Consider the following 72,089-nt stretch of genomic DNA (forward strand, 5'->3'; position numbering starts at 1 on the left):
TTATATCGGAATTGTAGACTGGTATCGGTTGTCCAAATCCCTAACTGCTTTTCAATGATGAGACACACACATACATTAGTCTAGATGAGTCCTGAACAAGTAGCCTTATGAAGTAAAACCATTCTAATCACCCAGTCCTTTTTCTATGAGCAGGAAAATTAAGAGCACCTTTATCCAATGTAGGATCTTTTCCTTTTGAACAGCATTTTTCAACACAATTTCTGGTTAACTTTAAAACTTCGTTTACTGGTAGAATATGTAAAAATAAAACATTTTTTTCTTTTGGCTTTCTTGAGAAAATTGTAATTTGTTTGTTTAACGTAGTTTAATTTTTCGAATTTTAACCAATGAATCGCCTCTAGTGAGCTAAAATCATTTGCTGCATCTAAAACTGAGACAACATCCTGTTGTTAAATTAATTTGTTATGCATGTGTCTAAAATTATTCGTTTTTTTTTTTTGAGTTTTTGCTTTCGTTTTAACCTTTCGTTATGTATGCGTACGGAAAGCGTGTGTATAAAATTATAGAATTATTTTGTTTGTTAATTCTTTAAATTATTTTCCATTGCTTTCGTTTTAGCCTTTCATTTTTTTTCTTAATTGTTATCCTTAAATTAATTTAACAATTAAGAAAAAAAAAAAACGAAAGGCTAAAATTTAGGGTTAGGGTGAGTGTTAGGGTTAGTGACAGGATGTTATCTCAGTTTTAGATGCAGCAAATGATTTTAGCTCAATAGAGGCAATTGATTGGTTAAAATTCGAAAAATTAAACTACGTTAAACAAACAAATTACAATTTTCTCAAGAAAGCCAAGAGAAAAAAATGTTTTATTTTGACACATTCTACCAGTATATGAAGTTTTAAAGTGTTTAGTTAACTAGAAATTGTGTTGAAAAGTGCCGTTCAAAAGGAAAAGATCCCCAATGTATTCTATTCTATGACAGAAGACTGCTGTTTTCAACATATCGACCGACCTAGTATAGGCTTCTCTCATTGGGTTGGGTCCATTAGCCTGTTTTGATATTGATTTCTATTATATGCATAACGCTTCACCTTTAGAGAGTGGGATATTTTTAAATACAAATATTCGACTATACACGAGCTCCGAATAATGTTTCTTGTAGAGGCAGAAGTTAGTTAATTATTGGGATCTTTTCAGTTTGAACAGCAGTTTTTTCTAGTGGTGTCATATGAAATTGTCACCCATAATTGTGACCCTAGTATCGATCTATTGCATTTCAATCTGTTTTAGGGTAGGGTTAGGGGTGGAGGGAAGGGTATCTTTTTTTCTTCGCAAATGTAAATAAACCCAATCTGTTTCTTAAACGAGGGACATATTCATACGGCACAGAATGTTGTTTACCTAAATGGACGTCATTGATTGGTTGAAATTGAAGAAAAAAACAACAAATATCTTACAAAGTATAGAATTTTCTCAATAAAGCCAAAAGAAAAAGATGTTGGATCTTTTCCTTTTGAACGGCACATGTCAACACAATTTCTAGTTAACTAAATTCTTTTAAACTTCGTATATTGGTAGAATGTGTTTATAAAACATCATTTTTTCTTGGCTTTATTGAGAAAATTCTATATGTTAGGGGTGGGGGAAGGGTATCTTTTTTTCTTCGCAAATGTAAATAAACCCAATCTGTTTCTTAAACGAGGGACATATTCATACAGCACGGAATGTTTTCACCCCAAATGGAGGTCAGCGATTAGTTAAAACTGCCGAAATGCTTGAAATTAAAGTGGAAATATGTTACATGTAGAATTTTCTCAAAGCCAAGAAAAAATGATGTTTTATAAACACATTCTACCAGTATACGAAGTTTAAAAGTGTTTGGTTAACTAGAAATTGTGTTGACATGTGCCGTTCAAAAGGAAAAGATCCAAGATGTTTTATAAACATTTTCTACCAGTATACGAAGTTTAAAATTTTTTAGTTACCTAGAAATTATGTTAAAAACTGCCGTTCAAACCGAAAAGATCCATTTATTGTGTATGTATGTGTGTATGTAAGTATATATTTGTATTTGGATTTTCAATAGCTATAATACAATATGCTAATAGTACTATGACTTGCATGTGGCACGCAAACTTATTGGAGCTTGGTGAGCTAACAAGAGAGGGCTTCTAAGTCAGGCACAGGCAAACTTTTTTGAGGAGCGAACAGCATGAGACCTGATTCATCAACAGACAGCTGCACAATTAAAATGAGTGAAGGTAATTTTTCGTCAGGCGTACTATTCAGAAAGTCCCGTAGGTTGCCCATTACTGTTTTACGTGGTCACCAGACCTGCTAGATATAACCACCAATTCACATCGAAATCACATCCGACCACCTTAAAAAATACATACGTGGCCTTCTACATGGGATGTAGCCAGCCCACTTATGCATACCTTCCCTTCTTGGGACACAAAACTCTACTTGTGAAGACCTGTTGAGGCAAGTGAGAATCAGAATCAGAATCGATCAATGGAAATTGCAGCTGAGTTACCAGTGCCGGTGGCACGTAAGAGAACCATCCGAACGTGGCCGTTGCCAGCGCCGCCCCGACTGGCCTCGTGCCGGTGGCACGTAAAAAGCACCATCCGTTCATGGCCGTTGCCAGCCTCGCCTGGCCCCCGTGCCGGTGGCACGTAAAAAGCACCATCCGATTGTGGCTGTTTGCCAGACTTGTCTGGCACGTAAAAAGCACCCACTACACTCATGGAGTGGTTGGTGTTAGGAAGGGCATCCAGCCGTAGAAACATTGCCAGATCAAACTGGGCCTGGTGCAGCCTTTTGGCTTCCCAGACCCCAGTTGAACCGTCCAACCAATGCTAGCATGGAAAGCGGACGCTAAACGATGATGATGATGATGATATGCACGCACGTTCATATATATATAGGTGGGGGTACCCAAAAGTAACCAGAAACATTCTCTGTCGGACAAACCCGTTGTAGTTCAGGCTTCACTTATACATCAGTTTGCCGACCGGCGTCATCAGGTTATGATGGAAGGCAAGGTTTACGATATCGGGAGAATATCGCCGTCTCCCATTATATCTTGTTCATTGTGTAGTTCAGGCTCCGGCAGGCGAAGAAAGAAGTCTAAGTACAAATGCAATTTACAACCGGTTTATTTACAAGTTTCACAGAATAGGTAAAGTGTGTTGCTCTCAGCAACCATCTCGAACTGTGTGCATTGTGTTGTATCTCCGTTAGTGCGGGCACATTGCCTCTGGAGGTACAACAGGCAAACAGCCCCAGCCAGTGAAGTGTGATCAGCAAGCGCTGCTGCAAAGAAGCAGAGAGAAAGAATCTGTTTCTGTTTGGCCCTTATATACAGTTTGTCATCGCGAGCCTTGTTGTGATCCCTTGCATGGCAAATGGATGCAGGTGAGGTCTCGCTCCAGTCTTGGAGATAGCAATGGTTGCCGTGAGATCTCATCCAATACGGCACTGACTGCTTGTGTCACTACAAAGTTAAGTCGTGCTGTCAAATGGTGCATCTTTGTTTTGCAGTATTTCTCCCCTGTTCATCGATTTTTGCAATGGCTGATACAAAGGAACAGCGTGTTTCCGTGAAATTCTGTTTTCTGTTGGGGGAAACGGTGGCCGAATCAGTTGTCATGCTTGGAACAGTTTACTAGGATGCTAGGAAAGACTTCCTCCCGAACCCACGCCATTTTCTCGCAAATTATTGTTGTTTTAAAATTTTTTCATCAAAAACCCACGTTTTCGGATGTGGAAAGTCCAGAAAATTGCCAAAAATCGGAATTTGGGAATCTTTTGCCCCCGCCCCCTTACTACCTTACCCCAATTTCTTCATTTTTTACTTTTTCCGTAACCGTAACACCCTAACCCTATAACCCTAACCGTAAAACCCTAACCCTAAGTAGAAAAATTTTTGGAAATTTTTTCAGAATCATTATCTCCGCATTTTCCCGCATATTTTGAAAAATAAAAAAATTCTGAAAAAAGTTTAAAATGAAGACTTTGGCAGGGGGTGGGGGTGGATTTCAAAATGTCGATTTTTGCCAATTTTTTTGCAGATTTGTATTCTCCGTAGCCAAAAACGGGGGTTTGTGTAGAAAAAAAACTAAATAAAAAAAGGGGTGTTTTTTTGTAGGTGGGGGGGGGATACAAAAGGAAGTCTTGCCAGATGCTGCCATGAGCAAAACACAAGTTTACGAATGGTTTTTACGCTTTAGGAATAGTCATTTGTCGCTTGAAGACCAACATCGTTCATGACGAACGTCGACTTCCCGAACGAATGAAAACATCATGAAAATTCATGAACTGAACTTGGAGGGTCGTCATCGAACAATTGACGAACTTGTTGATATGACTGGTGTGTCCTGGAGCTCCTTCCTACGAATTCTGAGCGAGGAATTGAGAATAAAAAGAGTTGCAGCAAACTTTGTGCCTCGCTTGCTCACGGAAGATAATAGTCATGACTGAATGCGTGTTGTAAACTGAAAGAACAGCTGGAAGTTGAACCGGACCTGTTTTCGAATGTGATTGCTGGTGATGAAAGCTGGTGTTAGGGAATTTGCAAATGTGGAAGAGAAGAAAAGGAATGACGGAGGCGTTAAAAGGTATCTTCGGAAGAGTTCCAGGACTGCTTCGAATAGTGGAAAACGCGCCTGGACCTATGCATTGCTTCAAATGGAGAATACTTTGAAGGCGATAAAAGAGTAAACATGTAAAATAAATTAATAAAATAATATTGCAAAATTCCGATTTCTTTTGGTACCCAGTCATAGGTAGGTAGATAGACAGATAGAAAGACAGACAGCTAGATACATACATACATACATACATAAATATCAAAATCAAAAAGGAGAAAGCCGATTCAAAGACTACATATCTAATCCATCACTGGAACTGTAAAAATCTGTAAAACTTACCAGAAGTTTATCATCTCTATACATATAAATGGCAAAATGTCTGCCTGTGTCCTTTATACAAATCCACAATCTTTCAGTTAGAGAGCTCGCACTTTCTATGGTCATTCAAAACCGTCCAAGGGTGGTCGTGCACATATTTACATTTCCCCAGTCACCCGGCAAAGCCATTAAAAATAGAAGTGACTTTTTTGTGAATTTTCTATCCAAAACCCAATCAAAATGCCCGAAACTTGGTACGCCAATTGAATGCCAGCTAGCTGTATGTGATTGGTCGGAGATTTGGACAGTACTCGCGTGTGTGTGTGCACGCACGCAGCTGTATATGTGTGCACTAGCACTATGACTCGGCAACGCCGGGTCATAGTGCTAGTTTAAGTATATATGAGCATGTCTAGATATGCATACATACATATATACATGCATGCATACATACATACATGGTGGCTGCCCCCTCGTTATCGAGTATGGCCATTGCACGAAGCTTAACCAATGTTGTTATCGTGCAATGCCTGTGCAAGAAGATTTTTTGTAAAGTGAGGAAAGGCTGTGCACTGAGTCAATCCCACTCACTAAGCAACAGCAGCCATAATCCGAAAAGAAGAGCAAGTCAACATCATCGGTAACCACTGAGCCGCAGGTTTTATGTCGGAGTTATCCCAGTTACCTGAGTTACCTTCTCTTAGAAGGATGCCCTAACAAAGGCTAGGAGTCCTTCACTCCCAATGGTTTAATCGCGCGATCGGGTATTCAGTCCGATTATTTCTATGTCCCCGCGCATGATATAGCCTTAAGACATTTATTGGATGGCCATTGACTCTCAAGAGTTACTCCGCCCTTTGACGGGTTTTGTTTTACATCCCGCAGGGTGTCCAATAAACACCCTCCTCACCAAGCAAGCTTAGTGGGGTTGCCGGTTTAGTCGCCGACGACCCGACCATGCAACAGGTTGTACTGAGTTACATGTTACCAGTAGCACTCGAAAGTGACCTGACATACATACATACACACACACCCTGTTGTTGTTGATTTTGAAATTTCAATGAAGGAACCTTAGATATAGATTAGAAACCGACTGTTTCTCTATTGGCAGGAAATCTTGAAATAAAACTGAACAAGAGAGCACAAACTTCCGACAAGGCAACACCAACGTCCTCTCAACGATTAACCAGAGATGATTTTTAAAATTAGAATATCTGAAATAAACTCGACTACTCCCACAAATGAGAATGCTAAAAATGAACCTCTCAAAAATTAAGTAAAAAAAAAAAAAAAAGAAAAATCATCCAGAATCCTTGTCCGATACCGGATCGATCCCAAAATCTAATCCTTTCGTGCCAGTCACGAGGCCAAACATCTCTCTGAAAGTTTCATTCGAATCCATCCAACATATATAAATATACATAAAAAAATGTCAATCACAAATATATGCATTATTGGCATTATAACTGTCATTGAATTCAACAAAATCTCTTTGGAACACATAAGTTCACTTTGCAAATCAAACACAATAATGAAACATTAAAAATATAAAAGAAACAAGGGAGGTAACTCCAATAAAATTTTGATAGGAAGAATAGAAGACGGAAATAGGTTTTATTGAATAAATCGAGGTTTGAATTTTGTTGGCCCCTCCCTATCAATGTAATCTGACCGATCAATCAGATTTATTAAAAACGTTTCAGCTGTTACCATTACGTCTTTTTTTTTTAGATTGTGTATCTTTTAGAGAGTGTAATTTTTAGATAGTGTATGTTTATATATTTTTATGGCTAAATCACAGAGTGAAAGGGAGCATCAAGATATCTTGTTCATCCTTAAACAGAAGACCTAGTCCCTCTACTCGCATCAGACTAGACTATTAAATATATCTAGGACTTCATTATTAAATTTGTCTTTTCTTGTTGGTACTGCTGCTGTTGCTATTAATGAGGTTTATTATTGCCACGTCAGTCCCAGTTGGGAAAACTTACGAATAAAAGCATTCCAACTGTGACTATTCCATTCTCTCAGTCTGTCTAATCGACCAACCCACGCCACCAAAAATTTTAACCTTGTGCCTTTGTAAGGAATCAGAAATCACGACACTGGATCACAGTAGATTGTTAAAATCGAGTGACAGAGTTCAAATCCAATCAACTTTGCCCTCCATCCTTTTGTGTCCGTCAAAAAGGTCAATATAATCTAGTATCTCATTCTATAAAGTTTCTGACCTATCACTTATGTTATAAATAATTATTTGGACATTAAAATGGTAGAATCGTTAGTATTCGACAACATGCATCGCAGAATTTAATTATGTCTATTTTACGTTCCCAGTTCAAATCTGGCAGAGGGCAACTTTGCCTTCCTTTTGGGGTCGATAAAATAACTATCAGTTAAGTTCAGAGATCAATTTAGTGGACAAACCCCACTCAAATTTTGTCATAATGCTTATGTTAGAAACGATTATTGTTGCAAACCTTCCCCTAAATTTGTGACGATATGGCTATGTTAGAATAAGTAATTTTCATTAGACACGAGTAAGATAGAAAGTGCTGAGCCCTAGGTTACATGTTTGTTGTTTAGTGTTTGAATCACAGCGGAATTCCATTTATTATTTATCGTTTTGAAATCGATCAAATTAGCACGAGTTGTTGTATTACCGTATTAATTATTGTCATATAGCATCACGTCACTTGCAATCGAGCATACATCTCATCAAAGGCATTCAACTGTAAACGTCTTTACTTTTTCTTTTCTCTATATAATCCGATTTCGCTTCTGATCAAATTCAGCTAGAATGAGATAAGATCAGCTCTAGTGTACATTATCCAATATGACACTTCTTTTTAAGACGCAGGTGTGTAATTTCAGGAAGTTTTGCATGCTCTGTTGAAGCAGTTGAGCAAACACGTAGAAAAACGCGTGTAAGCTCTCAAATAAACACTAGTAATGCATTGGTATAAGGACATAATTAAATGCAAAAAATGTAATCCATCCAATGTCTTACTTATTCAGCCAATCTGATGCTCTTTTGCTTTGTTGTAAATAGTAATAACGGCTTCAAATTTTGGCACAAGGCCAGCAATTACGGGTGGAGGGGCAAGCTGATTATATCAACCCGAAATTATTTCATCGACCCAGAAAGGATAAAATATAAAATTTGAACACAGAACGTAAAGACAGACGACATGCCGCCAAGCATTTTTCCCGGCGTCCACACGATTTTGCCAGTTTGCCGCCAAATAGCATCACTAATATATTGAAGATTAATCAATCGACTGTAAACTTGACCAACATATCTACCTACGTCTTCACATCAATAAGCCACATAGGCGTGGCGGTGTGGTAAGAAGCTTGCTTCCCAACTACATCGTTCCAGGTTCAGTTCCACAGGTGGCACCTTGGACAAATGTCTTCTACTATAGCCCCGTGCCGTCCAAAGACTTGTGAATGAATTTGGTAAACAGAAACTGAAAGTAGCCTGTCGTGTATATATATATCTGTGTGTGTGTCTTTGTGTTTGTATTTTCCCCCACCACCGCTTGACAACTGATGTTGGTTTGTTCACGTCCTCGAAGTCTAGCGGTTCGGCAAATTATATCGATAAACAAGCTCTAAAACAAATAAGTCCCGAGGGTCGATCGATTTGTTCGACTAAAACCATTCAGGTCGGTGCTCCAGCATGGCCGCAGTCAAATGACTGAAACAAGTAAAAAAAAATTATCACAGTTAGAACTCGCTTGATTTGAAAGTAAAAAAAAATCTGAATACATAATACATCCATACAAACACATACATACATACATTTTTATGGGCTATAAAAATCTGCAAGAACTTAAGATTTAAAGGGTGATTAACAAAACGAGAGGCTTTCCTTTACAACCTCTTCTACCAAGGAGGTGGACGTTCAAAATTTATTCTAAATCAAAAAGAGAAAGACACACACACACGCATTGATTTGTTAAGGTAGAACATAAGGGTTGATTTTGCTTGAATTTTAAGAATAAGATTACAGCGTAAGAACAGCCCAGTGTTATCTACCTTTCTAGTAAAAAATAAGAATTATTTGGTCTCATTTTTTGTCAACTTACAAAGTACACTAAATATTGGTTTCAAATTTTGGCTCGTGGCCAGCAATTTCGGGTGAGGGGTAAGTCAATTACATCGTCCTCAATGTTCAACTGGTATTTATTCTATCGACTCTGAAAGCATGAAAGGTAAAGTCGACCACAGCAAAACTTGAACTCAGAACGTGAAGACGGACGAATTACCTATTTCTTTACTACCCACAAGGGGCTAAACACAGAAAGGACAAACAAGGACAGACAAACGGATTAAGTCGATTATATCGACCCCATTGCGTAACTGGTACTTATTTAATCGACCCCGAAAGGACGAAAGGCAAAGTCGGCCTCTGCGGAATTTGAACCCAGAACGTAAGGTCACATAAAAGCTGAATGCCCTCCTCTTCTCGCGACGTCGTGTATGAGCGAGAAGGAGCCAAAGAATTAGGAGGCTGAAGAGAAGGAGGGATGGAATGCAGCATCAAAAAAGCGGAAGAGAAGGAAAAGAAAGAAACCGAGGCGAAAATGTGAACCCCTGCCCTACGCCCACCCATCTCCCTACCTGCCCCACGCCGTCCCAGCTTCCCACTGCAGTCACCAACCCTACCCGCCCCTCCTAATACAGACAAACACACAGGACCCCGAAATTCCCCCATCCCCACCCCAAAAAGAAAAAATGTATGCTATTTTGTATAGCAAAAAAATTAGAGGGGAAATAAACTCACAAGTGTCAGTAGACGTTTCAAATAACGGATGGCCCGAATACGTTGAATGTGCCATTGTAAGCAACGAAGAGAGGATTACACTGAAGAAAAGATTCAGGAAGGAGATCGTGGACTTAGAAAAAGAGATAGATGCAAGTAAGCTACCACCAAAAGTGGCCTTTCATCACCTTGTACTCAATAACTAATTGTAACGAATTAATGTTTTAAAAAAAGTGTGTCGCTCGATGTGGGGTCGAGTGGCCTTCATTCCGTTTTTTATCATTCATATCCATCTTTTCCATTCGTTTTTCTTTTTTTCCTCCACTTATATGTTTGTCTGTCCTTGTATCGTCCCTCTTTGTAGGCCCATGTGGGTAATAAATAATAATCTTGTAAATAGTTCCAGCAATACCAACAGCAATGCTTTTCTACCGTTAGGGCATCCAGAATGTCGTGCATGAAGTTGATAATGGTTTTCTAAGTTATCTGACATATCAGGATTGTTGGTTGCACAACATATATATTTTCCGTTACTATAACTTTTTACAAACTGAAATAAATAGTTATACGAGGTGGTATCGTATGACGGTAGGTTTTTGATCCATTGAATCATGTGGCACTTCTGTCACTGGTTCACCGACCAGAGCTTGTCCATCGACAAGACACTTTATTCTCTGAGAATTTTTTGGGATGATTCATTTGATAGTTTCACTTAATTTTTCAGCACTTTAAAAGGTTTCTTTATTTCTGCTGTAGCTGTTCTTCCAGCTGCTTTATAACATATACGGTATTTCTCTAGTAGTATTTACTGGATCTACTTGCGTTTAACAAAATTATTTTCTGCACATAATCACATTAAGTAGTCAAAATCTCACAAAGCAGTCAATAGTGTACTGCTATCTATGTACGTTTTGAACTCGTGATCATTTGTCAAGCCAGACAATATCTTTATGACGTGAGATAATTGCTCTACCTCGGATTTTATTTCTTCATATCTACAAGAACACATTGATACACGTTGAGATTTAACTGCTCAAGAGATTTGTTGACCGATCGCTTTCAAAGAGCCCATGTCGTTTGCGATCAGCCAATGGAAAGTCGCAGAAAATCTGAATAGTTTTTAAGGCACCGTGGATTGGTTGAACAGCAGTCATTGTTTTCCGGGTAGCAAAATTTTGGAGCTGCTCATAATAATGGATAGAGATGGTAAGTGAAGAACACTTTAATATTGTTGCCTAACTTCTATAAATACCGTTCATGTTTGCTGTATGACCAGAAAATACCCGACAATTTTGTCAAGTTTCAGCTTTAGCTCTCAAAGTACATTTTTTCACTAACTCATAAAAAAAAAAAGAAACAAAAACATTTCGTTCTGCAGAGCTCGCTGCATAAATTCAAACACGAGACTCACTGATTTTTCAGGGATGAATATAATGCATATTGAAATTTGATAAACCTTGCTCACATTTAATTTACATCAACGATAATGGAATTTCCTGAACACTTCTTCGCATCATTTGCTATAATGCCTAACACCCATAGTATCAAGATTTCATTTTGGACATTAGGTAAGGTCTAAAATTCCTGCAAGTTACTAAGTTGATGTTCTCTCTCTCTCTTCTTATTACGCGTATATTTTTTAATATTTTTTCTCCGTATATAGGCTAGAAGCCACTTAACTATTTATGTCATACTCTTTGCAGTGTGCAGAAACGGTTGCAGGAAAAAGAGCCACAGAAAAAAAAAAAGAAGCAATTTTAGCCACGACAAAAAGTTCACATTTTATTTAAATATTGAGATGCAGCAAGGATTTTTGTCAGTGAACAGGTCGCGGATTTTAGCGACGAAAATATTTTGACAAATTAAACTTAAATGTTGAAGTGAATCGAACGGCTTTTGTGTTTCTTAAATGGCTTACAAACACCTTCCACGCTGCAATTGTTTTCGTTCCAGCACACGATCTCAGATCAAATAACTTGCTATGCGAGTACATCTCCGTAATATTTAAATATTATAAATAATTAAAGCAATAAAAATTTTAATCAGTTATTAACTGATAGTACCTGACTTCTACACAATTTGGGATCTTTTCGGTTTGAACGGCAGTTTTTTCTAGCGGTGTCATATGAAATTGTCACCCATAATTATGACCCTAATATCGATCTATTGCATTTCAATCTATTTTAGGGTTAGGGGTGGGGGGAAGGGTATCTTTTTTTCTTCACAAATGTAAATAAACCCAATCTGTTTCTTAAACGAGGAACATATTCATACGGCACAGAATGTTTATAACCTCAATGGACGTCATTGATTGGTTGAAATTGCAGAAATTGAAGAAGAAAAACAACAAATATCTTACAAACTATGGAATTTTCTCAATAAAGCCAAGAGAAAGAGATGTTTTATAAACACATTCAACCAGTATACGAAGTTTAAAATATTTTAGTTACCTAGAAATTATGTTAAAAACAGCCGTTCAAACCGAAAAGATCCCACAATTTGTATATGGTGGCGTTATTAATATAACCCCACACACCTTTTATTCAATTAAAAAAAAAAAAAAATGATAATCAGTCATTGACAATACATGACGTGTGAAGGTTAAGAAAACTTTACATAGTATCCTGGCTTTATATACATACTTCGTACTGTTAATGCTGATGACAAAGCCGAATATTTCAGCCATCATGAAGAAATTCTGTCACAGCTTCGTGGATCTTCCTTTTTTTCTTTTTCTTTACTTCGACTTTTTTCCTATATACTTTTACGCAGAGTCCAACAGGGATTGAATCTTTGGTAAGAGGAAGCTCGAACCAACGCGCTTGATATAGTAGTCGAATCACTCTCAAACTGCATTATTTATTACGGCCGGGTTTCAATCTGAGGTACTACTAGCGAACAGTGGTCCCGATGCGCGCATCCGCGCTAGCTAGTCGTAAGTAGTCGATCCTACAACGACTTGCGCGTATGGTTGTATTTCAAGGCTGAATACATATCAAAGAAAATTAAATGATATTTTTCGAACGAAGTAAATAAAACGCAAAGTAAATAACTTTTAAAACTAAGTAAATAAATTATTTTTATAAACAAACTAAGGTTAGGTTTAGGGTTAAAAAGTCGTTGTAGGATCGACTACTTACGACTAGCTAGCACGGATGCGCGAGTGCGCGCACCGGGACCACTGTTCGCTAGTAGTACCTCAATCTGAGCCGCCACACTTTTCGGTCCATCATCACTGCCTGGATACATTCCAGGCAATTCTGTGTCTGCAATCAAGATATCGATGTAAATGTGACAATGTTTTCTTCTTCTTACATCACCACTACGAGGAATCGCCCTAATGGCTACAACGAGCATAAGCACTTCTAAATGAAACTTCGTTCATGTCCTTGAGAAAGGCATAAATGTCACAACTTCTCCCATTGTCTCACTACCTAAAATTCTGAAACATTGAACTTAACCTAAAGCAAATCGCCTTTCGACAAGGTTCTGATATGAAATATTTGCAAGTTTTGACCCCAGTTCTTTAACAATAGATGACACTAGATAATACAGTTGATCTATTATATGATAATCTTTAAAATTTCCATACTCAAAACCGAAGTTAATGCCTAGCTAAACGCACACATACAAATATTTAAGATGCAATCTTCCTACATCACTAGACTAATTTGGATGCTCCCAGTTGAGGGTTGAGCACGCAGTAACCAGATAGTCGCAGACGTCTTTGCCTGGTCTTCTTGCTAACTTTCAGCAGGTCTCCATAAATGTATTCGTTTGTCATATGATGCTGCTATTTCACATTTAGGGCCATTCATCGCATCCCTGTCTAGCATTCATTTAGCCCGTTTGATAACTTCTTTGTCAGTGTCCATGTTTCATTTCCATATAATAGCACTGATTCGACAGTTGCAATGAACAGCTTGATTTAGATTTGCCTGGGCATTTTGGAGATCCATACCTTCTTTAGTCTGTCACTGAGTCTTGGACATTTACTCCCCATGGACACTTACCCCTGAGGACAACAGATGATGGTTTGCAACTTAATAAATTAGGGGATAATTAACCCGGGGTGGGGGATTGTTTTAGGGGGTAGTTGTCGTCGTGGGTAATTGTCCTCAGGGGTGGGGGTAATTATCCTGATACGCTGTCGCTGGCTGTCCTTACTTGTGCCTTCCGAACTGTTGGCAAACCTTCCACAACTCCTCAAACTGCATGCTCGATTTTGGAAAATGGTGGAATGATACAGCAGATGTTGTAGTCCCAAGTATCCATAAAAATAAGACGGCCACATCTAAAGAGTGTTATCTCATAGGTTTGCTCCATCGATGTGATTAATTAGCAACAATAGAAACTAAATTGAAATCTCGCAAGCTAAAGAGGGCGTCTTGACACGTTTGCTTGACATTTGCAAATCTTCAAATCATACCCTACCATGTTAAAAGAAAAAGACATCATTCTTATACGGATCTGTATGTTTTAAGCACTGCAGATTATATAATAATAATAAAAAAGAGAGGTGGAATCGCTCCTTTATTTTCCCTCATGTTTCCAGTTTTGACAGTCTTTACCTTTTGTTTGTTTCATTCATTGGACTGCGGCCATGCTAGGACACCGCCTTGAGTTTTAGTCGAACGAATCGTGTGTGTGTATATATATATATATATATATATATATATATATATATATATACACACACAAGGTTCTTGGATTCTTTCCATCTACTTAATCACAAGGCTTTGGTCGGCCCGCGCTATAGCAAGAAACTGAACCCGCAACCCATGTGGTTGGAAAGCAAAATTCTTACTACACAGCCGTACCTGAAGCTTTCCCCCCACCCTCAGATATATATTTTAATCATCTGAGATTTTGATTCTTCAAATTTATGTGTAATATAAATCTGAAAAATTTCTGACATATATGTCAAAAGTGAACATTTATGGAAAGGCGTGCGAGGAGTGGGGGATTTTTCGCCACGCTTCTTTTTACAGATTTGTAATCTAGGGTGATTAAAACTTACGATCTGACGAAATTACTCTTTTTGTTGCACTAGATACGTTAATTTCCGGAATAGGATTGTCAGAGAAAACGCAATTGGATGCACATCGGCCCTAGATATGCAATGCATAAAAAAAAAAAAAAAAAAAAAAAACGGCTGGAGCTACTTTAATTCTAGATCTGCTCGGTCAGGGTCAAATAATCAACAAAAAAATAATAAAACAAATAAAATAACAAATAAACATCGTGTAGCCAGATAAACCTTATCTAAATCACTTAAATTTATCGTCTATTCATAACAAACAAATAATTTTGAGAGAAAATCTTTTTGTGCCTGAAACGAAAGATAGATATTAGTGCACAAGCCGTTCTGCGTAAGAGAATTCACAGCGATTTCGTTTCAGTTTCGGCACTACTTAAATACAGAGGTCCCGTAAAATTAGGGTTAGTTTTAGGGTTGGTTAGGGTTAGCTCTTAGGGATCTCTATGTTTAAGGAGTATCTCAGTTTCTATTTGGATCATTTACTTATTTCATAAATGCTCTTTAAAAAAGCATACATCCCGCCTCTTCTACTCTTATCGCACAAAATCTCATTCATATGATGAACATAATGACAATAGTATATATCTAAAACTTCAATTAATCGATTTTTTCTCAGTATAATTTAGAATAATAAACCGTAAATTTTATGAACAAAGAGACAGAATTAATTAAAATGTTACACTTTGTAATGCGAATTGATCAACCAAATGCTGAATAGCGCGGCGAGAGGAGAAACTAAGTATGAAGAGTCAACACCTGTGTTGTCGTTTTATCTGTTTGTCATTGGACCGCGGCCATATTGGAGCATTGCCTTGAGTTTTAGTTGAACAAATCGTATTTGTATGTTTTAGAGTTTGGTACTTATTCTATTGTTTTCTTTTGCCGAATCGCTAAGTTATGGGGACAAGCACAAAGAGATACACACGCACACATATAATAAATATATACACACACAACAGACTTCCACACAGTTTCTATCTACCAAATTCATTCACAAGGCTTTGATCAGTCTAAGCCTTAGACTGTATGGCTATAGTAGAAGACACCTATACAAGGTGCAGCACAGTGGGGACTCGACCCGAAACCACGTGGTCGCAAAGTGAACTTGTTAGCCATGTCTGCACCAGTATGTACATATGCGTATATGTATTAGTATATTTGTCAAATATGTGACCAAGCACCATAACAAGAATTCGTCGATTACGTTCTGAGTTTAAAAACTACCTTTGATATTTCAGTGATCAATAAATATAGGTATCCAGTACATACTGGGTTCGTTTCAATTGGCTATACCCCTTTCCTTCAAATTTGTGGTCATGCACAGTTACAAGAAATCCTTATTTTATTGAATATGCTGGTGAAGTGAGAGCAACGGTTGCACGAGAATATAAATTGTCTTGTACTATTTTGTTACATCCCGAAAAGTTTTGGTTTCAAGTCCTGTGGGTTTGAATTCGCGTTTTTAAACCTCCGAAGTCAATACCTGTAATTCAAAAGGAAGTTGATTTAAATGACTGTTCTCTACTCTACAAACGTAGAAAGAAAATATTCCTCTATTGGCTTTAAAGTTTAGAGTAACATAATATAATGACCGATTTCGTTTATGTTTGCATTAAATTGCGAAACACCAAAGAAAAAGCCCTACTAACAGTTGTCGGATCAAAAGGGTGGTGGATAAGGGGAGCTTTGGAAACGAGGCTGCTTCATTTATACTAAAGAAGCCGTGCCACAGAGCTGATCTGTCAACATGCAAGGTCTATTGGGAAAGTTCAAATTCCTTATATGATTCCTGCGTGTATCCTTTGCCGATGTACATAGGTGATGTATGTATAGTGCGTAGATACTACTTCGTTGGATCACGTAGCTGATAATTTTTGATGAAGCTCTTCGTGCCAGCATGGACTGTTTCTGAAGTGTACAGAAAGGGAGAAAGCCTTAAGCAAGAGGTGGGAGAGCGCTGATTAATATGATTCATTGATCCTACTTAAACAAACCATTACCACCTACCACGAGGTATAGCATTCATCTCCATTAGCTCCCACAGTTTAAGTTTCGAAGAGTCAATTTGGTGTTGTGTGTATCGATACACAAGTGTAGTATACATTAAAAACGAGCATGATTGAATTCTCATCGAATTACAATAATTTCTTTCAACTGAGTTATAACAAATGATCTTTTTAAAAAATATATATTATTGAACATAATGAAAACACCTTTGGTTTTGGGGAAATAATAAATACAAATTGGATAGTGTTTGAAATTACTATCATTATCATTAATAATAATAATACAATTTACATAAATATTCAAGGCGGTAACCTTTGTTGACCTGACCTCTGTGTGTGTAGTTGTATGTACTATTTCTGAAAGTGTTTGTATTAAAGGTAAAAACCAAAAATTGATATTGTAATTCAGGTAGTGACATTTGGTGACCTCTGTTGACCTCTTCTTTGGTTCGAGGCTACATTTCCGGAAGTGTACGTTGTAAATTGACGTGGACCAATGAGAGTTGGCCAACACAGCAGAGAGAAGTTACGGTGGAGCCATTGCTGCAACTCTCTCTCTCTACATTAAGCAAAGAGCTATTAATCAGCTGTACATTCCTATGATAGTTGGCACTTGCCGGCTGTCTTTCTTTCTTTCTGTAGAGAAAATAGACAGCTCATTATCACATACTATAAATTAACCTGCATTTCACTTAGCAAGTAAATCTTTTCTACTTTCTTCCTCTACCCTAATTTTTTCCGTCTTCTCCACTGCTCAACAAGACTACAACATATAGTATACATATACTACCACAATGCTTCCTTCAAAGTTATTATTTCTGGTCGCGCTGTTCGTATTTGCAACCGGCGTGAATGTCAAAAGCGATGTTCTGGACCTGAAAGACAGCAACTTCAAGAACAAAGTCGCTGACCATGATATCATTTTAGTGGAATTCTTCGCGCCATGGTAAGATATTAAAATTGTTATATTTATCCTATTAAAGTTCGACCTTATATTAATAGCATTTAAACCAGTTTTGGCTCATGTTTTGTTGAAAATTATAGCCACGTAAATACAGTAAAGCCACCAAATTGGATAGATATTAAACGGGCAGTTTTAAAGTCTTTCTTTAATCAGAAACATAAATAACCTTGCGTTTCTTTTGCATTCTGAGTTCAGTTATCGCCATGGTGACTCTTTTCAGCCTTCCAGGGTCGTGTAAATCCCCGCCTCTCAGTACCAGTGAAATACTGGTGAAGTCCATGAAATTGTTTTTACTCCGGCCTTGCCTCTTACGTTTAAAATCTTTGTATTCGTGTATATATATATAGTAAGACTTTTTGTAAATCTCGGCATTTTTTCTTCTATATTAACTACCGCCCTTTCAAAATATTTTGGGATTTCTAATATATACCAGTGTATGGGATATTGGGATGATTAATTTGGTATCTTCGAATTTCCCAACCATCTTATGTTTGGATACTCTGCTGGGAACTGTCAACTAGACAGAGGTAGCAATTTTTATTAATAATTTATCGATCTCATTCATTAGTGACTTAAATGTATGTAACGCATGTGTGGTTATTTCTTTTCCTGTATGTATATCCACCTAAGGTTATTAAAATGTAGAACATTGACTTAGCAGTATTCTTTCGTTACGAAAGAGTACCTACTTAGCCAGTCTCGGCCAACAAGGGAACTCGCTCGCCCATTTGCACGATCGCTTAACTGGCTAGAAATAGCAGTCAGATTTCTTACAAATATCACACCCGTTTTAAATAATGACGAATACGTTAGATTATAATAGTTTCTGATGTAGAAAAAAAAAAACAGGTGGTTATATTGAAATGCCTTTGATCGTGGGGAAAACTACTAACATTAAATGGACTACAATGGAATCTGTTCATTTGCTCGCATGTTCAGAAAATAGTAGCCAAATCACGACCATTAAGTCTTGGAAAAAGAAAAAAAAAAAAATGAAAATTGATACCGTAATGATACTGTCTGAAAAAAGGCACTTGGTTACGGCTGGAACGTCTGTTCTATCAGGGCAACAAGTTATTTAGAGATTTCAAATGATTGCAGTTTGAAAAGATTTTTTTGATGTTTCTGATAAACTGTCGTTTAGAAGCCGCCCATTTAATCTTGACTGATTTTTAAAGAAAATGTGCTGGCTGCATTATTTCTGCAAAAATTGGGCTACTAAACATGTCATTTAAATGATTGAATTTTGAAAAATCAAAACATTTTCTTGTATTTTGCTTAAAATTTTTTTTTTATCTAGAGCAAGCAAATCTTACGTAAAGCAGTGAACCGGCCCTAAATGTCTAATTTAAAATTGGATCAATTTTAGAATTGTGGCAGTTTTTTTCCCTACGCCAGCCCACATGGAGGAGACCTATTGTTAAAACGCGTTTCGGCTTTGAACAATCTTTATTTTATCTTTCAGAGTGTGATTTGAGGGAGTTGACTACTGTTTCTTATCAGGTTGTCACGTATTAGATGATATGAAATATTAGTAATGACTGAATTGGTTTGGAGGTGTGTATGTGTTGTGATACTTGGCTTCAGAAGAATTTTAACAGGGGATTCAAAGTTTTTCTTTTCGAGGGCTAACTTTCTCACCTGTATATGCTGGTTTTCAATTACTACATTTTCTGCGATTTCAAATCCCCGGTATTAATCCTATGTATACTCCTTGCACCCTGCTTATAGATAATGCTTGTGTGTGTGTGTGTGTATATTTTAAAAATTTGCTTACGGGGAAACCTTTTGAATATGCAAATAAAGCTATTCTATCATGCCCGTTACAGTAATTAATGCTGGCTGGTGAACCAGCTTTTTGGGACTGTAACAATATAATGTAGGCTATAGTAGTTATAACAATAATTCTTGGATGGAATTAATATATATATTGATGCAATGCTACGCATTATATATATATATATATATATATATATATATATATTACAACAAAATTTTACATCTTGGACATAGTTACCCAAGGTTTCGCATCCACATTCTTTAGAGTGTGCTTCTTTCTGATATGCTTTTATTAACTAATATATTTTTTCTATGTTCGCATGGTACGGACACACCTTACAGGAAATATTTCCACCTGTGCTTTAGGTACTTCTAAATCCGTGAAAATTATATAGCTATCAATCTTCCTAAATTCACTGCAACCCCTTGTAAATCGATTGACCAACGGTGTTAGTTTTAAAAAACCCTCAATCTTTAAAAATGCTTTAGAGTTACTCAGCTTAGTTCATCAGACGAGTAACGGACAAATGTTAAATGCAGCAGAAACTTAATTATTCACAATAAATCATAATTTTATGAAATTTACCGCAGATTGTTAGATTTCAGGATGTAAATAAGAAATTTGTGAGACTGGTAAATAGGAGTGTAAAGTATATAAATATTTGGTAAAGATTGAAACTAATATCGAAACGACAATCCAAGATATTACATTAGCAAATGTTATTTAAAAAAAAAATCTTTTTAAGACTGTGATTTCAGGGAAATTCTATGATTGGTATGGCAGCATTATAGTCAACAGTTATAACGATAAAATATATCTTAGAAGTAATCAGAGGTATTAAATTGCTGGACCAAGTAATGAAAGTTAGTTGTAGTGCAACTAATAAGGGAAAAGTTAAATGAAATGAGATGCAGTTTGGGTTAATATTTTAGCTGAAAGTAAACAGCTGTATTTGACTATTGTTGACTTGGAGAACACCTTCAACAATTGTCTGCTCTTTGAATTGTTGGTTGCTGCAGAAGTTAATAGACAACTGGCTGGTGAGTGTCCTTCAAGTTGTGTGCAGAGGTGCTGTCCTTAAGGTGAGAGTAATGAGGTATTTCACTAGGTTCAGCTGTCAATCCCTTTCTATTTATCACAGTCCTAACCATAACTGAGTTTAAGATTGGTTGCCTGTTGGAACTCCTCCATGCAGGTATGGCAGCACCATCTATCATCTCCTTCCCTGTTTACCATTTACTACATTCACCTCTATTCCCATTTCTAACCATCTGTTACTCTTCTTTCACACTCTTGCAAACCTACCTGTCCAACCATCCTTAATTCACCGTCTCTATTTTCTTTTTATCCATCTTGTACTTCTCATTTCTGCCACCCATCTCCCAATTGCATCTATTCTACAGCAAGACACCTGTTCTTGTCCTATATATATTTTAGCTTTTCATCACTTAGAACAAAACCACCTCCCTCAATACTGCACTTCCACCTAAGTGAAGGGTCTTGTCTTGCAAGTTTTGGTAACCTCACAAACTAGTTCTCAATAGACTCTGTAAAGTAGCTGACATTAGAGTGTCCAGTTGTAGAAAGCATGTCAAAAGCTGATATTGGTACTCGACTCAGTCCCTAGACTCTTTGAATATTGCCAATCCAGCCAACCCGTGCTAGTATGGAAAACAGTTGTTAAATAAGTCATTTTGTTGACAGTACTAAATGATAATTTGTCTACTTCAGAACTGCATTGTTCTGTATTTTAATGCTTATTCTTACCCAATTAACCCTATATGTCACTCTAGGACAGTAGTTCTCAAATTTTTGCTCTTCAGTGCCATTTATTGAATAGCATTTTACAATTTCCCTTTCCCCATATTTGCCCCCCCCCCCCAGCTTATGATTCTTATTTTGTTACACTAAGCCATTCATGGGCAAACTGCAGCCTGTAGGACTTTCTGAATGACTTACCTAATGAAAAATTACTTTAAACATTTTCATTAGTGCTGCTTGCCTGATACTGAGGCATGTGTCATGCGGTTTATTCAGAAAAGTTACCCATGACTGTACTATACCATTCAGCATGTTCCTCCTTTGAGATGTTTGTTCCGAGGGGAAATTTTTGTGGAAAATAAGTAGGCAAGGACTTGTATGATGAAATTGTATTGGATCTTAGCACATAATCAGTCATTATTTCTATTCGCTGATAAGTGTTCTCTTCATATTCTAATCCCCACAAATATTTTCTGGAAAATATGTTTAAAAAATAAGTATTGTAACTTGTAAGAACCACATTCTACTTATTTTATCAATGTTTATTTATAGAATGGCTGTCAACTTTAAGCACATCAACACTCATGCACGTGTGTGCATACAGTGGTTTTGCAGTATCTTTTTGGTCAGATGACAATACCATTTATATGTAGGATGTTATTTCCATTTCATACTGTACATCAGTCCATCCAAGGGTGGTTCTTGTAGCATATCTGATTTTCTGTGAGAAGAGGTTGTTAGCTTCTAGCACAACTCTTCAGCTTTTGGAGAAAAGAACTCTGAGTGGTCCCCCATGCCCTTGCTCACATTGCAACGTAGTTGATTCTGAGAAATAATTAACTCCAGTACCTAACTGGTATTGTATTTATTGAGCCTATTCTCCTAGAAGGGTGAAAAGTAAGGTTAATTTGGAATCTGTACAGTGAGCTGGAACTGCGTCATTAAATCATATGCCCTAACTCTGGCAGTGTGTGTGTGAAACGAGTTTACTATTGAGTAAAAATTGAGTTTGTCTTGATGTGTTTCGAGATTTTTGATCCTCACTGCTGTACAAACGTGTATGCAAAAGCAATGTTGGAGAGAAGAGAACCAAAAAACTTTAAATAAACTGAAAACAATGATTTTTACTGGCTTGAAACTGGTGGCCACTTGACATAAGTATTGTATCTCTCAGCACTGAAGATATACTGGTATTTTGAATAAAAAATGTTAAAAAATTAACCAAAATCAAGGTTTCTCCATACTTTATTTACTTGGATGTTTTCTGTTTCATAGTGAACAACATATGGATCCTGTTAATCAACTTACTGTCTGCATTTTGTCTCATATATAGACATGAATATAGATAAATCTCCTCTGGGGTTAAAACTGGTTAATGAAAATCTTAACCTTCATTGTAAGAAGGTTATGGACCTACTTCAACAGAGAAACTTAATACAGGATTGTTTATTAGGTATATGAAAGCTTGTTGCAAGTTTTCATAACTGGTTTTAAATTGGTGAGAATTTCTTCGGAGATTCTCAGATCATCTTTGTGAAACATATGTTTAGTTCTAATGTCGGTTGGAAAATGGGCATTGTATACATCTATTGAATCATCTGAGATATTTGGAGTTTTTCATTGTTGTTTAACCCCAGGCTAACTTTGTCAATGTAGACCTATGATTAAAGGTTTTTCCAATTGTGACCATATCTTTTTGCAATAACAGGAACAATCAAGATAAGAGGGTATTTTAATTGCCATTTCTGGCTGGCTGAAAAATTATGTAGAGGCACTCACATTGACTCTGTTATTGACGTCTAGTTTCCATACTGTTGGTGCTTACTGGAGTAGAATGAGCAGTCTCTTTTATAGTATTGCTCAGGAAATAGAAAACATGTCTGAGTTTCATTTGCATCGTTGTAAGAAGGCAAATCGTGTAATTTGTTGGGGATTGGGGCTACTTAATGTTTTCTGTATTGAAATTACTGGATTCATGTTTAACTGGAAAAGGTTAACTAAATCACCTTTTTCTTTCCTTTTTTTGTAAGGTGTGGGCATTGCAAAAGGTTGGCTCCTGAATATGATAAAGCAGCATCAGTATTAAAAAATAATGATCCACCAGTACCATTAGCTAAGGTAAGTTTCTTGTTAGTTTAACTCTTTTCATACTTGTTCACCGAGACAGCCTTGTATTATACAAAAATTCATTGTAAAATGGTTCATACTTAACCCTTTAGCATTTAAATCATCCATATCTGGCTTAAATATTCTATCTTGTTCTATGTCTAAACTGACCAGATCTGACTTCTCACACCTATCCTACAATGTCATTCTGAATATATACAACCACATCATTGAAATTTCAAAGCTACAAGCTAATGCATAGTTAATTCAAAACAATGTGAATGAATAAGTATTTCATTTGACAAAGTAATCTGGATGCTAAAGGGTTAATTTAAAACCTATCAATTTTTTGGAAGAAATTTAAGTTACATTCTAAACATAACGTTTATTTTGCTAAATCCCATAAAATTGTTAATTTCAAAATAAATTAGGATACATAGGCAGCATATTTCATTAGAAGTATGAACATGAAATTGCTATTACTTTCCTGAAAACTTAGCAAATCCTTTCTGGTAAATCCATTTATTTTTCAACTAGGATTGCTCAGACTATCTTTTTCTACATCAGACTATCTTTTTCTACGGTTCAACTGGGGTCTGAGGAGCCTGAAGGCTGCACCAGGCCAGTCAGATCTGGCAGTGTTTCTGCAGCTGGATGCCCTTCCTAACGCCAACCACTCCGAGAGTGTAGTGGGTGATTTTATGTGCCAGATGAGGCTGGCGAACGGCCACGCTCGGATGGTGTTTTTTTTTTTTATGTGCCACCGACACAGTGCCAGACGAGGCTGGCAGACGGCCACGCTCAGATGGTGTTTTTATGTGCCACCGACACAGGTGCCAGATGAGGCTGGCGAACGGCCACGATCGGATGGTGTTTGTTACGTGCCCACAGCACGGAGGCCAGTCGATGCGGTACTGGCTATCTTGATCCTATTTAACATTTAGTATAAACCATAACATGAACAAAGGAAAATAAAGAATAAAATTTAGTAGTTGAATATGTGCTTTATTATATCATTTATCTAGGTTGATTGTACTGCTGAGTCAAACACCTGCCAGGAGTATGGGGTATCAGGGTACCCTACTTTAAAAATTTTCCGGAAAGGAGAATTTTCTGAAGAGTATAATGGACCTCGAGAAGCAGGTAAATGTTATTTTTAATCCTTTAGCATTTAAGCTGGCCACATCTGGCCCAAATATCCTGTTTTATGTTCAAAAATAAATCGAGATGGTGACTGCACTCCAGAAATAAGACAGCGGATAGTACTAGGCAGAGAGGCAATGGTCAGCATGAGCAGGGTCTGGAAGAGTAGAAACATCAGACTTGCTACCAAATTTAGATTAGTGAATGCAATTGTCTTCCCAATAGCAACATATGGATGTGAGACTTGGACACTAAAGAAAGCTGACCAGAAGAGAATTAATGCATTCGAGCTTTGGTGTTGAAGACTTTTATGGATTCCATGGACAGCGAGGCTCACCAATAGAGAAGTTCTTAAGCAGATCAGGCCGAAAATGTCGCTAGAAGCTAGGATCACCAAGCATAGATTGGCATATTTCGGTCATATTATGCGGAGAAGATCCCTAGAGAAGGACATCATGCTTGGAATGGTCAGAGGCAAGAGAGGAAGAGGCCGACCAAGAACCCGCTGGCTTGACACCATCAAGAGTGATACCGGAATGGACATAGCCAGTCTGAAAGAAGTGGCCCAGGATAGAACTGACTGGAGGACACTGATCCAACGAGTAACCGAGAGTCGACTTCGACTGAGCGGATAGATAGATAGATGTTCAAACTGGCCAGAGCCAGTCTTTCACATGTCATTCTAAAAATAAATCATATCATCAGAATCTTGAGGCTACGAGATAATGCACGATTAACTCAAAAAGCCAATTTGAATATTACATTTGACAAATTAATCTGAAGGCTAAAAGGTTAAATCATTTTGCAGCTTGGCTTCTCCACTGCTAGCATTTACTGAATAAAGGGTTCTTGTATTTTTGATAGCACTGTAGCTTAATTTCTCTATCTACTTTTGAATGAATGAAGTTTTTCTGCTTCCCACAATCTGCCTGACTGACAAATTCCAATCGATCTTGATAGTTATTTTTTTTTTACCACTGTTCTCACTTTGAAGATAACTACTTTTAAACATTTATAATTTATAGATTTTTAAATGGTTTCATAAAGCAATTATTTATTTTACCATTGTTTAGGAATAAAAGTTCTGTTCAAATCTGGGAAGGTGCTATCTTTGCAACCAAGGATATGACACCTGATGGTGATCAGAACATAGTGTGGATGTAAATATTAAAATTTTAAAAATTCATCTTTAAAGATAAAATTAATAATCTGAAAATCTTATTGATTCATCTCAGATATTAAGATATCTGCTACAAAAGAAATCTGGAATTGGTTTATGCAAAAGATTTGCAATTATCCATTTCAGGATATACTTTGGTCTTGTAAAAATTAAAGGAAAAACTGGAAACTTAATTTTTGGAAACAATGATGTAATTTAGTGCACTACCTCACTAAATTCACAATTGAATAACATTTCTTCAAAAGTTAAACTTTGAGTCTGAAATCTTGATTACTTTCAAATGGCAATTTTGTCATCTAGCTCAATGCCAAGTATGTTTTAGCTGTTTTCTCCACTGACTTATTGATTTAATGTTGGTTTGGGTAAAATGTCAATATAATAGCATGTTTCCAAACAGTCTGGTTCAAATTCTATATATAAAAATCTTGCCATTACATTTTCTTTGTATATACTTTTTATCACCTGGATCCATAAGTCAACTGAGTCTATGTGGTTACTCAAATTCTTAAAAATAGCATCAAAGAAAGGAAGTCCTGATAAGGTGGTCCAGATTTACTCTCAAAAAAAAAAAGTCATACCTGGAAGTGGATCACAGGTCTGATTAGAGCTGACTGAGAGCTAAAAAAAACTTTCTCATTGACCACCTATTGCATGTTGATACATTTTCAAGACACTTGGAATCAATTTATCTGAATCTACACTTAAAATTCCATATTTGCAGCTCTATAGTCCTGAACTACATTGCACATCTAATTTTGACATTTAAGGATTGCTGTCTGCTTCATTTTAATTCACACCAATGATGTTGACATGATATCATTTCCATTTACTTCTCTAGAAATTTCCAGTTACAAGTAGCATCAGCTTATAAGATTGACTAATATATTGATCATTTGTGTGACCGTATTCTAGCATGTATATTATGGTTTTATGTCATTTTTTTTTTGGTTATTAGTATTTTTGCCTCTTCAAAAACATACAATACTGTCCAAACAGAAGATTGCTCTGCAGTAACATTACTGGAGCTTTTCCTTTTCATGGGCAGCTCAATTAATTGATTTTCTTTTAACTAAATACTTTGAAACTTCATATATTGGTAGAATGTGTCATATAGAACATCCTTTACTCTTAGTGTTGTTGAGAAAAGTTTCTATTTTCAAAATTATTTCGTGTTAAAGTTGTCGTATTTCAGTAATTTCAACCAATGATGTGTATTCAGCTGAATAAAATTACTGCTGTTGTTTGTCAACAACTTCCAGCGGTGTATATTTCATTTGTCACTGTTATGACATATTTCATCTCAGTTATGTTTGTATGAATAAATGAGTGTATCTGAAGCATGTTTATTTCATGACACCACCATAATCATTTGTGCACTTTTACTGCTTTTAGGTTTTTTTTCCTGTTTTTCAGCTATTTCAGAAAGACTTCCCCCATTTTCTTGCAAATTGTTTTTTAATTTTCTTTTGCCAAAAACCTAGCTTTTCGGATTGAGATTCCGGAAAATTGCCAAAAATCGGAATTTCGACTTCCCTTCTAGCTGTACATGAATAAGAGTATAGCATGTTTGCTTCATTGTTATTGAAAGCAATTTTGTTTTTGGTATGCAATGAATTCTTTTCAAAGGAACTATAGGTTAGCCTTAAATAGTCACATGATCAAAAATATTTCAGTTTTGTCATTTTGTTTTGGTGTATATCCAGGTTTACATTATTCAGTGTGTAATTTTTAAGATAGCAATTTGAAGATTTGACTGGTATTTCTAGCAGGAGTAGAAGAGTAAATTGCAAGTGTAGGGGAATGCATTTGTGTTTTACAACTTCATCATTCAATATCTGCTTTCTATGCTGGCATGGGTTGGGCGGTTTGACTGAGGATAGTAAATTATTTTGGTCCTGGCCAAACCAAAGCCTTGTGGGTGGATTTGGTAGATAGAAACTGAAAGAAGTCTGCCGTGTTCCCTTGTCTCGACATGGTTACACACAGGAAACACTTTGTAGATAAGCATTGCCATCAACATATAATTAGGATGTTGAATTATATAATCTTTGACTGCTCCTGCATTTCTATTTGCAATGTCTGTAAAACCTTTTTACAGAAGCATCTCATTGTTAATCTAAACGGAAAAAAATATTCTAGATTTTGTTTTTAAAGAAAGTTACAATCATTATATTGATGATTTTTGTAATGTTGACTGATAAATTGTGTACCTTTTGTTACAGATGGTATTGTAAAGTATATGAAGTCCAAAGCAGGTCCTTCTTCTAAGACCTTATACACTACCGAAGATGCAGAAAAAATTACATCCTCTCAAGATTTTGCAGTAGTTGGTAAGGAAGTCCTTTACATTTGCACTGTATTTTAGATTTTTGACTTTATTAATAAAGTTGCACCAATGATGTTTCCTTACTCATTTGATTTTTTTACAAATTATGATAATAATTAGTCCTGAGGTGTAACTTGAATTCTGTTTCTAATTTTTTGTTTCTAAAAAATTTTCAGATTCTGTTTTAAATAAGTTTAATATTTTCCTGAACTATAGGTGCAGGCTTGGCTGTGTAAGAAGCTTACTTCCCAATCATGTGGTCTTAAGTTTAGTCCCACTGCATGACCCTTAAGCAAGTGTCTTCTACTATAGCCTTTGTCTGACCAAAGCCCTGTGAGTAGATTTGGTGGATGGAAACTGAAAGAAACTTGTTATATGTTGTTGTGTGTGTGTGTCTGTGTACCCTTGTATCACATGGTTGTAAATGAGCATCACCCTCATACATGTGAGGTTGTTCATTACTGCTCATTTCATGTCTAGCTATGGACAATTATTACCTTGCTTGGAGACAAGTGAGAGTTGGCAACAAGAAGGGCATGCCATCTGGTTCTAGAATATCTCTTCTCAGTAACATCTGTTTGTTCCATGCAAGCATGGAAAAGTGGATGTTAAATGATTTTTTAAATTTAAATTCTAACAAGTTTTAATTTTTCTTAGATACAAGGCATCCTTTGTAAGAGAGTGAATATAGTGAATTGATTCTCAGAATATTATTTTTATTCATTGTGGGATGACTGAAAGGTAGTTGGTTTTAATTTAATTCGAATTTAGGATGATGTAAACCTGATCTGATAAGTTTGAAAACAGTGGAAAAGATTTTTTATTCTTCCATAGGAATAAGTTCTAGCTGAGACCTGTATATTCCATTGATCAATAATCCAATATTGGAAGTAGCTCTTGCAATAATTAAGTTCACTGTTTTAGATTTAATCCATTGAAATAAAAGTATTTGGTCATTTAAGGGATAAAAGTTTAAATCTTCAACTCTTGATGTATCTAACTATGAGCATTAAATTTGAATTTCACATAACCATTTTGTGTTATGTTGCTAAAATTGTAAAAAGTGAATCATTATTTTTTTAAAATAGTTCTTGTTTGTCAGGGATTACCAATATCAACAAGTGATTTTACCAATTCAGGGAATGAAAAAAGGAAACTTATTGTGGTGAAATATATACACACGTATAGCTATAGATACATATTTGTGATGGTATTTATCTTACTGTCATAGCCAACTCATTGAGCTGAAGATGTCATGAACAAATTTTGCTGATTTTTATCTTGCTGCCATACTGGGATAGATTTAAAGTCAGACAATTCTTTGGTCTGTAAATCAAAATTTTCCCTTGATCACTTGAAATCACTCGTAGGCAAACTCTGGTCTGTAGAACTTTCTGACTGGCATCCTAATTAAAAATTAGTTTGTATTCTTTTATTAGTGCAGTCCACTTGATGATTAGCTAAGTCACATGTAGTCCATTTTGTATAAAACAAAAAAATTGTTGATGCACAGGTGCAGGCATAGCTGTGTGGTAAGAAGCTTACTCCCCAATCGCATGTTTCTGGGTTCGGTCCCACAGCATGACGCCTTGTGCAAGTGTCTTCTACTATAGCCTCAGGCCGACCAAAACCTTGTGGATGAATTTTGTAGATGGAAACTGAAAGAAGCCCATCGTGTATGTATATATAATGTGTGTTCCCCCCACACACACACACACACCATCACTTGACATCCTGTGTTGGTGTGTTTGTGTCTCTGTAACTTAGCAGTTTGGCAAAACTGACTGATAGATTAAGTACTAGGCTTACAAAGAATGTCCTGAGGTCGATTTCTTTGATTAAAGGCAGTGCGCCAGCATGGCCGCAGTCAAATAACTGAAACAAGTAAAAGAATAAAAGAATGCCTGCCTGAAATCAAGTTTTCAGCTTCTTAGCGCAGTCAGATAAATGGAAGTATGGATGAAGGCTTCAAGAAGATGCATGTTTAAACCTGTGATGATAGAGTTTTGGGTATAGATAATATCTTGGAAATGATTAAGTTGTATTTAATCAATAAGGTGAAAACATTAAATACCAGTTACCATACATGTTTTTAAACTCTTACATTTACCTTGTATGAATTTGAGATTGACAAAAAGAATATTAGTAATTTTTTGTATAAAATTCAGAATGAATTGGGAATGATCACTTAAGTATGGGTGCTTACTGTGTTTGGGGCCTGGCAACTGTAGCCAAACCTAAAGTAAATTTAGTTTCTTTTTTCTGAAGTTCAATGGATTATTTTGAGGGGAAAATTTTATATCTGCAATTGTGAGTCTAATCAGTTCACTTGGTACGAAAATTTATTTAACTCTGAAAAATCTATTGTGATACTAAAACTGACAGTGACAATAGTTCTGTGTATTCATTCCTTAAAATGCTGCTGAGGTTCTCATTTTTGTGGAGATAAATCTTTTTTTGCAGTAAAATAAACACACACACAAACAAAAGATGGAAACATATGACCATATACATACACTCCATACACATGGAAATACACACCCATACATAAAGGTGCGTATAGACATACTGAAACACGCACACACAAACATGAATATGCAGAAAACATACATGCATATACACACATGTATACATGCATACAAAAGGAATGCAGTTCCAATAACAGATAGTCAACATCCATTGACAAGGTTGCAAAAGCAACAAAAATTTGGAGTTTAAAAAAATATAAATAATGAATGGAAACTGAATTGGTGAGTGTATTACATATTAAGGCAGTATGATTCTCCCCAGACAACAAAAATAATCATTAAAAAACCTTCAGCTATTTTTGATATTAAACATAACTCTATTTTGGCAATGCCATCTATCATTTTGGATGATAGGGGAATCAATGGCAAGAAACATTAAAATGTTTCTAAGCTCAATCTAATAGAGCGTTTGAAAGCAAAGCATTTAATTTGTATTTAATACTTAATATAAAAACTGTATGTGTGCATGTTATCCTGAGTCTTGCAGTTTAATGATAAAAAAGGTGAAATTCTTTTGTATATTTTTACTGTTTTATATTATTTATTTACATATATCTATATTTGTTTAATTCAGGTTTCTTTTCTAGTGAAAGTGAGATGTCAAAAACTTTCCAGAAAGTGGCTGATTCTTTAAGTTCTGAATTCAAATTTGCACATACATTTGAAAGTTCAATATTAGATGAATATGGCTTTAAAGAGTAAGTTGCTATTCAGACAGAAAATTCAGTTTAAGATTGTTTTCTAACATTGAGAAAAGTCCCTTGATAATGTAAATGCTGTGAGGAATTTTCCTTTGTAATAATCACCTGTACTCTTTTAAAATTGGCAATTTTAAAATAATTCAACTTTTTTAGAAACTTTTTAATGAATTTATTATAGAATCTTATATTGAATATTTGTTCAGTCCATGTGCATTAGGCATGTTTATGGCTAACCATTTATGTAATTTCATATCAAATATGTTGAGTTATCAAGGAGATTTTACATGTTTTCTTGATATAGCAACTAAATCTCCCTAAAATTACACCTAACCTCCTTAAGAGAAAAGCCACATTGGATAATGTAATCCTAAATACTTCTAAACTCATAAGATGATCCTTATAGGAATACTTTTAGTCATAGTTGTAATCTGAGCAGGGTTGTCCTCGAGCTAAACAGTAATGCACAAGCCTTTCAAATATATCTACATGTTGAATTACCTATGCTAGTGTTTTTTATAACATTTTATAATTATCAGCTTTTGATTTTTTTTTTTCTTTTAGTGCTATTGTCATGTTCCAACCACCCAGGCTACACAGCAAATTTGAAGAAAGCAAAATAAAATATTCAGGTGATCTCTCAACCACTTCAATAAAAGAGTGGGTAAAAGAAACCAGGTATGTCTCTTATAAAATTCTTGTATTTCTTTCCTACCTGTATAAAATGTAAATATCTGAAGCCTTAAAGCTGAATGACAATTTAGAAGCAATAATATGCAAACTTAGATTAGTTTAAGAAATGATTTTTATGGAGTCATAAAATTTTTAATAAGTGATCCACTTAAACAATATGCTAATCTCTACTAATCTGTCAATATTGCCTTTAAATAGTAGAGTACATTTACAATGTTAGTTTATAACATGTCTGGGAACCATCTCACTTAGCTAAATGACAAAATGAGATGAATCTGCAGCATTCTGAGCCAGAAAGGTTTGCCAGAATTGAGAAGTTATCTTGATCTACTTAGTGTCACAGAGAAAGTTACAATGGTTACCTGATTATTAAATGCTCAAAAATATTCAGTTTCATGGTAGAAGACCCTGGCCTTGTGGATGTCCAAAGAAAGGGTTGACAAATAACATCCTCATACAGCCCACATTAATTTTGCTGTCCCCCTACATGGCTCATATAAGTTCTATGTTGGAGTACTATTTTGTTCATGTATCTGGTATGGTAAAATTGCTTTTCAGAAGCATTGTAAAATACAGCATATATGTGAATGTCATCAGCAATTAATAAAAATGTTTCTAGATGTAATTAGCTGACAAAGTTCTTTTTTTTTTCCATGTTCCATCTGCTGCTATTACAAACGCTTCTATACCCATGTTAAATTGCCTACCCCCTGTAGTCATTCTACACAAAACATTTCTCATTGTCTCATCATACCTACTGCATCTCACCCCTCAAACTCTGTAGAAAGCATTTAAACATTTATTCTTCAAGTTGTAACAGAAATTTCCTCTATTTTCCTTTTTTCTTGTTGGTATCAAAACAGCATTAGTCATCAACTGCATTGTATCCAGCTGTTTGGAAGAGGCTGCAATGTTTGTGGAAATTTCATCTACTCTTTTGATTGGCTAATAATTATAGCAATATTGTTTTCAATGCGATTGTGTAAGTAATTGTAATTATTGGATAATGATATAACTTGATGCTTTATAGTTTAAGATCTGGTACACTCTCAATGTGAAGAAAGTGGATATTATTGTATTATTTAGTTCTTTAGATGAGCACAGTTGAAGCATAATGGGTGATAGCAGCTAATAGATAGTGTGTGTATATAAGTGTGTGTGTGTGCATATATATATGTATATATACAGAGAGAATTACAGATCACAAAAGCATCAATAACATTAACATCAAATGCATACCCAGTGTAAATTTGAATTTGTTTTCTTGTTTCCTTTATTCCAGCATTGGCTTGTGTGGTCATAGAGTCCAAGACAATGTCAATGATTTTAAAAAGCCTTTGGTTGTTGCATTTTACGCTGTTGACTACGTAAAAAATTCTAAAGGTACTAACTATTGGAGAAACAGGTAAATATGTATTTTTTTTCTTGTAATGTTATTTTTTCTCTTTATAGTTATAACACTTGTCAGTATATTAAACTTGATGAATAATCTACTATGAATTTCCAGTTTTGTATTGAAACTTGCATAACCAAAAAGTCAAGTGTAACAAATCTTATTTTCAGAGATTGAAGACTAAAATTCATTATATCTAGCTTGACTTTTCAGCTTAATGCATTGTTAGTGATGAAGTTTATGTATTTAGGATAAAGAAACAACCTTTCTGATAATAAATACTGGTTTTCAGCAGTAATGTACTACTTAATCTTGTGGAATTGTTTGAGTGTAGAAAAATAGGTGTTGGCGTCTGAAATTTGAACTATGATGAACATATACGATTGCAGATGTATGCTCTAAAGTATAACCATAGCACTGTCAAAAACAAGAACTTTTGTTGATAGCATTTTATTAGTGGTTCTTTCATTACAATGTTGGCAAGTTTGAAAACAGTGCTTGGCTGATGAGGCCAGAATAAGATGTATAGAATTGTCTCCTATATTTACCAAGAGAAAATATTAATCGTTGACTGTTTTCCAAATGCACCATTCTTTTAAGCTGTTTAATGATGCCTATGTCATACATATAGGTATATTATACATTTGTATAATATGATACCTATACATATATTATACAAAAAGGCAGTTAGCTGGCAGAAACGTTAGCATGATGAGCGAAATGCTTAGCGGTATTTCGTCTGTCTTTATGTTCTGAGTTCAAATTCCGCCGAGGTTGACTTTGCCTTTCATTCTTTCGGGGTCGATAAATTAAGTATCAGTTGCTTACTGGGGTCGATCTAATCGACTGGCCTTCTTCCCCAAAATATCGGGCCTTGTGCGTAGAATAGAAAAATATTATACATATATTCATTATCTCCCTTGAATTTGACATGAAATGATCATACAAAAGTTGTTTCCTTTTGTTTTCCTAAGGCTAAACACTAATTGTTGGCAAAGACTTTACTATCTTATTTTTGTTCACCCCAAAATCTCGTAATTTTTATCATGGTTTTTCACAAGGTGGTGGTATGTGTTAGGGATTGAGGCGTGACAGATCTCTGCTCGTAAGTTTTTAGGATACCAATTTTGTTGTGGTGGATAGGTCTTAATCACAGAAAGGTGCTTGATATCTTGGTCCTTTGTCTTCTCCATAAGGCTCAGCATCTGGAGATTGGCTTTCAGTAGCTCATCCCATATCTTCCTGGGTTCCCCTCTTCCACAAGTTCCATCCACTTTAAGTGATAGGCATTTTATGCAACTGTTTTTGTCTATATCACATAGCCTAACTAGCAGTCCTCTCTTGCATACATGTATTTATATTTCTTTGTGTGTGTGGTGTGTATATATATATATATATATATATATGTGGTTTTGCAGATAGAGGCAATTTTTTCGATGCATATAACTGGTTATAAACAGTAAAATAATGGTAGTAGACATAATATTAATGTAACATTTATTGCAACAAAGACATTTGTCACTCAATATGGCCACTCTTTTGGGCAATTATTGCCTCCACATGGGAACAAAATATTTTTGCAGCTGCTATAACCTCTGCCTTTCTGATTTTGCATGTTACATTAGTCCTTGCTTGAAGTATGCCCCATAAAAAGGAATTAAGGTTGAGATCTGATCTATTACTGAGCCAAATGTTGGCTCTCACAAAAAATGGCTCCTCACCAAAGAATGTCTGTGTTGCTTTTGACCCATTGTATAGTGCAGAATCCTGGATAAGCACCAACCCTAAACTGCTCCATCCAAGGTAACAGTTCTTCAGGATGTCCAGATACTCCTTTGTGCTGATTTTCAAGCCACACAATGAAGTGTGGATCCCATGACACTTCCATTACTTGCCACAACTTCAAATACCATCACATAGCTGGGATTCTTAGTCTCAAACACTGGGGGTGGGGGGTGCCAGCCAGGAGGTTTCTACGCAATCACTCGAGAATTTGTGATGCACTTTGACATCTACAGTGAAATTCTTGTCCGCAAACACGAGAGTCTTTCCTGCACCTTGATGCTTGATGGATGCTTTGAACATCTCTCAGCTCTGGTTGCTTTGGCCTCACATCATTGAAGATAGCTAGTCATGCCAAGGTTCCTGTTAACAGCTCTGGACACTAGAAAGGGACACATTGCATTTCTTTGCATGGGTTGTCATGCATGTGGATGGGTTGGCTTCAATTGAGTGTTTTGAGGCCAGTGAGAAACTTTGGATTATGCTTGGAATCACTTTGAGTCTTGTTCTTTTCTATCAATCTTACCCTCTTCTTTAAATTGTTTACACACACAATAAACTGTTACTGTTTTGTCAAGTTTTATTGGTAGTGTGCATGGCAGAACGATTTTGTTGTTCCATGACTTTCTGATGTTGAATCAGTTTGCTATTTACCTGGAAAATAGATTTATTTCGAGCAAGTCAAGGTTTTGTCAAAAAATGAAATATCGAACCCACTAGTCAACTGCTTAAAGTTGGCCTCAATTTATCTGTAAGACCCTGTTTGTATATGCTCATACAGTTATATGTGTATAGAAAAATAAAAGAAATTAAACCATGTAAATATTCTATATGTTGGTTACATCTGTTTCTCATTTTCACAGTTCTTTATTTATGGTAGAAATGATGACTTCAAAGCTGGTCTCTTTTTTAAAAAACATATGGTGGAAGCTTTTGACATATTCTAATTTAGTATAAACTGCTTTAAGTCAATCATCTTAACATTATATTGTAAAAATTTTACTATTCTTTATTCTTCTCTGCTTTCAATTGTTAATAATAATGTTTATTTTTAATTTATAGGGTTATGAAAGTAGCCAAGAAGTTTAAAGAAGCAGGAAAAGATGTAACTTTTGCTATTAGTAACCGGTTTGACTTCTCCTATGAAGTTAGTGAATTTGGTGCAGGTGAACTCCCATCAGAAAAACCCATTGTTACTCTCCGAGATTCTAAAGACAGGAAATTTGTTATGAAAGAAGAATTCAGGTATGGCACTAGAATTTGTGTAAAATTTAAAAATTCAGCAATGCTAGTTAATCTTAAAATTTATTGAAGCGTGTCTCATGCAAGCTTCCTCAATTATGATACAGTGAAATTTATAAATGTCAAGTGTGTAAATACTATCAAATTTTTGTGTATGTTAAATTAGTTTGCAACTTTTGATATTAATCAATTTTTGCATTATTACATTTATAGGCACAGGTGTGGCTGTGTGGTAAGAAACCACATGGTTCCTGGTTCAGCCCCACTTTGTGACACCTAGGGCAAGTATCTTCTATAGCCTCAGGTTGGCCAAAGTCTTTGTGAGTGGGTTTAGTAGATGGAAACTGAAAGCAGCCTGTCTTGTGTACACACACACACACACGCATATACTTACAGGGTAAATAAACTGTTGTCTAGATTATGCAAAAATGAAAAGAACACTGACATCTCATTTTAACAGATATAGTTACCAAAATTACATAAAAATATCTTGAAATACTAAAGAGTAAATTTATTCAATAAAATTGCTATTGGCTTCAACCATAGCCTCCAGACGACTTTGGAATATCCTGCAACTCTTCTGGACAGTCTCTTTGTTTTTGGTGAATGCTGCCATAATCCTTGCTTTCAGTTCATCTTTGGTGTTAAAAGGAGTTTTGTTGGTCTCTTGCTGAACTGTGCCCCACACATAATAAAGGAGGCTGCAGTCTGGGGAGTTAGGTGGGCAGGTGTGATGTGGTTGCAGAAATTGTCTGACAGCCATGAGTGGGTTCTCCTGCTTGTACGGTATGGTGCCGAGTCCCGTTGTCAGACATAGTCTTCCAGCAGCCACCCTCTTGACTCAGGGCAGCCCTACCTCCACCAGGCACTTGATGTAGGCCTCCGTGTTGAGTCTGAGGCATGATGTTGGCATCAATAGTGATCACTCTTTCTCTCACACGGTGCCCAACTGACCCTATTTTACTGTAGTTGATAAAATCGAAAACAATGTGCATGGGTGAAATTAAAAATATAAAATGGTACCAATTTACCCATCGTACCTTATATTTTTGTGAATTAAGGCTACCATTGGTTTTATATTAAAAAATAGCAAAGTATCCTAGTGTCATAAGAATTTTTTAAGCCAATCGCATGAAGGAAAGGTGTTTACCTCCATTTTGTAAACCACTCGTATGATGGGCAACTTGTTCAAGAAAAGATATACACAACACCTGGTGTGATTCAGAGACATAAATTAAAAAAACCTGCAACATCCCTGTCAAATATGATATAAATGTTGAAAGAAAGTGGAATAAGCAATTTCCAGATAAAATGGAACATTAAGCCAAAAAAATACAGGGTTTTACTGAAAAACTAAACATACAATCAACAGATAACATCCTAAGCATTGGGGATGAAATCTCTCCCTACATACACAAGCAATATTTTACACTCAAATATTCCAAAGAAGAATCCCCATCTGTGACATTAATCTTATTGGGATAGCCCCTTTCCTGAACACAAAATTGTCACAATGAAGAACTATCTCAGCACACAAGTATAAGAACGCCACACCCAAAACAAAGAAATAAAATAATGCAAGTGGCTGTGTGGCTTGCTTCCAAGCACATGGTTCTGTGTTCAGTTCAACTGCGTGGCACTTTGGGCAAGTGTCTTCTACTACATAGCCTCAGGCCGACCAAAGCCTTGTGAGTGGATTTGGTAGACGGAAACTGAAAGAAGCCCGTCAAATATATGTGTGTGTATGTTTGTTCGTCCCCCCCCGCACCCCACCGCTTGACAACCGACGTTGGTATGTTTATGTCCCACGTAACTTAGCGGTTCGGCATAGAGCGATAGTATAAGTACTAGGCTTACAAAGAATGTCCTGGGGTCGATTTGTTCGACTAAAGGCAGCGCTCCAGCATGGCCGCAGTCGTGTAACTGAAAGAAGAGTAAAAGTAAATTGATCGCACAAGTTTGTCCAAATGACAAATCTAAGGGAGGCAATCATTCAAAAGATGCAACCAGGGAGTAACGCCCCTTGATTCATTGTTTTATTCACGTGCATCTCCGCGAACTAAAGAGTCTGTATTTTCCAAAATGGAGGTGAACACCTTTCCCCCATGTGATCGGCTTGAAAAATTAAGATACTAGGATATTTTCCTATTTAACATAAAACCAATGGTAGCCTTAATTAACAAATAAAGAAATTAAAGTATATTCACCAATTTAGTGCTGAGTACTCATTTTCTATGTGCAGGGAACCTAAGTCCTATTTTAATTTTTCTTTTAAAACAGTAGGATGTGATTTGAAGAAAATTTGGCTGCTATTTCTCAGAGTTTAGGTGTCTACATGGTCTTGTTGGCTCATAGGACCAGAAGTGGCTTTGTTGGTATCAAAAAGGTTAAATTGATCACACGTGTTCCTTGAGCAGCACATTTTTCCCATTCATATATTCATAATCACTTGATAGCTTCCTTTCATGAAAGTGCCTGACCATATATCTCTTTTCTCTGAAGGTTTTTTTAAAAAAATATTTCAACATAATTAGTAACAAGTCTCAGGGCTTAGTTTTAATGTTACCTGTGACTAATTATTAGACACAAATCAATGAAAGCCTCTGTTGTCACACTTGACATACAAGGATGAGCAGCCTCTTTTCCCTCAGGTCCCACCCACCTTTTTAAAATGGATAATGTAATTTAGATATATTCTAGATGCACAAAAGATGACTTAGATGGAACACCTTTGATCTTTTGATTCTTCTACTTGATTTGGAATTATCTGGGTGTTAAATATTTATTACCTCATCTACTACATGTTTCCACCATCTTCATGTGCACTAACTTCAAACATTTGATGTTTTTCCTACCAATTTTATATTTTCAGTATGGATAACTTAGAAAGTTTTGTAAATGATTTCCTTGATGATAAATTGCAGCCATATCTAAAATCTGAGAGTGTACCATCTGATAATAGTGCACCAGTTAAGGTAACATTATTTTGCTTTTTAAGCTTCTCATTAACTTTTTAATTTTTCATGATACTTCAGCTGTAGCAATATGCTAATGTTATTTACATATTTATTGTATATGTATAATTTTATTCATTAAGAATGTAACCATATTTATTGTAACTTTCTAAGTGAGCAATATTGCCAGTAGTAAGATCTGGAGGATTTATGAAATGGCTCTTGTTAGCTTTCAGTATTTATATTTGCATTTGAGGATCTTGACTTGAAGTTGTCACTGATGTTGGATTAAATATTTATTTTCCTAGGTTGTTGTAGCTAAAAATTTTGATGAAATTGTTAATGATAAAAGTAAAGATGTACTCATCGAATATTATGCCCCATGGTGTGGTCACTGCAAAAGTCTCGAACCTAAATATACGGAACTGGCAGAACTTGTAAGTAAATGATTTTGAGCATTAATTTTTCTGAGTTGGTAAAATTTTATAACTTACAAACTTGTCTGTTTCAGCCTATTTTTGTTTGTTTTATGCTATATCTAAGTTAGGCATATACAGCCTTACTGTGGGCATTCATAAGTCAAAATTCACTATCTGGTTTTGTGACATTTTTATTTTCTATGGTCTCAAGTTAATCTAGTATAATAAATGCATAAACTAATTTGTGTGTCAGTGTGTCACACTTCAACCCCCTCTCTCACTATTCGTTGACACTTCTACTATTGCTCATGCTGGGGTGAGAGCGATAGTAGGCATAGACAGTGAGGGTAGTGGCAAAGAGAGAGAGAGAGAGAGAGAGACAAAGAAATTTAGGGAGAGTTATTAAAAGTAGTGTTCATGGTGGCGGTGGGAGTAATGAAAGAGGGACTGAACACTGAACCAACATACTGAACACAGTTCTTTTACACACACATTTAGCCTTTTTGAGATGGTAATGGGGTGATAGTAATAACATGAGCTGTAGTTGTGATAGAGGTGGTGGTCAGGGATGGCTGAGAGTAACTGATGTGAAAGACAGTTGTGATGATGATGGTGGAGGGGAAGGTGGTGAAGTCAGGTATTGATGGTGGTAGCGTCAGAAGTCAGAATGGTGTGTGTGTGTATGGCAGATGTGGTGGTGGTACTGTTTATCATGCAACCAAGTCGACAAATTATATTATTGTTTTGATGAATATTGTTCATTGTTTGAAAAATATTGTTCAAGTTTAATAAAATTTAATATGTACTCAATGTATGAAGTGTCATTGTTGGGCACAAGGCCTAATGAAGAGCCCTCCACAGGAGCTATCTTAAAAGCCATCTGTTAGGGCAGCTTTTAAGCTAGGTCCTGTGGAGGGCTCTTCATTAGTATAAGCTGGCCTTCAACTTTTGGACTCCTATATACTAAGTAACTTTCTGTAACTTTGGGATATATACACCACTACAAGCACATTCAGAATATAGATCATTCAAGAAAGGAAATGTTAAGCTAAATACATTCTGTAACTTTTACATGCAGACAGCTGATATGAGACTGGGAACATTAGTTTATACACTGGTATACTCAAGTATATAATATGCAGTTGAAAAATGGTTGTTTTTCAAAATACTGTTGACTTCATTGCTAATGATCTTTTGATGATAGTAATTTTTATAGCATTTCACTGCTAAATTATGCATGTTTATATACATTCCTGTGTGTTTAAAAAGCTTGCTTCCCAACCATGTGGTGTTTGGTTCAGTTTTACTGTGTAACACGTTAGGCAAGTGACTTCTATGGCTCTAGGCCAACCATAGCCTTGTGAGTGGATTTGGTTGATGGAAACACAAAAAAAGCCCATCACATATGCATGAATCCTCATCAGTCCTTATTTTTGACATGTCTTGGCTGTGAACAAGCATCACTGCCATACATATGTTTTTAATTTCCAACAAAATACATGTTGAGCTATTGGGAAATATTACTTTGTTTGGAAAGAGGTGAGGGTTGGCAACATGGAAGGCTATATAGCTGTAGAAAATCTGAAAAGCATTAAAATCTGAAAAGCATAAAAGCATTAAAATGATGGATTGTATAAAAGAAATAATTTTGAGTTGCACATGTTTGGTATATGGTTTAAGTTGAAATGTTATCAACAAGCATATCATATACTCCTAATAGTCATTTAAAGCACACCCAAACAGTTAATATTCACTGTTGTTTGGTTTTATTATGCCTTATTGAATTGTATAGTTGCAGTCATTAGAGTATCAGAATACCTTGCGTTTGTCTTGGCTACCTGAGGTCAACTTTGCACTTCATCATTTTCTGGTTATTGTATCAGTCTGCTTCTGGTAGTGATTCTTTTTATTCCTCTTTGAGAATTGGCTACATTACACTGTGTGAAGGGTTCTGGGGAACCACTTGCAGCAACCCTTCCTTCAGAGATGGAGAAGGGTTGAGGGTCTTGCAACCTCTGTTCATAGAAAAAATATAGTACTGAAACCATCCTGAGATGACTTGATGTGCAGTACATCATGAAAGGAAAATTATGTGTTAGATCTTTCATCATATGTCTAGAATGTGTTATTGTTTCATTGTATCAGTGACTGAGGTTGTTATGTTGATAATTTGTATACAGATTTTTGAGCTCTAAAGTAGACCATTCTGAGTTCTCTTTTATTATTCATATATAATTTCAACTTTAATTTTCTGAATTATTTAGTTGGCAGATGAATCTGAAATAACCATTGCAAAAATGGATGCCACTGCTAATGATGTTTCCAAACCATATGAAGTTTCTGGGTAAGTCAACTAGGAGAAAAATACATTTGAATTTTGTTTTTACTTTTCAATCTTACTTAACTCCTTCGCTTTTATATTTATAATCAAAATATTTGCTTGTCTGTTGCAGTTTTAAAATTATCAATTTAAATCAATTTTGTTTAATTAAAACCTAAGTGGTGTTTTGAACAAAACTTAATTGGTCCTCACTTAAATATAATGTGGAATATTTTTGCCACGAAACTATTCTGTTTGCAGGTAAAAAAAATTTTGTTTAAATGTCAGAAATGAAGTTTTTAGCCAATATTTAGCTGGGATAAACAAGTTTGTAGCATAGGACTTGAAGAAGAATTGAGCATATTAGATTTGAGCTTGAATACATATAAACAGGTAATGGGGAATATAGTATGATGTACTGTAAGTAAACCCTGAAACATGAAATTCACATACATAAATACATCATCCCATCCATAGTGAGTTACTAATATAAAATAAAATTTGTTACTTATCAGGTAAATTCAGATAATTTTAAAAAATAAGTGTGGTAAATTTGAAAATATAACATTTTGTAAATTTTAGCTATATAGTTTAAGGTGTTTTTATTTGGCAAAAACTACCATAATATTGTCCAGAGGTGCTGAAGCATAGCCTTTGTACGTTGGGCCTTGGTGCAGCCTCTGGCTTGCCAGCCCACAGTCAAACATCCAACCCATGCCAGCATGGAAAACGGACGTTAAACAATGATATTTTACCAAGTGATCAGTTTTTGTGGTAATGTGGAACATTTGAATTGGAATAAACAAAAGTAGATAATGGATTTTAAATTGTGCAGATGATTGATTGAATATGGTCTGCTTTGAAAATTTGTTGCATTAAGAAATCTGTAGCTTACATAAGGAAAAACAGATGTGGCAAAAAAAAAAAAACTCAATTCTTAGTACACTAAATTTAACCTGCAAAACAAATTGTTAAAATTTTGATTTAATACAAATATAAAGGAGTGTTTTGTGGCATATTTGTAAAATATAGCTATGATCAGTTTTGGGTATTTTAGTGATAAAAGGATTAAATCTTGTTCCATTGTCTTGGATTTCAATATTGGTTTCAAATGACACAAGATAAATTGTAAATTATATCTCTATTAATTCTTTCCTGGCTACACCTAATGAAACAGTTTCAATTTTGTCAGTGAAAATATGTGGGGGATTTAGTAAAATGACTCCATTATTTAGTTTATAAAAGGTTATTACATAATCTTAGCTTAAATTTAAATATGAAAGGTTTTAACAACTAGGGGCATGTAGATTAGTATCAAAAGTATTGATATATATTTACTGTAAAGTATGTGTAAAATGTGCTTTATTTTTTTCTTGTAGATTTCCAACTATTTACTTTGCTCCAAAAGATTCAAAGGATGCTCCTCTAAAATACAATGTAAGTGTATGAAATTTCTTTGATTGGATCTAGGTGATAACCCTTGCATGGGATATTATTATATTGCACATTGTTTATTTTTAATTTGATTTTTAAGTAAACCCCCATTTTTTTTTTTGTAACCTGCCCCTGTAATGTTCTTTATTCATTGTTTTTTTTATAGTAATACTTCAAAATATCTTGTATTTTACAATTTACTTTTTTTTATCTTTTGTTAGGGTGGTCGTGAAGTTGATGATTTTGTTAAATATTTAGCTAAAGAAGCCACCAATGAATTGAAAGGATACACCAGATCTGGTGGAAAGAAGAAGACAAAAAAAGCAAAGAAAGAATTGTAGATTTTCCTTTTCATTTAAATATATTTTATTTTTCTTATTTATATCACTTATCTTCAATTTCTTCCTTTATTCATTTAAGAAAAACTTTCAAAGACTTAAAATTCATCTTAGGGTCCTCTGTTTTCATCTGTTCTCTTTTTTGTTTTGATTCGGTCCTTCTGTAATGCCACTCAGTGGTGTGAGGATGTAAATTTTCATTAAAATGCTCCTCTAAAATTTATGGATGAAAGGAAAATGTCTGAACAACTCATACAATGTTATTGTACACTTAATTTTTGCTAATAAATTTTTTTTTAAAAAAAGGAATTCCAAATTATACAAAAATGTTTGTATAAACATGATTTACATCTGAATTTATTGCCATTTTGTTTTCAGCTTAATGAGTTTATATGGATAAAGCAAATGTTTCATTCTTGAAGCCTTAAATATTCAGTGTTTATCATCAGATCTAAATTTTAAATAGTGCTATTGAAAACTTATCTTTTAATTCATCCTTTATTCCATAATGGCAGATATCCATTCATCATCATCCTTTAATGTTCGTTTTCTATGGCATGGTCTGACCAGAGCTATCAAGCAGGGGAGCTGCACCAGGTTCCAGTTTGATTTGACTTGGTTCCTATCGCTTGATGTCTTTCCTAATGTGAGAGCGAGATAAGCTCAGTATAGAAAACACATAGTGCTCAAATGAATTTGAACTTAAACTCTAACTTCATCATCCTGTGGGATGACCTAGATTGATAGCTCCAAGGCAAGGCCCGCAGTATCAAGAGTGGCTAAAGAGAATTCCAAATCGAGCTGATATATCAAGCTTGTGTGTTTATCTGCATTACTACTTCTATACACATACACAGCACATTCACCTAAACATACATAAATATGTACACATACACTCGCACATATACAAATATGTACATTTCTATAACATTGGTATTTGAGTATTTTTTTCCACCCTGTTTTGCACGTGTGTGCTGGCTTATGTGTTTATACATGAGTTATTTTATTCAGCATGGGTTGAAATATAGGAAAATGAAGTTGAAAATACACTGGAATTTTCGATGCTTTGTTTTTAAAGGCTTTACCGATTTCACAGATTTTTTTTGATTTTCAAAAAGTAAAATAAAGATGTGGGTTTTATGCCACAACTGACTTGTTTCAGATTGGAATTTGAAAATGCTCTTGTTTTTAGAGAAAGAATATGACTCAAATTAGTATCTGTTTAGGATACAATTTAATTGGTAGAGGATAGTCACATGATTAAGCTTGGAAATTTTGAAAGTTATTTGCTAAGTTTGTGTGTTAATGTCATATGGCAATATTTTTGGCTCTGAAAATTAAGGCCGAGAGATTATGTGGACATGTTTAGTGACAAGACCGATGTAGGATTTATACTGCAACTATCTCAACTTTCGGAAATCAGAAAAAACCTGAAACTGGTTAAGTCGTTAAAAACAAAACATCTGAAAGACTCCCAGTGCATTTTCAACTTCTTGCATTCGCACACACACACACACACACACACACACCAATGGGAAAGGAAAAGTTGTTACAGCAGCTGCTAATGATAACACCAGATGCTGTTTGACCTTCTTGGGATGATTTTTCATCGCCCTCTGATATACAATGTTTATAAACAACGCTTCCAGAAGAGATTTTTTTGCAAATAAAAACTGCAGCAACTGGCCTATACATTATGATAAATTGATCATATGCTTTAAATTTCAAGAAAGTGAAGTTGTTAGTACTTTCATATGCAAATAAATGATTGTTTCACTTCAAATGTCAAATAGAATATATTTCTATACAAAGGACAAAGAACTGAAACCGCAAATTTCTCAACACTAAGTTTTCTTTTTCTTAACTTTTTGTTTTATAATTAATTTTAATGCATGAATTATTAAAGACCATTTAAAATAGACACAATTAATAAAAGAAAATAAAGTGAGGAGTTGCAAAATCTATATTGTTGCTATTATGTTAAACAGTTGTATGTCCAATTTGGCCAAATGCGCCCCCCCCCCCAATATTTTTACTTATACTAGCTGGTTCTTTTGGTCAAACTATCATATCTCCAGCCTCTTTAGATGCCAAGATATTAAAAATTGTTGAAGTGTAGTACAACGGTTTTACTATGGAATGGTGAAACTATTTTTGCTTTTTGAAAAATTGTTTTGGACTTAGGACACTTGCATAATAACAATATTTCAACTAACAGTTCTAATATTCGCCAGTTTCCAGTTGTAGTGTTCATATTGGAGTTCTAATTCTAACTACTTAAATTTATTTGAACTTCTTGTGAACAACTTGTTCACAAAAAGTGCTAGCAAGTTTGTGCTACCAGGATGCTAGCAAATTTATGGAATTATCAGGAAAGAACGCAAGAAATTTCAAGGACATCATTTTGATGATGTCATTGCATACCAGCCGCTCTCACTGAAAAGCTTTCTAGATCAACTGATTAGGTTTTGCTCAATATTCTTGCCATTGCTCCTTGTTTCCTTCTAACTAAATCCAGTGACTTGCCTTCTCAACAGTAATGTATTGATTTTCTTTAATTATAGAAGAATTATTTTAAAAGTATGAATTACTGAAGGCTGTTTATAATAGACATAAGTAAAAAAAAAAAATGTGATAGGAGTCATGTTTGTCAGTTTCCAGTTGCAGTGTGAGCTGGCAGAAACGTTAGCACACCGGGTGAAATGCTTAGCGATATTTCATCTGCCATTATGTTCTAAGTTCAAATTCCGCCGAGGTGGACTTTGCCTTTCATCCTTTCGGGGTCGATAAAGTACCAGTTGCACACTGGGGTCGATGCAGTCGACTTAATCCCTTTGTCTGTCCTTGTTTGTCCCATCTATGTTTAGCCCCTTGTGGGCAATAAAGAAATATATTTCAATTTTTTGCAAACAAGGTGCAAGTGCTACCAGTTGAAAGTTCCACATACTGGATGCTAGCAAGTTTATAGGGTCATCAGGAGAGAATGTGCACTGTTTTGAGGCCTTTTTCCTGATGGTATCATTGTGCACTCACCCTCACCTGTTAGGTCAGATGGTTCTTGGGTTTTGCTCAATGTTCTAATATTCGTCAGTTTCCAGTTGTAGTGTTCATACAAGTGCTGTCTTAATTCAGACTACTTACATTTGAGTAATCTATTATGTTGGTAACATCTGCCTTTTGATTGCATCTGCCTCACGTTTGCATGTGAGTGGCTATTAACCTATAATTAATTTGTTTTGCATTGCAGTTTTTAACAATAGCATTGTCTAACTGTCCAATCCCTGATTCCCTCACATCCTGATGAGAGCAACAAAAGAATTGTGTAACTTGGTACCCAACAAATATAAATTGAAGGCATCATTTATGAGCACCTGCTTTATATTTAAAAAAATTTTATTTAGCTGATGAATATCGGGGAAAGGCACACACACTTGTGAGTGCATGCATATGTATTTATACATAACTAGCAGTATCGCCCTGCGTTGCTCGGGTTTGTAAGGGAAATAACTATATAAGCATTTTTAGTGAGTTATAGCAAAAAATGCATTAAAAATGGAATAAAGAAATGATGGTAATTTTTTTTTAAATCGTTGACTCATCGTAGACATTTTTAGAGAGTTACTTCCCTTATATAATAGCGAAAAATGCATTAAAATGGAATAAAAAATGATGGTAATTTTTTTTAATCGTTGACTCATCGTAGACATTTTTAGAGAGTTACTTCCCTTATATAATAGCGAAAAATGCATTAAAATGAAATAAAAAAATTATGGTAAATTATTTTTAAAATCGTAGTCTCATCGTAGATGTGCGCTAATACCCAGAAGGGCTCGATATGAATCACGACTATAAGATACCCGGTTTTGGTTACACTGCACCGCAAAATGTGGGAGTAGTTAGGAATCTAAATCGTAGGAGACAGACACACAACCTTACTTTTATATATAAAGATTCATGCAACAACTAAAACATTCGGTTGTGCAAATTGTTTGCACAGGAAACCTGCCCTGTGTGGCGGTAATTGCCGTTTTTGTGGATCTGTTTCAGCTTTTTTATCGATTTCTGTTTTGGCGACTTCAAGCCATGAAGTCGTTGTTCTAAAAGAATGCTGGTCTCCTTGACAACGCATTACGACGTTGATTTCCTTACACTCCCTTCCCCACAGCTTCACGAGGGGGGGAGAAGCAACACAGGTGCAGGTGTGAGCGTGGACGCCAATTCCGCCGCCATCGACACACGAAAAAATATGCATTAAAATGGAATAAAAAATGTTAAATTATTTTTAAAATCGTAGACGCGCGCTAATACCCACACTGGCTCGATATGAATCACGACTATAAGATACCCGAATTTGGTTAAACTGCACCGCAAAATGTGGGGGTAGTTAGGAATCTAAATCGAAGGGGACAGACACTCACATAACTACAGTTTTATATATATAGATATGACAGTTGGAACACTCCTTTTATTACAAGGTCAGTGCTGATTTACTGACCAGTGTTAATAACATTTGGAATACTTGACTGGTCTGTAGGGGAAAATAACCTCTTCGCAGACATTTAGGGACTTGAGTTTAGAGCCTTTGAATGTCATCTAGTCTCACTCTAACAGCACCTCCCAAACAACAGCTGGAAAGGGAAGAGAACAGCTACCTCCATGTTGGCCATGAGCTCTTCAGGAAGTACTTTAATTTATAACCTCCCATTCAATCTGAAAACAGCTAAACTAACTTATATGAGACTACCAGAAAAACTTTAAAAAGATTTCTTGAGGTTAATTACATGGGTTTCAAAACCAAGATTTTCATACAGTTTATAAACAGTTCTTAAAATAAAATGCAGCAGTCTGTCCACACACCAGACTACTGCATAGGTCTTTCTGTCTGTTCAACCAATTCCGTTGTGATTGGGTAAAGGTGTGATTTATAAAAGCTACTGGGTGTCCTTCCTGGGATAACACCTCAGCCACTACGATTTTTGAAGTGAGTGTTAATTTTCTCCATCGGCTGGCTGCAAAACCAAAATGTCAGAAAATGAGTGACAAGTATTTCAAATGTTTTCTTATTCTTTACCCTGCTTGAACTCCTTAGATTTAGCAGCTACAATAGGTTTTTTCTTTTTTTCCCAGCATATGCTGGAATGAATCTTCTATAATAATAATAATTTAAGCCTAATATCTTATCGGTGTCCTTCTTTGATTTTGGCACCTGTATATTCTTTGGCTTTGCTACTTGCTCATGAGCTGGAGAAATTCACTCTTTGGATATACTTATTCTCAGGAAAGTCAGATTTCTTCTAGAAAATAAATTTTCTTCGTTTATAGAAAACTGGTTAATCTTGTGACTACCACATTCTCTCTGCTCATTATCTTTGATTCATTACTAGTATAGATGAGGATATTGTCTTAGTATACTCTGATATCATTGATTACGTACAGTATACCACTTCAACTCTTAAGACCTATTTGAAGTTTGTTTATTAAGTACAAATCATTGGTTGTACTAATAGCACAAATATGCCTTGTATTCTCAGCTAAAGGTATTTGCCAATATACATGCTTTAATTTGAGAGATGAGAAAACTTCTGCACCTGTCATGCCAAAGAAAATAGTATCAATTGATAGCATGGGAAAAGAATAGGTGTCAATATGTACATTTAAATGAGCACTTGTAATCAGTGTATATACAAAGAAACTTATCTTTTTTTTTTCTTGACCAGATCATTGGCACGGCACATCTGATGGTGTGATAGTACTCATCATTTCCAACCTCTGCAACTCCTTTTTAACATTGTTTTCTAAATTAACAGGAACATGTTTTTCTGAACTAATCATGCCGTAACTCATGTCCTGGTAGTTGATGAGCAACAAAGTCTTTGTAACTGTTGTTTTGATAGACATAGAAGGAAGGATATGATATGCTGGTCCTTGAGATGGGTTCAGGCTGTGAATAATGTGTGCACAACACTCATCAACAATTAACTGAATTTTATTTCATCACATGAATATTTTCCATGTTGGTCAAGTTTACACACTAGTAGGACAATTCTGTAGTTATTACAAATAGTTGATTAAGAAGGTTCTCTAATTGATCTGTTAAGACAATATATACACACTCAGTTTAAGTCAGTGAAATATAGCTACATCTAGGCTGAGAAAATGGTTATAAGCAGAAAAATGACAATGTGGTTTGCTTCCTGTTGGTGGTCACTAACTGGAGTTTAGCACACAAAACATGCCTATATATAAGCTTTGTACAGCAACATTCTAGCAGCTTCTAGAAAGATTCATCTCATATCGCAATGCTGATTGGTCTATAACTTGGCTGATCACATGAAAAACTTGCTAAGCTGGGACTTTAACTTGGCAATTTACCCGTTCAGTTTTGAATTTTACTACACATTTAACCTCTGGTAAAGTATTTGAGTTTAACTTAAAACAAAATGAGCTGTCCTCTTAATATTTTTTCCAATCAGTTCAAAAGTAAGGGCTATCTACTACAATAAAGCAACAAGATTCCTCTGTACCAATGAGTTCAAATTTTACAAGGATTGATCCAACCCCCTTTAGATCTGAACCAACAAAAGTGGTTAAGTGTTTATAACATGATTTGACTGAAATGTTAAATTGTGAAGTGAATGAAAGTGGAACTATCAAACAAACTACTCCAGTATCCACCGTCATATTGTCACCGTTCATGGCTGGATGACTTGATGAGTTGGTGAATAATGATACCAATCATGTGAAACTATGGTGGTTCACTCGTGATATCTAATCACGTATCTGGTGATTCAGTTATGAATGATTACCAAAATACCAATGTCTCTGTCATTTACAAAAATCAAGGTTATCTACCTGCTCACATTTAGCATTTGATTAAAACCAACTTTAAAACCAGCCTTACTTGGAAACCCATTTACGTTATACACGTTACACTCAAATTTAGATTGGCAAAATCTTGCAAAACGCCCTACTTTCCGACATTTGTGACATCCTTTCCCATATGCTGGATATTCATGCATTTTATGTGTCCCCCAGACAATTCTGATATTTCACTATACTAACGATATTACGACTGCTGCTGCTAGCAGTTTTTTTGTTGACATTAAAGTTAGTTGTTGTTACTGATGTAAGCTGTCAATTGCTTGCAAATAGTGTTTCTGATTCTATGGTGGATGTAAGAGCAGCTATTTCAGTATATTTAATTTTAGAATGATGTCGAAATTGATCTAAATATTTCAGCTTTACCTCTGTTCATGATAAGCCAACAATAAAAATGAGTTTTATGAATTCCTCTTCTGGGTTTTCTCTCATCCTATTCAGATGGTAGAAGGAGACTTGAGAATTAATCCTAAGTAGAAAGACATTGATTTACTTACTCTTGCAGTTTGAGTCTGACCACAATTAACAATCTCTCCTTCAGAGAGAGTGAGAATAATGCAAATGTGTGTATTTTCTTTCTCGCTCTGACATCAACACTAATTCAGCCAGTTTTGAGTCCTGTACATGCCTTTATGGAGGTAATCACAAGTGTATAGCAGTTACTCATACATGTATAAAGTAGATTATCACTCAAGAGACATTTAGAATTTCATAACTGTTTTGGAATATTGTAAGAAGACTGTAGATAAAATTGCTACTAGTACTTGGCTTATTTCAGTTCCTGGACCAAGTCACGCTCTTAGCGAAACACTTCAGTTGGCAAAAATGAGTAATCTTGCAACAGACCAATGTGTCATCTAGGGAAAAATATGTCCCAGAATCCAGGAAACTGGCATTGTGAACTTGTGGCTTGGAAAGATCTTTCATCCTTTTTTTGTTTTGAATAGAGTGGATGCTGAATTTAGTATCTTTGGGCCATGGGAACATTTTGAACTTGTCCCTTAAGTTTCAAACATAATGTGGGAAAAGGCAATGCTGGTTCCATGTTCCATCAATGAATTTGAAAGAGTATATGTGTTGTTTGAATCTGCTCTTAAATGTTTATTGCAGATGAGAAAGCAAGATACTTAACATGAAAGCAGAAAACCTTAAAGAATTTGTAGTGGTCTATGTAGCTAAATAGTTGAATGATTTCCCTTGCATAGAGGTTTCTAGAAGGATCTATGTCATGAGACGTGATTCTTAATTATTCAAGAAGCTTAGCGTTTCTAGAATGTCTAGTGTTCCATTAATAAAAACAGCTTGCAAACCCTGCTCTTTGCTTCTTAGTCGATTAGACTAAGAGCCATTCACATCATTGCCATGTCCATCTATTTCTCTATACCACTTGACTGAAAAGCATCACTTAGCTGTTATTTCTACATTTTCTGTCTCTGAACTTTCTTGCATAGATTACTTCATTCAATTAGATTCTACATTTTGATTATGTATCATCATCGACCAGTAAATAAAATATATCTTTATGTAGTAAATATATAGTTCTTGAATTTATTCTTCATCTCTAAATGAACTCATGTAATAATATATACATGCAGCTATATCACCACCTTGTACTGAATATATATCTCCACTACATAAATTGGTGACCCCAACGTATCATTATAAGTTTGGTTCTGCAGCTAGGAAATGTATTTCACTTTGTACATTTAAAACACAGGAAAACTAAAAAGCTGAACTCCAAGTGTGACTGCAGTTCCTGGTACATTTTCTCCTAGTCGCACATGTCTCGTACTAAATTTCGAGTCTAAAAAAGAATTTCTAGTCGATTCTGGAGTGTCCTGCAGTATATGGCCATCTAAATTTGTTAAAGAAAAACTTTTCACTTCTGACATATCTCTTCAAGCAGACAACAGCTCTCCTGTTAAAACTTTTGGTGAGATTTCACTCATGCTGGACTTGAATCTCAGATGAAGTTTCCAGTGGGTTTTCATCATTGCAGTGGTTTTCATCACTGCTGACTTTCTTCACCCAATTTTAGGAGCTGATTTTCTCCACCCATTTTTCATTATTAAAGGATGTCAAAAAAAAAAGAGACTTATTGATAGCAGTACCCAGTTATGCACTTTAGGAATATATTTCAATTCCACTTCTGTCAGCCCAATATTTTTTATTGCAGATCAACCAAATATCAAGCCTTGCTTCAATCCTTTCCTGAATTAACAAATTTAACTTTCAATGTCAATGCTTCAACACATACAACTATTCATCATATAACCACCAATTGATCTCCCGTTTTCTCACGTCCTAGATGTTTACCACCTGAAAAACTCAAAGCTGCTAAAGCAGAGTTCAGCCACATGCTCCAGCTTGGTATAATTCGTCCTTCAAAGAGTAACTGGTCATCACCACTCCATTTAGTGAAAAAGAAATCTGGTGATTTTAGATCTACTGGTCACTATAGACGACTCAACGCTATTACCATTCCAGATAGGTATCCTATAACACGTATTCAAGATTTTGCATCTTCTCTGCATGGTTGCTCTATTTTCTTGAAAATAGATTTGATATGAACATACCATCAGATTCCTGTCATCCCAAATGATATTCCGAAAATGGCTATTGCAACTCTATTTGGGTCATTTGAACTTCTTACCATGTTCTTTGGGTTAAGGAAAGCCGCCAGTACTTTTCTGCGTTTCATTGATGAAGTAATATGTGGATTAGATTTTGTCTGCGCCTATATTGACGATCTTCTCATCGATAGTTCTTCCAAGAAAGAACATGAGATTCATTTGAAGCAACATTTTGAAAGGTTTTCTCAATAAAAAATTTGTATCAACACTACCAAATGTATTTTCAGTGTGTCTTCTCTCACTTTCCTTGGACACACCATTGATAAGGATGGAATAAGGCCTTTGCCAGAAAAGGTGGAAGCAATAGTAAAAATTCCAGTTCCTGTTTCATTAAGACAGCTCAAACAATTTCTTGGATTAGCTAATTTCTATCGACATTTTATACTTCATTGTGCTGAAATTTTCTACTCTCTCAGCAAATTACGGCAACACCACAAGAAGAGAAAGGAAAAGATCATTTTAACCCCTGCTAAAATACAAGCTTTCGATGATGCTAAACAGAAACTCTCTCGCATCTCCAAGTTGAAATTTCTCTTGTAGTTGACACCTGAGAAATTGGCATCAGCGCAGTCATTCAACAACTTCACCATGGCGAATAGCAACCTCTGGCGATTTTCTCTAAGCAGTTAAAACCAGATGAAACTAAATATAATGCATTCAGTCATGAACTGTTAGCTATTTACCTCTCAGTTAAGCATTTCCAACACATTTTGGAAAGGAGAAACTTCACAATATTTATGGACCATAAGCCGTTATCATTCACTTTACACTGCAAGCCAGATAAGTTGTCTCCGAAAGACATTCTGCATTTGGATTACATTTCACGATTCATGAGTGATATATGATATATTCCAGTTTCTGAGAACATTGTTGCAGATTCTTTTTCCTATTTACCTGTAAATACGTTATTTTCAGCTGCAGAAATTAACTTGGATGAAATGTCGGAAGGTCAACCATCCGTTGATTTGAATAATATATACAACAACCAGAACTAATTCCTTTCGACCTCCAACATTTCCCAGTTGTGACATCAAACAAACAAATCCTTTATGATTTTCCTCCTGGTAAACCCCACACTTTAGTTCTTCAAAAGCATCTCCGTATCATTTTCTCAGCGCTACACAATATTTCACATCCTGGTATAACAGCAACATTGAAGCTTATTTCAGCTCATTTCATTTGGCCGAACATACGTCGAGATATAGCTAATTGGACTTCTACCTGTGTCGACTGTCAAAGATGCAAGGTACATAAACATATCCATGCACAGTTAGGTACTTCCTCCACTCCAGATGCACAATTCCAGCACATGTTGATATAGTAGGGCCTTGGTCTGTGAGTCAGGGCTACATGTTTTTATTAACCTGTATTGATCGTTTTTCCCACTGGCTAGAAGTCATTCCACTCACAGACATCTCTTCTCTAACTGTAGCACAAGTTCCTGAAAACAGGCAAGATATCAATACTATAAATTTTGTTGAATGCTTGCATGATTATATGTCAAAGTTACCACATATGAACACCAGAAAACAAGACATTAAAACATATTTGCCTAAGGACTATTCTTCCTGGACTCATGCTTTTATTTGCAATGATGCCATTCAACATCCTTTAACAGCACCGTATTCAGGACCCTTTCATGTACTTTCTTGCACAGTTAAATTTTCATCTTAGATCTTAACAGTTGTAAAGGCACTATTCCTGTTGATAGACTAAAAACGGCTCACATTGAAAAAACTATTTCCAACCCCATTACAGACAACACACACAACATTACAAAAGCATCCTTTGCACATACCATCACAAATTCTGACTACCAACAGCGGTAGACAAGTGCATTGGTCCAAGAATTTAACAAACATTTATTACATTTGAACTGTGATATTGTTTCTACAGTTTGACATTTTATGATGTATACATTTTTGTTATTTTCATTATTGTATAGATGATGATGATGTTACCTCTGGTTAGGGTGTGTGTAGTGGTCTGTGTAGCTAAATAGTTGAATGATCTCCCTTACAAGGAAGATTATAGAGTAACCTCCCTTTACTAAATTTCTCGAAGCATCTATGTCATGAGATGTGATTCTTAATTATTCAAGAAGCTTAGCGTTTCTCTTGGAAGTTTCTAGAATGTCTAGCGTTCCATTAATAAAAACAGCTTGCAAACCCTGCTCTTCGCTTCTTAGTCGATTAGACTAAGAGCCATTCACCTAATTGCCATGTCTATCTATTTCTCTACGCCACATGACTGAAAACCACCACTTAGCTGTTATTTCGCCATTTTCTATCTCTGAACTTTCTTGCATAGATTACTTCATTCAATTAGATTCTACATTTTGATTATGTATCATCATCGACCAGTAAATAAAATATATCTTTATGTAGTAAAATATATTTTACAACATAAATGCAGTAAAATATATTTTTATGTAGTAAAGATATAGTGCTTGAATTTATTCTTCATCTCTGTATGAATTCTTGTAATAATATACATGCAGCTATATCACAACCTGGTACTGAATATGTATTTCTACTACAAATCATATGATTTCACTTAGTATCTGTTGAAAAACAGCAGCAAAGATTTGACGGATATTTGTCCTCATCGTGTTTGTTGTTAACACGTTTCGGCTGATTTACCCTCCAGCCTTCTTCAGGTGTCATGTGGAAATTTCGAACCTGGTTCTCATTCCTAAGATATGTTTCGATATTGTTATTATTATTATTGTTGTTAGTGTAGGAATCGAACTCGGAATCTTGGGGTTAGTAGCCCGCACTCTTAACCACTATGCCATCAATAAAGTTTTTAAAAATAGAGGTAAAAATCTTTGAGAAATACTGTCATCCATACAACCTTAGAATTACTGGATGAGTATACCTTAACAAAGACCTGGAAGAAACTGCTCTGCTTACTAAAAAGGTTTTTGCCTAAATATGAGTTTGTTTGCATTAACTTAAGAATGATGTTAATGTTAACATTAACAATAGGTTGGCAAACTGGCAGAATTGATAGCACAGCAGACAAAATGTTTAGCAGCATTTCATCCATATCCATGTTTTGAATTCAAACTCCACTAAGGTCAACTTCGCTTGCCTTCCTTTTTGGGTTGATGAAGTAAGTACCAGTTGAGCACTGGGGTTCGATGAAATTGATGTATTTTATTGACTTGTTTTATGGCTAACATCATCATAGTTCCATTGTTTTTAGTGGCAAAAGACAATCTCTGAATAAATGAAAATATTAAACAAGTAAGTACTGTACAGGAATATCTGTGGGAAGATTTGTGAATTGTAGACAAAAAAAAAAGTAAAAAGAAATGAAAAAGGAAAAGAAAACAAAGGAATACTAAGGATTGTTTTTGAAGTGAATTTTCAAATTCTGTTTGTTACTTTCAAGAACTTCCTGCTCTCAGCTACTATTCAAGTGAATTACACATACACACATATGTATGTGTATACAAACATGCATGTATACATGTAAACATTTGCCTATATTTATATATAATTGCCTATATAACACACACACACACATTTAATTAAAGTCACACCAATATACTAAAATTACACACACATGTATTCATACAATCTCATTGACCAAATATATCTCACTTTAGAATCAAGCCTCAATATTGTTAGGAGTGGATTAGATGCTGCTGTGTAGCACATATATATTGATTCACCATACTCTTCATTAGAATTAGTTTACCAAACCAACAAAAGAACTAACAAGCAAGCTGATCCCAACAAGATTTGAAATCAGAATATAAAGGATCAAAATTATTAAAAAAAAAAATTTACCTTGACACCGTACTGATTCAGAGCAGTCACTGATTTGTGGAAATTATATTTTTAATTAACCAGTAAGTTGTGGTTCCTTATTTCCTCTACTTGTTTGTTTTTATCTTTTATCTTTCACTTGCTTTATTCATTGAACTGTAGAACATGCTGGGCCACAACCTTGAAGGGTTCAGGAGTTCTCAACCATTTCTCACCTACAGACCCCTTTCATTACTATTTTATTCTGGTGGACCCCCATCTCATTACTATTCAATGTTCAAAAACTAGTTTTATAGAAACTTCTTTTAAAATTCCTATTTTGTTTTTCACACGTTAACTTGAGTTGGTCGAACTATATAAAATGTTAGAGAAAAAGCATCCAGCTGTTTCTTGCAATACATAACAATACATACATGTAAAGCAAAATTTTTTCAGGGGCCTTTAAAATAGTATTGTGGATCCCAATCTATTATTTTGTTGCTTGGACCCACAAAAATCTTATATAGCCCATGAGGGTCCATGTTGACCCCAGTTGAGAACCTCTGGTTCAGATGAACACATTAATCCCAGTACTTATTTATAAGCTAGGTACTTATTCTATTCGGCTCTATCATCAGACCACTAAGTTATGAGGATGTAAACAACAATGACGCACCCAACAGAATCTAAACATACCACCTGCTGTATTAATTATTATTTCTTCTCTGAGCAAACTTGGAAATATCTGAAATTTATTGGAAAATAGTCATTTGTGCATTCTTATGTCAAATTCACCTTTCATCCTTTCAGAGTTAATGAAAAAAAAAAGTATTAATCCAGGGAGACGGATGAACAGAACTACAAAATCATTGGATCAAGTATCTTGTAGTATTTGTTCCAACTCAATGTGTTTTTGAGTTCAAATCTTGTCATAGTTTTGTTTGGGTCATGAGCAGAGTGGGCTACTCAACCTGAAGAAGACTCTAACTGGGCCCCACCTGCAAGGTTGTAGGCTGTTTATAGTGTCTTTACAACAATTAAGGTCTATAGAGAAAAACTTATCCGTGTGTGAAAGAAAATGGAAAGGACCTGCATACAGTGCTGTTAACGGAGGTTTAATAAAATTGTTGGGCACAAAAATGCGAGCTAAAGGAGTAAAGCTTCTGTCAAGGGAGAGCTAGAAATGAAATTGTCAAATAGTTAAGAGGTTTTAAGCAGGAGTGATGTATTCAAAAATGGTAAAACTAGAAATTGTCAAGGATAAATTAAATTTATTATAGTTACTGAATATGTTAATGCTATTTAATTTCTGAACGTTTTTGCTGCTGTTTGTTTATGTAGTTTGATTTCTTTATTCATCAGTTTCTACTAAGATAGAGACACAAATAAAAATAATAATAGAGAAACAAAAATAAAACTTTGGAAACAGAAATGCCACCATAACCTATGTGGAAACCATGAGTGTGCTTTTTATGGGAGATAATCAGAGAAAGACTTGAAAGCCAACATAAGATCGTAATACTTCATGTAAAGTAAAATAAATATAACGAATAATCCAGAACCTTGTCTGGTACTGGACCAATCCGCAAATCTAATCAGTTTGTGCCAGTCATGAGGCCAAACATCCCTGAAAGTTTCATCTAAAACCATCCAGCAGTTCTTGAGATATTTTGTTCACAGACAAACAAACAAACAAACACAACTGAAAGCAATACCTCTGCCTTCGCTAAGGTGGAGGTAATAAATGCCCTGATACAGTACTAGCTCTCATAGCTTTTGATCTTAAATGATTGGAAGTGTTATCATGTACATGTTTTGTCGTGGTATAAAAGATGGGCAACAGCAAATATTCTGCTCAATACCACAGATTCGCTTGTCAGTTGCTTGACCATAACCAGTTGAGCATGTTCTTTAATGGCTGACAGTATGTACATCTTTGGTCACAAGCAGAAGCAGTTGGTGAGCATCATAGCTATGTGTTGAAAGGAATTCTTTGGGGTTTGAATAATTCATCCCTGGAAACATGGATGTCTTGTTCATCATCCTTAAACAAACCCTATTCAAGGACTTTTGAGCAGGATGGGGCTACTCAACCTGAAGAAAATTCTAACTGGATACCACCTGGTCATGCACTGTTTATCTTGATATGAAATCACATGTCATGCATATATGGTTGTGATGCATGTTCCTGAGGCACCCTTATCAGACAGGTAGTCATGATATGTATATTGAGCTTCGTATATTTGTACCCCAGTGTCATTTTGATGGCATGCACTACTCTCTCACTCAATAATAATAATAATAATAATAATAATAATAATAATAATAATAATAGCAACAACAATTAAGTTTGATTAATTTATATTTTATTGGCTAAAGACAAAGATAGTGCCCATGTCTAAACAGATCCTCCAAGACTGAAGAGCATTTTGTTGCTAATGTTCCTTTGAAACAGTTGCAATTCAACACCACAAGGAAAATATAAACTGAAGAAGATTCCAGAAAGGCCAATGTTCAAGAGCAAAAGGACTGAGCATAGTTCCTAGGGCAGGGTCAGGTGAGGGTGGGGCGATAAGATATAACAAAGGTGATAAGAGCTGAAGAAACATGTGAGTAGGACGACAGGAGTGCCATAGGGATGAATGTATGTGTGTGTGTGCACAAGCATGTGTGTGGGTGTGCATGCATACGTGTGTGTGTGTGAGTGTGTGTGTGAGTGTGTGTGTGCATGTTTGTGTGTGTGTCTATTATAGATACATATGTCGTTGCTATTTACCTCAGTTTGGCCATGTCTGAGCAAACCTGTGATCAAAGGTATCCCATTAATGACCACAGGCACAGGCATGGCTGCATGGTAAGAAACCTGCTTCCTAACCACATGGTTCCAGGTTCAGTCCCACCATGTGCCACCTTGAACAAATGTCTTCTACTATAGCCTCAGGCTAAAAAAGCCTGTGAATGGATTTGGTAGATGGAAACTGAAAGAAGCCTGTTGTGTATGTGTGTGTGTGTGTCTTTGTTTGTCCCCCCCATCTTTGCTTGACAAATGGTGTTGGTGTGTTTAGATCCTCATAACTTAGTAGTTCAGCAAAAGGACCCAATAGAATAAATAAATACAAGGCTTAAAAAAATAAGCCATGGGTTGATTTGTTTGACCAAAACCCTTCAAGGCAGTGCTCCAGCATGCCTGGAGTCAAATAACTGAAACAAGTAAAAGAATAAAATTTTAAAATTCCATAGTGTACCTAAAACAACATTATTCAATGTGCTCTTCCTGTTTTAAGATAGTATGGTTAGAGTTGAGAGAGACTTGACTGCTATTTCTACCAGGTCAGACAATTGCTTTCATTTGCACACAGGTACACATATTTGTAAGACGGTGAACTAGCAGAAGCGTTATCATGCCGGGCGAAATGCTTAGTGGTATTTCGCCTGCCTTTACATTCTGAGTTCAAATTCTGCTGAGTTCGACTTTGCCTTTCACCCTTTCAAGGTAGATGAATTAAGTACCAGTTGTGTACTGGGGTCGATCTATTCGACTTACCCCCTCCCTAAAAATTTCGTGCGTTGTGTCTAGAGTAGAAAAGAAAAGGTACACATATTTGTAATGGGAAATTTTGAGTACTGAGTGTGACTGTTCTGACTTTCAATAAAGTGTGATATATTTTCTCTATTTCCAAAAAGTCATTCAAATATTTTGTTTACTTTCAGATTATGAATCGCATTTTCATTTTACTTTCTCTCCTGCAAATAGTTTATAGTAAGTATTCTAACTTATAACTTCTTTCATGAATTCTTGAAATATTAATTTTCATCTCATCAAAAACATAGACATCGATTCATTTCTGTTTTACATAATGTTACATTCTTATATTTCAGTTGCATTATCATAATTGTGTGTGTGATGTGTGTTTGTGTGCATGTGTGTGTGCGTGTATGCATACACACATGCATATATGTGTGTGTGAGTTTGTGTGTAAAATGAAACAAAATATAAACGAGTGTTTTTGCCTTTTACTCTTTTAAGTCATTGGACTGTGGCCATGCTGGGGCACTGTCAAACAAATCAACCAGAGCACATACTTTTTTTTAACCTGGTATTCATTCTATCAGCCTCTTTTGCTGAATTGCTAAGTCATGGTTATGTAAACAAACCAACACTAGTTGTAAGGGACAAATACAAACAGAAAAACAGATTCACAAATCGATATACCATATTTTATAAGGAACCCTCGTGTATAAGAAACTCACTAATTTTGGGGGCTTAAAATTTGGAAAAATGGTTTTGTAAGAGATTATAATACTATCCATATATAAGAAACAACCATATTTTTTAACCTAATTTTTGTTGAAACAAGAAAAGGGTTGCCTGGCTGAAAAGGTCTTTTGCAGGGTTTAGAAAAACTGAAGGACCATTGTATGAAAGGGGAATATTTTGAATAAAATTTTAGTTAACTAACCCTCTTGTATTTTCTCTTACCCAAAGCCAGAAACTTTTCAGCACTTCCTCATGTGTGTGTGTGTGTGTGTATGTGTGTATCATCACATCATCATCATCATTTAGAGTCTGCTTTCCATGCTAGCATGGGTTAGACAGTTTGACTGAAACTGGTAAGCTGGAGAGCTGTACTAAGTTATAGTCATGGCATGGTTTCTAAGGCTGGATGCCCTTCATAACACCAACCACTCCATAAAGTATACTGGGTACCTTTTGCATGTCACTGGTATGGGTCCCAGTTACGTGATACTTGCATCAGTCAAAACTCTGATTTCATTTGGTTTGATGAGTTTTCTCATGCACAGCAAATTACCAAAGGTCTCAGTCACCTGTCATTGCCGCCATGAGGCCCAACGTTCAGATATGCATTCCACGTGCATTTTATGTGCCAGTTATGTGACACTGGCATTGGCCACAACTACTATTTCACTTGGCTTGATGAATCTTCTCAAGCACAGCATATCACTTTGATTCTAGATTTGCTTCCACACCTGAAATTTCTTCTCTAGTTCTGGTAGTGATTTGGCAATAAGAATAAGGTCATCAGTACAGAGGAGCTCCCAGGGACAGCCCGACTTAAATTCCTTTGTTATCGCCTGGAGGACTATGAAGAACAAGAGGGAGCTGTGGATTGATCATTGGTGAACCCTTACTCATACCCTGAATTCATCATAGTAATTGTTGCCAACTCTCACCTTACTGAGAGCCTCTCTGTACATGGCTTGTACAGCTCTAATTACTCCACATTGAGCACCAGATAAGAGAGTGGGAGACCCTGTCAAAGGCTTTCTCCATATCAACAAAAACCAAATACAGAGGTTTATTTTTGGCTCAGTATTTCTCCTTCAGCTTCCTTACCAGAAATATAGCACAGGTGGTGCTTCTCCCTGGCACAAAACCAAACTGTGTCTCATTTAGACTAACTCTCTTCCTAATTAGTTGGGCTACAACCCTCTCTATAACTTTCATTGCCTGATGTAACAATTTGATACCTCTGTAATTGTTTCTGTCTAAGCTGTTGCCTTTACCTTTGAGCAGCTGACAATGGTGTTGCTACACCAGTCATTAACCTGAGTAACTAGACCATAACCAACACTGTCAGGTATTTTAAACATCTCAGCAGTGATTCCTGATAGTTTGGGGGCTTTCCTAGTCTTCATATTCTTCATGGCTTTATCTACCATGCTACTGTCTGTTCTGATTGGTAGGCAGACTTTCCTTCTCCCATGAGTTCATTACATTTAGTAGCCTTTCATAATGGCACTTCCAAGCCTCTTGTTTTGCAGTGTCACTAATTACCATTGAATCATCATCCATGTGAACACACATTTTCCCAACAACATCACAGATTTCCCTATGTATACCTGCTTCTTAACTTCCCTTTTAGCTGCCTCAGAGCTGGCCTTGCCATTTCCACTTTCAGTTCGGAGAATTTGGCGATTTTTCAACCTCTTTACTCACAACATTCATGTCAATGGGTCTGGATACATCAATGATCTGACAGTATTTGTCTCTCTTATTCAATATGACAACATCCAACAGACGGTGTTCAATTACATAATCCATCTGAAAATCATAGATCCAGAGTATCGTTACTTTTCCATCCTATTGCATAACTTTACTTGGTACACGCTGAGACCAGTTCTCCATTATTTCATATTGATATTTATGGCATGAGAGCCAATGAAGATACGCACACATTTTATCATGGTGACGCTTGTATTCTTTTTGTGTAAGGCTCTCACATCCACTTACCAAGTGGGTCCCATTTCCCACACTCTTTCCACAGAATCTGCATTTCTGTGTGTCAGAAGTTTTATAGATGTTATACTTCACTGAATTGGTAGCGAGAGCCTGGTCTTGTGCAGCAATGATCAGGTTTTCAGTGATATGCTTCAAATCGCCTCACTCAAGCCATGCCCATGATGCTCTATTATCCTTAACGTCCTGTGTATTCCATTCAAACTGTCTATGCATTCTCATTTCAAGAATGTCATCCAGTTCCAAAACCCCTAAATATCTATCCCCGCTACCGTTGGGTTCACTCATGATCTCTCCTGATGGTTACCACAACCCTCTGCAGGCTGCTTTCTTCCCACTTTTCATATTAAGTACTGAGCATTTGGTAATCCCAAATTCCACACCAATGTCCCTACCACACTCCTGGACTACTTTTGTTAAGTAATCTGTCTGTATTTTTAGATTTCCCAAACAATTTCAGGTCATCCATAAACAGAAGATGATTCAATGATGGGCTTTTCTTCCCACATTGGTAACCCATATTAACTTTCCTAAGTGCCATTGTTATGGGTATTAGTGCAATTACAAATAGTAATGGAGATAACAAGTCACCTTGGAAGATGACTCTTTTACTAGTAACTTCTCCAAGGAGTACTTTACTTGAGTACAATTTGGTTTTCCAGTCTTTCATGCTATGCATCAGAAAATTTGTGATGTTGCTGACAACATCAAACACCAGCAGACATTCAACGATCCAAGAATGAGGAGGCATCATATCATATGCCTTCTTAAAGTCAAATCCAAGCCATAGACATCTTTGTATGATGTTTTTTACAATGCATCAAAACTGTTTTATTGATGACCAGGTGATCCTTGGTACCCTGAGAACTCTTCCTACATCCTTTTTGTTTCCTTGGTAGTATTTCTTCCTATGCCAGGAAAGCATATGTCTCTGCTGCACATATTCCAGTGAGTATCTTGCAGATGATGTTTAGGAATGCTATGGGATGGTAGAGGCCCACAATATTCCCCTTTCTTCTATCTTTCATTATAAGTCTTGTCCTCCCATTCACCGTCCATGTAGGGCCTGCACCTTTCTGGATACACTCATTCAATTGGGCTGCTAGTCTTTCATGCACATTAGTAGTTAATAACAGCCATTGATATGAAAGGTAAGATTAATATTCAGAAAATATTTGGACTAATATTAATTTTTCATCAAATGAATTGAAGTTTTTTCTCCAATTTCTGACACTTATTTTCTTTTAGGTTCTGTGGGTCAGAGTAAGACCATCATATTGAATTCACAATTACAGCCTGAACCAATATCAAAAAGTATGTATCAGAATAATATATGCTTCAAGAATATTTGTAGTGTGCTACTGAATCAAATGTTATTCATTTCTTTAATCTTGTATCACCATCTACTTCAGTCTTAGCAAAAAATTAATAAACAAATGGTAACAACAAATTCAGGAAATTGCATTTCCGTTGTTTTTACCAAAATTGCAGTTACTATCTATCGGTCACAGATCCTGACCAAAGTATCACCATTTTTCTGTGATGAGGTAGAAATTGAGTGTAGAATGCACAGTGCTGCAACAGATACATCAAGGCAGAACATCCAATTCTGAAAAAATTATGCCATCTCCTAATCTAGACTAGTAATTTTCTCTTATCAGCCCCAAACAAATGAAAAGTAAGGTTAATCTCAATGAATAGAACATCAAAAAAAGCAAATGTTATGTAGCAGTATCACATGTATTCTAGAAACGTTTCTGCTATCTAATTCAGTCTTAGAAAAGAATTAAAGGCATCCCAACTCTCTCTGTCTGTTTCTCCCCCTACCTCCCTCTCACAATTGCTACCTGCCCACTCTTCTTGATCTTCTCACTCCAGAGCCCAACCTGACACCTTGTTACCACTGTTTTTATCTCTTTTTCTAGATCCACCTTAATTACTTTCACCCACTCTTCTATGGTCCTTTCTACCAAAGACACAGAGCCTGAAATTTTAGGGGTTGGAGCAAATCTATTACATCAGCCCTCAATGCTTAACTAGTACTTATTTCATTGACCCTTGAAAAATAAAGTCTGCTTCTGCTAAATTTGAACTCAGATCATAAAAACAACCAAAATACCACTAAGCATTTTGTCCTGCATGCAAACAATTCTGTTTTGCTTACCACCTTCTAACTCTTGTATAATGTGAACAGATTTGTATCTCCTTAACAGCAAGAAACCTGTTCGAATTCCCTCTGTTGTACTCAAATGTTTCCTTACTTAGTATAGAACTGCCTCATTTTCTACTGTAGTTCCATTCAGCCTATGAAGATCTTAGTCTTGTAGTCCACATGGCAAATACATGGGTTCTGGTGCAATGAAAAAGCATCCAGTGCACTTTGGAAAGTGGTTGAGAGAAGTAAGGGCCTTCAGACATGCCAAAGCAGACCTTGAAGCAGAAAGCGGTCCTCTGACACATCAGATTCTCTCAAACCATCCAACCCTTGCCAGCATGGAAGATTGATGTTAAAAGATGATGATGATGATAATGATGAAATCTGTGTGTGTGTGTGTGAGTGTGTGCATGCACGTGTGTGTGCGTGCAGGTGTGTGTGCATAAGTGTGTGAGCGTGCATGTGTGTGTAGAGTGTGTGTGTGCATGCATGTATGTGCATGTGCATGTATGCATGTGTTTATGTGTTCACGTGCATGTGTGCATATTTTCTGCTCGCTTACTAAATCCTTTTAATATCAACTAGATAATATTGTACAACTAGGGTACTACAGATGGTTCACCTCACTTAGCAACCAGGAGGAATTATATGTAAATAAACTAACATCATGGCTGTGAATCAAATTGTGCCTATGGCAACTTTGAAGAAAAATACTAGATTTGTCAAGATTTTACGAGAGTAGAACTCCAAAGAATATTAATTAATCAATATTTAATACCTTATTTATCTTAGATTCTTTTATAGTCTAGGCACAAGGCCTGAAGTTTTGGGGAGGGGGCCGGTCGATTAGATCGACCCCAGTACATTATTGGTACTTAATTTATTGACCCCGAAAGGATAAAAGCAAAGTTGACCTAGGTGGAATTGGAACTCAGAATGTAAAGAAAGACGAAATACTGCTAAGCATTTTGCCCGGTGTGCTAACATTTCTGCCAGCTTGCCACCTTTTATTTATCTTAGATCGAAATATGAATTTTATTTCCAGTCATAACTCTATTTGAATATCTAATCCAGCAGAATAATACTATCATTTGCTTGAGGCTTAGAAAACAATAAATAAGCATATGTATGTATGTATGTATGTAGGTATGTATGTATGTATGTATGTATGTAGGTATGTATGTATGTATATATGTATGTAGGTATGTATGTATGTATGTATGTATGTATGTGTGTGTATTTGTGTGTATGTATGTATGTATGTATGTGTGTGTGTATGTGTGTGTGTGTGTGTATGTATGTATGTATGTAGGTATGTATGTGTGTGTGTATGTGTGTGTGTATGTATGTATGTATGAGAATGATGCTGAAATTCAACGACTATTAGTGGTGAAGCGCCATGCCCACAGTGTGTTGCTGCACAGTGAACTTGCCCACTATAACAGTGTAAAATCACTACTGCAGCGATCTCTCAGGAAGATGCAGAACACTTGGTGGGAGGATCTTGCTCGTGATGCTCAGGGTGCTGCTGATGCAAATGACAGCAAGAAGCTTTACCATCTTATGAAGCGAGCTTATGGACCTAAGAGCTCCACATCAGCTCCTTTGCTTTCCAAGGAGTCTTCCACTATGTTTACTAAATCAACAGAAATCACAGGTCGCTGGATCGAACACTTCTCTGAACTCCTAAACCATGAGTCAGTTGTGGATGAAACAGTGATTGATACTATGAAACAAAGACTTATCATTGACTCCTTAGACTCCTCGCCATCAATACATGAAGTAATAACATCAATAAGTAACTTGAATCTTGGTAGGGCACCTGGAAAGGATGGAATTTGTGCTAAGGTCTTGCGATTTGGTGGTTATTGCATCACACAGTCCCTTCATGAACTTATTAGTGCAGTCTGGAGGGATGGTGCAATCCCTAAGGACTGGAAGGATGCAATTATTCTTCCTCTTTATAAAGGAAAAGGAGCCAGAACAATGTGTGGTAACTACAGAGGTATTGCTCTACTATCAGCTGCTGGCAAGGTTCTGGCAAATATTCTTCTTACCCGTCTGAATGGGTGTCTCATAAATGATGTCCTATCTGAATCTCAATGTGGCTTCTGATCTGGTAGAGGGACAATGGATATGATTTTCACAGCAAGACAGATGCAGGAGAAGTGCTATGAGCAGAATATGGATCTTGTCCAGGTATTCATTGATTTAACTAAGGCCTTTGATACTGTAAATAGGGCCTTTCTATGGAAAATACTTGGCAAACTTGGATGTCCAGATCACTTTGTATCAATAATTAAATCATTTCATGATGGGATGGAGGCTTGGGTCAATGTTGGTGGTGCCATGGCAGGACCCATTCCTGTAGAGAATGGTGTTAAGCAGGGTGACATCCTTGCCCCAACTCTCTTTTCTTTGTACTTTGCTGCTACTTTTACTCATGCTTTTGCTAAGGTTAGCTCTCTGGGAATATATGTCAGATATCGATCTTCTGGCCGCCTCTTTAATCTTCGCCGATTTGCTGCCAATTCAAAGGTTTCCCAGTCTATTATTCGTGACCTCCTTTATGCAGATGACTGTGACTTAGTCACTCATACAGTGGATGACATGCAAATACTCATGAATTGTATTTCTGCTTCTTGCAGGGTATTTGGACTCAGCATCAGCCTGGACAAGACTGTTGTAATGTTCCAGCCTGCACCAGGAAATCCATATATAGAACCAGCTATCTTGGTTGAAGGAACAATTCTGAAGGTAGTAGACAAGTTTGTCTACCTGGGCAGCACACTCAGCCGTTCTTGCTCCTGGATGAGGAAATATCTTTCAGGTTGCAGAGAGCAACTAATTCCTTCTGGTCTCTTCAGTCTCGTGTCTGGTCCCAACATGGCATCGCAAGGAGAACAAAAGTTGCTGTGTACCGTGCTTGTGTACTGACATCGCTTCTCTACTCATGTGAGACATGGACTCTATACAAACGTCAGGTCAGGGTCCTTGAACGTTTTCATCAGAGATGTCTCAGACACATTCTCAATGTTGGCTGGACCACAAAAATTCCAAACACACAGATCCTGAGGACAGCTGATATCTTGAGTATTGAGGCGGTGGTACACAAGCACAGGTTGCGTTGGACTGGACACCTTATTAGAATGGAGGATAGAAGGATTCCTAAGCAGATGCTCTATGGAGAACTTGTGAATGGAAGGAGACTCCGACAGAAACCAGGGCTGCGATTTAAGGACTGTGTAAAGTCCTCGTTAAAGGCCTTTGATATGTAGGACACTGACTGGGAGAACAATGCCTGTCATCGCCACAGATGAAGGAAGCAGGTTAAGGAGGGGACCGACACCTTTGAGAGAGCACGTATCCAACATGAAGAACTTAAGCGAGCTGCGCGAAAGCGCACGGCTCGTATAGTGAATGGGGAAAGCTTGGTCTGCAATGTTTGCAGTCGTGTATGCTTGTCAAAAGCAGGGCTCATTAGCCACCAACGGAGCCACAAATGCAAAATATAAGTTAGTCCTAGAGCACACAATGTTCCTGAAGGTCGGCAATGGTCTTCCTCGGTCACGAGTGGACGGCCATCATGTATGTATGTATGTATGTATATGTGTGTGTGTGTATGTATGTATGTATGTATGTATGTATGTGTGTGTGTGTGTGTGTATATGTATGTATGTATGTGTGTGTGTGTGTTTGTGTATGTATGTATATATGTATGTATGTATGTATGTATGTGTGTGTATGTATATATGTATGTATGTGTGTGTGTGTGTGTGTGTGTGTGTGTGTGTGTGTGTGTGTATATATGTATGTATGCTTGTAAGGATGGATGGATGCATGCATGTATGTACATACAAAGTGCTGAAGTGATTCTGAAGTGAATGTAATCAGCTGTTCCCACTGCTGCATCTCCTCAGTTATTCTTGGCAGGGTCATGAATTGTAACCTGCCCAGTTCTTGAAGCTGTCAGGTCAGAATTTTCTATCTTTACTTCTTTTTCATCCTTCCTCAATTGTGCTCTGAAAATTGGTTTTGGACAGGGAGTTGTGGCAGGATGCATGGCTGAACCAGACAAGCTTTGACTTTTTTACCTGCACAAGGAGAGGATCCAATCTGCCAGCATATCCATTGACTTGCTGCCTGACAAAGTTGTTTGTCTTGTGTTCTCTGTACAGGATGCACAGCAGCCACCTGAAGCACTCAAGTAGGAAGAATACCTTGGTTTTTGGTAGCAGCATCATTAGGTATGAACTGGTACATTGGTTCTCATCTGACTCTCACTATTGTTGCTGAGACCATACTTGGCCACAACTTGATAATTGTGTCTGCTAGTAGGCTAAACTTAGTGTGGGACTCAATGCATGGAGAGGTGATGGGTGCTGACAAACATTTGTAGACCCACCAAAATATTATCATAATACAAAACAATCATGACCCAACATGCATGTGAACATATATATATATGCATATATAAATATATATATACTAGCAGTATCGCCCGGCGTTGCTCGGGTTTGTAAGGGAAATAACTATATAAGCATTTTTAGAGAGTTATAGCCAAAAAATAGCAAAAAATGCATTAAAAATGGAAAAAATATGATGGTAAATTTTTTTTTAAATCGTTGACTCATCGTAGACATTTTAGAGAGTTACTTCCCTTATATAATAGCGAAAAAATGCATTAAAATGGAAAAAAAACGATGGTAAATTTTTTTTTAAATCGTAGACTCATGTAGACGCTTTCTTAGCCATTTCTCTTTTGGTGTCTTCAAGCCATGAAGTCGTTGTTCTAAAAGAACACTGGTCTCCTTGACAACGCATTACGACGTTGATTTCCTTACACTCCCTTCCCCACAGGTGCAGGTGTGACGCCATCTCCGCCGCCATCGACACACGAAAAATTATGCATTAAAATGGAATAAAAAATGATGTTAAATTATTTTTAAAATCGTAGACTCATCGTAGACGCGCGCTAATATTCAGACGGGCTCGATATGAATCACGACTATAAGCTACCCGAATTTGGTTAAACTGTACCGCAAAATGTGGGAGTAGTTAGGAATCTAAATCGAAGGGGACAGACACTCACACAACTACAGTTTTATATATATAGATATACATAGCGCAGTAGTGGTGAGATGTGACAGCAAAGAAAAGCATACATTCACTCTCTGCATGCAATTAGACTCGGAAAGTTTGTGAGGAACCCATTGACCCAATTTGCTGACTTTTCCGATAGCACACAGGTGTCAATGAATGGTTGAATGACCAAATCCAAGCTTCTCTGCTAGTTCCTCAACAGTTACGATGATATTTTGTTCCACCAGGGTTTTCAGGATGTCCTTGTCGAGTTCTACAGATCTTTCAGGATGAGGCTCGTCTTCTAGGCTGTAGTTTATGGCTCGGGATTTCTGGAACCACCATTGACACTGCCTTACGCTTATTGTCCAATCCCCATATACTGCATTAATATTTCTTGTACTTTGCACACATTTATATTCTGTTATTCTTTTATATGTTTCAGCCTTGAGGTTGTGGCCATGCTGGATCATGTGTGTGTGTGTGTGTGTGTGTCTATCTGTCTGTCTGTCTGTCTGTATATATGTATATGTATGTGTGTGAACAATAATATTTTCAACAGATGTGTTGCAAATGTATCTGATTGTTCTCAAGCTTCAATACTGTGTGTGTGTGTATGTGTGTGTGTGTGTATGTATGTATGTATATGTATGTATGTATATGTATGTATGTATGTATGTGTGTATGTATGTATGTGTGTGTGTATGTATGTGTGTGTGTATGTGTGTGTGTATGTATGTATGTATGTATGTATGTATGAGTGTATGTTTACTTTATTACTAATTACTCTCTTCCAAGAACATTTTCACTCACTCTTAGCTCTTAGCTTCCCATACATTTTACTCATGTATCTATCAGCGTCATAGACAGAATGCTTTCACTTTAGTCTTCCTCAAATCACTGTCGCTATTTACTTTCATTTTATTCGTTGCCCACTGTGTGTGTGCGTTTGCATGTGGTGTAAACCAGACTAAGAAAAGCATTTGACACACACACCAGAATGTGAGTTTTCTGTAAATTTTGCTTAATTGGAGTTTAAATTTTAAAAACTGGACCTGGCATGACGCGATGCATTGTACTCTCAAAAATGCTAGGTAAATTGTAATTGAAGAAATCCTATATTGTAGATTTCTATAACTCCCAAAGGGAGGCAGATAAAGTCTGCCTTTTATAATAAGAGATATATATATATGCATCCATCCATCCATCCAACCATCCCCCCCCCCACATATATATACGAATATATATGGCTCTCAAGGACTCTGGGCTAATGAGCCTTCTTCACACTATTCAATGGCACTGCAAGCAAAACATGGACATGATGACCTATGACTTCAAGAGAAGGTATACACAGTATATGCATTCCGTCAGATGCAGAGATAGAAAAAAAAACCCTCCTTACCTGGCTTCAACTGGAGACTTTCCACCTACCTGAATGCACTATCATGAAAGAGCCCCAGCTCTGTCTCTATGAAATTTACGTATTCTCCATGAACCTTCAGTATCCACAACAGGAAAAACAAATTATCTCATTGCAGCCATTACAGGTGTGCCCTCATAGGGAACTTTA

At 36.1% G+C, this 72,089-nt stretch overlaps 2 protein-coding genes across 2 annotated transcripts in view; both read left to right on the forward strand.

Moving 5' to 3' along the window:
• The first annotated feature begins 17,192 nt into the window (after nucleotides 1-17,192).
• On the forward strand, nucleotides 17,193-44,080 carry LOC115217959 (protein disulfide-isomerase A3). Its single transcript, XM_029787678.2, has 13 exons — nucleotides 17,193-17,638; nucleotides 23,228-23,315; nucleotides 24,329-24,446; nucleotides 27,849-27,956; nucleotides 31,055-31,178; nucleotides 31,743-31,856; nucleotides 33,154-33,276; nucleotides 36,109-36,291; nucleotides 39,161-39,263; nucleotides 39,551-39,679; nucleotides 41,926-42,005; nucleotides 43,361-43,418; nucleotides 43,637-44,080. The coding sequence occupies exons 1-13, from the start codon at nucleotides 17,487-17,489 to the stop codon at nucleotides 43,754-43,756; spliced, it is 1,500 nt and encodes a 499-aa protein (XP_029643538.1). The 5' UTR covers nucleotides 17,193-17,486; the 3' UTR covers nucleotides 43,757-44,080.
• A 12,861-nt stretch (nucleotides 44,081-56,941) lies between these two features.
• The window catches only part of LOC115218130, a 413,677-nt gene continuing 398,529 nt past the window's right edge, over nucleotides 56,942-72,089 (forward strand). Inside the window, exons 1-3 of the mRNA XM_036507768.1 lie at nucleotides 56,942-57,127; nucleotides 60,735-60,783; nucleotides 64,531-64,596. Coding sequence (XP_036363661.1) covers nucleotides 60,738-60,783; nucleotides 64,531-64,596 — 112 coding nt within the window. The 5' untranslated portion in view covers nucleotides 56,942-57,127; nucleotides 60,735-60,737. The remainder of the gene's footprint in view (nucleotides 57,128-60,734; nucleotides 60,784-64,530; nucleotides 64,597-72,089) is intronic.

Source organism: Octopus sinensis, linkage group LG12 (genome assembly GCF_006345805.1).
Source record: "Octopus sinensis linkage group LG12, ASM634580v1, whole genome shotgun sequence".
NCBI classification, from domain to species: Eukaryota; Metazoa; Mollusca; class Cephalopoda; order Octopoda; family Octopodidae; genus Octopus; species Octopus sinensis.

What these genes read in the sequence shown, in the direction of transcription:
- LOC115217959 (XM_029787678.2), top strand. Translation starts at nt 17,487, where the DNA reads ATGCTTCCTTCAAAGTTATTATTTCTGGTCGCGCTGTTCGTATTTGCA. An exon ending in GTGGAATTCTTCGCGCCATG is followed by an intron (nt 17,639 to 23,227) that starts GTAAGATATTAA and finishes TTTTTTTGTAAG; the next exon opens with GTGTGGGCATTGCAAAAGGT. An exon ending in ATACGGAACTGGCAGAACTT is followed by an intron (nt 39,680 to 41,925) that starts GTAAGTAAATGA and finishes TGAATTATTTAG; the next exon opens with TTGGCAGATGAATCTGAAAT.